A 72,089-nucleotide genomic window follows, 5' to 3' on the forward strand; every position below is an offset into this window, starting at 1 on the left:
ATAATTCTCCAGGACTCTGCAACTACTCAGAGACTTGATCTTAGTTCTTGGGGTGGGATCAGAGATTAAGTGGGGAGCTTTCCTCCAGATCCACAGTTTTGCACGGGACTACTCCTCCTAAGGCAGCCACACTGTTCTTGAAAGCTGAAGCTAGCTAGTAACATTCTCTGGTAATTCACTTGGACAGAGGAGGATGCCCTGCCTCTACTGCTGTTTATTTAGAGCAGCCTACAAAAATAGATACTTTTCCAGGTTTCATACTTGTAGATGTAGCAATTCTAGGCTGTTTTGAAACTATCACATGCTTTCTTAGAGTTCATGCAAACATGCCACAGTTGCAAAAACATGTTTGTGTCAGCGGGGAGGAAGACCTGCCCTGCTTGCTCCACATAAGGATGATTTTTCTCAACCCATTTCATGACTGGGGTTTTCAGAAGAGCCCAGGGCCTTCCTGCGCTTGAGTACCGCTGACTTCCAGCTGTGAGGCTTCTCTGGAAATCCTCCGGCAGCCTCACAGTCTCTTGTGTGGATGAACAGAGGAATAAAAGGCAGATGGGATTCTGTTCTCATCAGTATTATAACCACTTCTTCGGGTACCTGCTGTTCTAGGGCTCAATGCAAAGCCTGCTGGTACAAAAGGAAGCCATTTTAACAGGGCTGCTGTTGGGCCTGCGCCTGTTACCTGCCTAAGGTGAAATGCCCATCCTCCGTCACAGAACTTCTCCCAGTCAATAATGGGGTTCAGAAGTTGCTGCCAATGAAAATTATTACCGGGTGCTGCCTGTACTGTGGAAACAGTCTTATTGACACCAGGCAAGTCTTCCACATCCCGATGTGGTCAGACTTCCTCGTGACCCCTCTTCCTCCCAAACGTGGTAGATAAGATACAGAAAACATGAATGCCTTCCATAGCTTTAAACAAAACCCCAAACACACACACACAGAGAACAATCAAAAAAGACAAATAGTTACAAACTTTTGCTGGTAAGATGAATACCAGAGTTAGACATGATGGACAAAACAGTGATAAAATATTAACAGCTTGCTGTGTTTTTCTGACCTTTATAGCCTCTTCAAAAAGATGTAGGTACATTACACATTGTTAGATTCAAGGTGGAAGCCACAGAGAAAATAACAGAGAAAGCAGTTGAACACAGCCTCAGAATATCTGAGTTAGAAGACACTTGATTATCTTACCTGTAATTTTTGGTTCTCTAAGGAGTTTCTACAAAATACAGTATGCCTTCGTTTTACAGAAAGGAGAGGCTAGCAGCTATTGCTCGTGGGCAGCAAGGACCCCAAGCCGTGACACAGCTGGAGCTAGTGGGAGGTTCACAAGAAAAGTGTAGGCAAATCCCTTCTAGCAGCCAGACCCTCCCCCTGCGTGTGCCTGACAGACACATGGGGAGGAGTCGCTGATGGTGCTGGTACTGAGCGCTGCACACGTGGGGATCCCGGCTCCGCAAGCTGCTGCAGTGCTCCCGAGAACTTCTCGGCGGAGACACAGTGTTTGTCACAGAGTAGTGATCGGCTGTCAGGAAACTCCCAGCGTGAAAACGTTTCCCTTTGTCAAAACCAAAAGGTATTACTTTTTAAAACCAGCAGCAAGCGCTTCGTTTTCCAGTAAAACATCTGCAGCCCTTTCAGGAGAACGGACCGGCTCCGCAAGGGCTGCAGATAGACTTTGGTCAATCACTTTGCTTATGTACTTTGTCTTTTGATCTTTTTTTAATAGAACCAGGTGATATAAAGTGACGTACCAAATGAAAGGTATTTACAAAACAATATAAAATAATCTACTGTGGTATTATGGGTACATGTGACTTTTTCTAAGGACATACTGTATTAGAGGTAGGTGAAAAAGGGGAGATGATTCTGTAACCTTCAAATATCCCAGGATCCTCCATTTGCTAGTTTTTCTTCTTTTGCATTATTTTATTTTATATTTTTTGCAGACACAGAGGGCTTATAACAACTTTAATGCTTAGTGTTCCTCGATATATTTACGATCACCCCACTATTATTTAAAGCAGTGCACATCTTCATTTGGTCCGAATAGGCAGATTCTGCCCATAATTTTGAGACTGCATGTAAGTACGCTGAAGCCTTTGCTTCTCTCTGTCTGGGCAGACCTAATACCAGTATGTCAACAATGGCTTAATCAAACCTCTTTCAAAGAAGATCACAACCACAGGTTAACACTTTTTCAACAAGCACTGTTTAAATGCTGACGGTCTCTGAGTGAGAAGACACCCCTTAGCCAGTTTTCCGTGCCCATCTTTGCACTGGACAGTCCTGGTGTGCCACCCTGTGTCGCACGTTCGAGAACAAGAAAGCCACGGCCCCGTAACCCAGCGGGGTTGTGTGAGCTGTGGAGTTACTTTGCTGCTGCCACTGCTGGTGACAGAGTTAGTCATTTGCCCTTGCTTCTTTGGCACGAAGAAACTATAGCGGACGTCCAGGGGCTGGGTTGGATCCGTCGCAAGTATCTGCACGATAAGAACCTCTTTTGTGGCAGAGTGTCCCATCGCGTGCAAGAAATCATCCCTGTGACTCCAGCCGCTGTAGTTCATCACAGTCCCGTTGATGTCAATGATTGTTTCTGAAGTGGAGATCATGTATTTCCCATTGACCAGGTACTCACCGTTTTTCTTTTTCAGGGCCAGGTAGGCAGTGAACCTGCTCTGGTCCTTGGTCTTGAACTGCCGAACTTTGATGTGGGTGGCCCCTTCCGGGATTTTCACTATATCTGTGTAGCCCTTGCTGAATGGCAGAAGGAAAAAAGGGGGTTCAGTAGCTAGGCCGAAGTAAGCCTCGAGTCTTACTGTAACGCCCGGTGCTGTCACCGGCACGACACACGCTGCTTTGTTTTAGCTCAGACCCTGAACCCATCTGGCTTGAGGCTCGTCTAAGATTAAATTAACCGGGTTCCACTGTTTGTCTATCGTATTGTTCTTTATATGCTTGAAGAGGTTTCTACTGCACTTCTTTCAAATTGCTTAATCTTTAGCGTTAGTAACGATTTTACGTGAGTCAGATACAAGAGGAGTGAGCAAGGACAGATAGCTTATACATTTCAGCAAAGGGTGGGAGATATGAAATACGACGCACGCTTCGCCTGCCAAGGAAAGATAATGAGATATGCATTGGTTACAGCTGTTTCTTGCTGTCTCTGCTGTAATGATGATTGAGGAAAGCATGAGCAGAGTAACAGCTGGGCAGAGGTACCTTGGGAACATGGACAAATAATCTTGATCACTGAGAAAAAATTTGTTTACTTTGAAATTCATACAGCTGAAGATTAATTGTCAAGTGTCTTAATATGAGGTGTGCCCACATGTTTAACTTGTACCATCGCAGGGTTCTCTCTGTTGCTGCTTGCGAAGCATCTTGATTCAGATTTAGAAATAGATACAGAACTCTTCTACCAAAAGTGACAGGCACTCAAAACCTGCAAGTGTGCTGGAACTCATCACTATCTCTATCCCTGCCCCTGGTAGGGGGTTGGAAATAGATGATCTTTGATGTCCCTTCCAACCCAAAACATTCTGTGGTTCTGTATCTCAAGTATGTTATTTATTTTAACTTTACTGATACATAGAAAAAAATTCTAAAGGCTATACATAGCTATAAGCTACCAGCTGGACTTTGGAGACATATTTTGATTCCTAAACCCATGACAAAACCATTCTGCAAGTATCTCACATCTGAAAAGATCAGTGCTGAAACTTCCAGAAGAAGAAAAAAAAAAAAAAAAAAGGAAATACACTATATATAAAAGTGAAGGAGGGTCCTTTGGGATTGTTTAAAGAACAGACTGCTGATTTCAAGAATTTTTGGCTGCACAAGTAGAGACTGCACAGACTACAGATGAAATGCTTGTGCTATTCCCCTGCTATTTCCAGCAGTTACAGGACAACAACTAAAACTCTACTGATGTAGCACCTCCACAAAGCTGAAGGAATACAGTGTGTAAAACAGGCTGGGGGAGACTCGACTCTACAGCACTGCACAAGTATTTTTACGTAACAGTTGCCAAAATAGCTCTGTTAAAACCTCTTATTAAAATTACAAAATCACTTGCTCAAAAAGTAAAAGCAATGCTGGAGAAATCAAGTCGTCTGCACAGAGAACTCTTAACACTCCATGTGCACAAAGAACCACGTGCAGCCTTAATTCCCCTCTTTCCCAACTTCCGACTATTTGGCTTCACAGGCTTTTAGGAAGCAAGTTTTCCAGAAGATTATGTTTTGAATGCTTTAAATGAAAAAAGCACAAACAAATGTTGTTATGGCAATTGTCTGCAATGGGAAATACTACTTTCCCCTTGTAGGTTTAATATTTTCCCCGTAGGTGTAATGTACAGATTGCTACAGTTGTTTTATAACGAACAGCAATGCAGGGGCTGCTCTTTTTCAGTGGAGAGAAGACAATTTTACTACTGCCACTGCCCTTTCCTATCTGAAAACAGTTTACAAACAATTCAGATGTCACTGTTTTAATGGGAGGGTTATTTAAAAGTCAATTACTTGCATAAGGGAATTGTCTCAAAAAATATTTCCAGTAAAAAAAAAGTAATAATCCTTGTTGCTCCACAATTCATGCAAGATCACGTCAGAACACACTTGGCACTTGCAGGCTGGTGATTACTTTTTAAGTGGGGCAACTTTTTGAATGCACTGAAGTTGAATTAATATTTTACTGACCAGCCTCATTTCAGTTAAAGGCATGACTTGAGGAGTAAGAATAGGAATTATTATAACAGAATCTCTCCATTCCCAAGTATATCTAAGCTACCAATCTGGCCTCACTGAAATTCATGGAGTCCCTTTAACATTTATTTATACTAGAGCCTAGACTCCAGCAGAAGGATCATTACCAAATCACATGAAGTATATCTCACACTGCCTTCTTCATTTAGACATCCCAGACCTTTCAATATTTACAAATTTGAAGATTTGGTTTCTATAACAACTGATCTGGATGGAAAGTCATTCTTTTTGGCCAAGGTGTTTTTGCTCCTTGTTTACCAGGAAGATGATTAGTTATGTTTATTTTTAGAACACATTCATTTCCAAAACCATTAATAGACTGCTGTTAATCATTATATTGAAACGCATAGAAACAAAAGGTTACTTCATGAGTCAGACTTCAAATTCTGGTAGCTTTCAACAGGCTATGTAAGAATTTGGAAGATATGAACCAAAAATCAAGTTTACATACATTTTGTAAGATGGTACACTAATGCAATCCCAGATACCAAGTAGGAATTGTCAGATGAATGTTTCTAAGAGTAGATGACTACAGCAATCCTTTGTGGCCTTGGAATCTACGTAAATGGTAATTAAAAATCCTCATTTTTCTATGAATCTTAAGAATTGAAGAGGGAAGGAAACAAGTTCAGAGAGAAAGCTTATGTAAGTTGACATTGATATCTGAGTACAAGCTTACTGCTCTCCTCAATGTGGCCAGGGAAAACCATGGGAGGGGTTCCTTTTATTGTATTTGTATTAAGTAATATTACTGTCAAAAGCCAAACTCTTAACAGAAAAAATGTCTTATATGTAACTGCTTTGACTTAAAAAAATATTCATCTGGAGACTGATATTATCCTAATGGACACGAAGGGATATAGCAAATGCCATGTTTAAGCTTATGCTTACTTCTGACGTCTCATCTAATCATCTAAACTCCATATAGTCAGCAGTGTGAAAAGGTATTTTTAGGGTCTAATCGCTCACAGATACTAAGGAAGACTTTTTCAGCTGTGCTCTGTCCGCTGTGCTCTGCTCCCTGCACAAGGAGTCCGTGTCACTAAATCAGGTGGGATGTTCTCATTGCCATTCGAAGCTGGCGGAGATGAAACGCCTTCTCAGCTTGCACTTGCTAACACAGCATCCTCTGGGAAATGCCATGTTTCGGATACACCCATATTATCCTGACCCCAACAACCTTCTGAATTCACTCCTCTCTTTTCCCTCTCCACCACAAGCCGTCTGACCAGCACGAGCGGCAAGTAGAGCAGGATGCTATGCCTTATTCTAAGAAAGCTTCCTGTTAGTGGGCACTCATCTGTATCACTGGCACTTTGTGTCAGAAATGGGCTGGGTACAGTGTTTTGCCATGTTCAGGGTATTGTTAAGAGGCCAGCTGTAATCATCTGGGAAATGCAATAAAGGACAGGCAATGTACTTTCTTCCCCCCCGCCCCCCCCCCCCCCAATCTCCTTATAAAAGCAAATTGCATTTAGAGACAGGAAGCAAGCAAGCAAGCAAGCAGATAGCCAAGCAAGTATCTGCACAACAAGACACATTTACTAACACTCAGGATCAATACCTCTTTTTGGTAAAGGTTCCCATGATTTTTGTGCAGCTGGAATTGTCTCCTCCACAAACCCCGCACTTGTCGTACTGGAGCTTTGAGCCGATGATCCCATCGCAACCCGTCCGGATGCATTTTCCCCGGACGCAGACGGAATTACTGTACGGCCGACATTCAGTACCATCAGTCACCTAGGCAATCAAACGACCCTTAGTGAAAACTGACATGGGAAAGATTTGCTTTTGTCAACCTGATCAGCAAAACCCAGCTAATTACTCATGTCACCCATCTGGAACTGAGTGCTTACCCTGACAGCCCTGACTGAGCCTCTCCAACATTCCAGGCACAAAAGCAGATGAAATTTAGCAAAGGGCTGAAAGCCATGACGGATAACTCCAGCGTCAGGCACTAAAATGACCCTGGCTTTAATGAGGATTTCACAGCTTATTAACAATAACAATAACAGTACTTGTAGATAGCCTTGCATTTGACCTATCCACCTCTAAATGTTACCTTCAGAACATCCAGAGACAGAAAAAGGCAAGTGTAAGCCTGGAAGACATTTCTGTTCAAAATTGCATCTGATACAATGAACTGACCACAAGGCACTTCTATACTAATTGGCTACTTATTCTATATTAATTGACTATATAAGAGTCACTCTGGACTCCCTTAACATAATTCAGGGTAAAACACATTCTTTTACTTAAAGTACTCTTTCTTCTCCAGAAATCCCCAGAATGACAGATGACTCTCCAGGCAGAAACCCCTTTCCTCCGCTACTGAAACAAAACTACTGCAGAGTGCTCTGAGAGGCCCATATTTTTCATGAATCCACATACTGAGATGTGGAAAAACTTACTTCATTTTAGGGGCCAAACTGGTCCTAATGTATAACCAGTAGCTCAAATCACTAAATTGAATTACACAGTTAAGTCCTTCAATTCTATGATTAATTTCTATTCCCTGGTTGGAAGGAAAGGTTTCTAAGATACAGGACACTTCTGAACTGGAGCATGAAATCATGACTGGAGATGCTGTTACCTTCTGAGAGAATACCACATAATAGCCAGTTCCTTTGGCTCGGCAGGTGAGCTTGCAAACATCTCCAGGAAGCACTCCAGCATACTTGGGGACCCATTCAACAAACGTCTTGACCCCCTTTGTGTCAGACTGATAGCCATTCCGTGCTTCACACTGCTCTTGTCGAAAAGACTTGGCTGTAGAATTATTCACATCGTTAGTGACTATTTCAGACCACGCTGCAAATATCATTGTGCCCATCTATTATTCCAATTTTTTTTAACATAATTTTTAAGATACCTCACTAAACCTCTACTTAGAACTGCCCTTCAAATCCTTCAACTGTTTTAGCTTGGAAATGTTCCCATGACACAATAAGCATTAAAGCACTAGATTGTGTGCTTTACTTGTGTGCAAACTGCTGTTCATTTTGCAGGACTGATATTTCTTTTCATTCAAATTGTCCTTTCTGTATGTAGTCGGGTGGGGGAAGAATTGGGGTATTGTATTAATAGTGATGAATGTCTTGCCTTGGTAAATACATTTGGGAGAAACAACAGTGGTCCTTTGTTGTTTCCTTTCACAGTAGATGTTCAATATTTGCTATCTGTGAACACAGAGGCTGGAGCACGAGGGCACTTACCATTTGCTGGGCAGGGTATGACGTTGCAGGAGCGGTAGATGGCCCTCTTGCCAGTGCAGTACCGGCCGTTGTTTCTAGGAGCTGGGTTATTGCAGTGACGATAAGCGAACTGAACTCCTCCGCCACAGGTACGTGAGCACTGTCCCCAAGGTCCCCAGGACCCCCAGTTACCGTGGCTTGAAGCCTGAAATATATGGAACGGTGGGAGGTAAGGACATCATCCATGTGTGAACAAAGGTGCTGAGTCTCAAAGACACCATTAATGTTTTTTTCTCAGTTGAAGGTGATTCCTTGGTCATCTTAATGAGGGAGCAAAGGCCTTTGCAGCCTTCTTTCTCCCAGGGGAGTTAATTTCTGTATCTGCACATCGATGACATCTCATTTGGCCCTGCGCACGCCAAGGCAATACTAGGCCTGGCTCTGTGCAGTCCACTTCAGCCTGTTTCATGGAAGACACATGCACCAGAAACAGTCTCCTGTGCTGCTCTCTTTCTTTTTTCTTATTCCCACCAATAGGCTCCCTTGCACAGCTTCAGGGGACTTGGCTGTCAGGGTATGTTCATAAGGCTAATCTATGATTAATTAAATGCAATTATTGTGAGTGTAGGTATTACTCTTAATTAATGTCAAGAGATGGAATTACCATATACAGTTTGCCACTCTGCTAATCTGGCTCCCTATGAAGAGTATTGCAACAGCTTACCACCAGTACTGCATGAAAGGAGTATATAATTCTACAAAAAAGGCTGTTACAAAGACTGTGGCTTTATCTGGATGACTCATATAGTCGTCCAAATATCTTCACAAAGCTCTAAAAGTCTGTACCTCTCCTGTATATAGTTACCAGAAGGGGCAGTTCTACAGTAAATTTAGAAGTATCTGAACCGTGCAGTCAACAGATCTCAATAGCCTAGGGACTCTTCAGACCTATAAAGTTGACAGAGGAGACAATGTCACTGCAGGTACGAACTCCACAAATTATGTTCTGGATGAACTTCATTCATCTTTCTTTTCATTACAGTGAGGGCCCTGGGACCTTTTGGATACGGGCTCTAAAATAAACTTACAGATTTATCTCACAGTCCATTGCCAAGAAGTCGGGACGCTGTAAATAGGTCCTTGACAACTGGTCCCTATGCCCTGAGGCCTGACTTACTGAACGGGTAAATCCTCCATATCAGAAGGGATGCTCCCTTCAGGAATGAAGGCTTTCATATTTCAAGAAGAAAAAGTGCTTCTGGGAAGCTCAACAGCATTTTTACTATATCCCTCATCAGTAACGCTCCGATTACATACTAAAAAGTAAAGCAGCTTTCACCCTGACTTCAATAAAGTCCCTTTCTCTCCCACAAAAATCAGCGCCACTGAGGACCACGCCTTCTGGGATCCCCTATGGTCACAGCTGGTAACTTACTGAGTAGTATTTCTTCTTGGTTTTGTCAACACATTTTCCCTGGAGGCAGATCCTCCCTTTTCCACATGGTGTTCCCTCCACAGCAGGAAGCTTCTTAGTCAGACAAACCATCTGACCTTGGCGCACAACTGCACACCAGAGGCGAGAGCACACATCCATACCGGGACACACTGTGTACTCGGGTCCAAAGGCCAGTTTGCACTGACGAATGGCATCGTAGGTTTGTCCCGGAAGCTCCTCGGGGCCCAGGATCTGCTTTCTTGGTTGGTCCAGCAAGCAGTTACCTGAAAGAGCAAGCAATTACTTCCTAGTTTCCTCTGCAAATCTGTCAGTCAAGACAGGCAGATGGATGGCTACAGTCAACCGCATTCAGAAGATGCTGACATAAATGGAGAGGCTCTCCGAGGTGTCACCGGGTTTTGGAGAGGTCACACTATTGCAACTGTGCTCTTCCTGAGCAACATGCCAGGTGTTGAGCTGTCTATTTCCAATCTGAGGGCATAAACAAGTTTTACTCAGTTACCTTTGGCCTTTCATCCTGGTTTCCTTTATTTTAATCGACTCTGAATACACTCTATTTATCAATTTGAGATTTAACGAATGATCAAGACTCATAGGAAAGTGCACAAAGTCATTTGAATTTTGAGACAGAACATCAGAAATGGTAAAGCTTCTAAGGGATGCCAGAGAAACCACAAAAAACAGACTCACAGCAAATGAGACACTTAAAAAAAAAAAGGAAAAAGGAGAAGAAAAGCCCAACAGATCAAAGGAAACATATAAGCTGCATATCAAAACTAATGTTGGCAGTAAATCTGTAATGGGCTTTCCTTGTAAGGAATGATACTTGGCGGCTGCTGCTTCTGGGATTAGTTTGAAGAGAGCTATCCATTTTGTACAAAAATACATAAATAACAGAAAGACGGCAACAAAATAGCATAAACATAAAACATTGAATACATGTTTTGAGATATATTGCATTGGTCAAGATTTGTCTGGCACACTCTAAAAAAGAGTATTTGCACTTAGGTTCTAGAAGATCTACAGTTTTTTTTTCTTCTGCTATCAAAAACTTACTTGTTAACATGCAGAACTATTTATTCAACATATCCTCTTTTACACTTCATGAAAGGGATATGTGGTCTGGGCAAGCTTCACTTATCTTTGGCCAAAATAACTTAGCACAATTTACCTCACTTTGGAACCTACACCAGTGTTCTTCAGTTGGATTATGGGTAAAATAAAGGCTATCTATAAAACCCTCAACTAGTTACAGAAAAATGGCTTAGAATTTCAAGCAACGGTGATGAATTTAATCAAACCAACCACCCCATCTCTCAATGGCTTGAGTTTTCTCCTCTACAACACACACTTACCGCAGTTGCTCTTTTCTTCTTTTAAAGACTAGGGCCAATTAGTGAAATTAGCCAAGAATTCTTTCTGCCACTTACTACCAAAAAATTTGTCTTGTGAAACTTGTTCCATTTGTCCCCTGCTGACCTTGATTTAGCCTTGCATTATCTTTAATCTGGATTACACCTCCATTTTTAATGAAGAGAAGGAGTGCCAATGCTAACTGATAAGCTGAGTGCGATGAGGTAAAGAAAATCAAAAGTACCCTAGCATTCAAAGCCTGCTGTGGTATAAAATACTGAAGTCACAGTGAAGAGTGAAGAAGCATAGATTTTTTTTTTTTACTTTGTTTTTCTGGGGTTTCTGAAAAGGACATAATTGGCAAAAGTTGCTGTCGAAAGCCCTCCCTCTCAAAGCAAAGAAGAGCAGAAGTCCTCCATATACTTTGTGATGAGGGAGGAAGCAAGTACAGTGTTAGGGCAGTGATGAAAAGGCACTCCCTTGTCAGCATGTAGAGCTATATGCTATGTACTACTGTACATACAGTGCAGTGTTTATCCAGCTCCCGAGTGCATTATTCAGTATTTTAAAACATCGTAATAACACATAATCTGCTGCCCATCACTGAGATCTACCACGACTGACATGACTGGAAATATCAAGTCAGAGAAAAAGTCACATCCTTGCGTATACATGATTTGCCAATTGGTTTTGCTAACACCAGTTTGAATAGCTTTCACATGTGAATAACAAACAGGTTTCACAAGCTTACATGGCAAATACAGTGTTTTCCCCCTTCAGAATAGAGGTGGATGGGATCCAAAGTTCTCCTTAACTGATATTGCTCTGAGGAAACACGTATAATGTCTATAAACCCAGGTGTTACAGCTGATCTCACATGATAAATTCAAAACTGAAGATAGGAAAGTCCCCTAAGGCTTCCCCACAGGAAAAAAACAAAATAAAAATCTTTACATTTATAGATGTTTAGATGTGTTGCAATGAAGTGCAGGTGTTTTCACCACCAGCTGGTCCAACCTCCTATTTGTAATGGTCAGAAAAGGCAGAGTTAAGAAGTTGGAGAATGTTTTGCCCCGGGCACCCAGGTTTGAGAGGGCAGAGAGGGCTTCAATTCACCTCACTGCATTGCAACCTATATGGCATGTATACACTGCTATTCCCAGTTTTTGTCTCGAGTACCAAAGGACATTTGTCTGCTCTGGAATAGACTACCATTGTTGTCTGCTGACAGTGTTAATTAAGCCCTCATCTTATCTCTCCTCAATGTTATGTGCAGTATGTCTTGGGGAAAAAAACCCACAGAATAAGATCTCTGCAGGAAGCAGATAACCAGGACATAAATCAATTAAAACAGGAATAGTCCTTGTTTCAGGTTGCAAAGAGCCCAGAGCACTCCGACTAAACACTATAAATGGGAAGTCATCATATCTCAGCCAAGTGGTTGGCATGACGATAGAGGCAATTAGTACCTTAGGAAAGGGTTGTCTAGAAGCAGATGGAAATAAATGGCACTGTCCTCTGGGCACTAACTCAGCCTTTTCTTCCTAAATGTCAAACTGCTGTCTGGGGTCATCTCATGAGTGTAAAAGAAACGGTGAGATCATGACAATGATGTTCATAGTTCTCAGAGCTGGCCTCAGGAGACAGGGAATCAGCACCTTGATCCTCCCCAGACCTCCTGGCTGACCTTGGACAAGACATTTATATTGGGATTTATTTAGCTGACTTTGTTTGTATGTAATGCTGGTGCCTGTGATTCAGTCAGCTGTCAGATGTTTCACTATCCAGGAAAATGAGTTTATGGAGTAATTCAGTGCCACTAATGCAACTCATGAGATCAGTCAAATCACTGATGCCACTGATTAGGCTACTCTGCATTATTATGGAAACTTAAATAGTTTAGGAATAGCTACCTAAACAGTAAATACCCACATTTTATAAGATGAGTTCACTCCCCAACATCGCTTTCCAAATTTAGAAAACAGGAACATCAGTACTTGATGAAGTCATGTTGAGAAATTAAAGACTGTGATGTTTGCTGTTACAGCAGTACAGAGTGAACATCTAAATCTATATGTGAAACTTACTTAAAACTTCAGTAAGAGACTGACTGTTCTTTTGTAGCAGAATACTGTTCACAAACCCAAACTTCTGGACTTCTTTCACATTTCATTATAGTTAACCATAAGGAGCAGCAGATGAAGCACTTCATTTATTTCCCCACACTAATGCTGCCATGCCCTGCTTTTCACAAAGCACAATTCATAAGCTCATGCTGGTTCAGACCAAAAGCTAAGTGCAAACTACTTGTGATGCCTATCAGGGAATAGAAGAGTCTCCTCTTGTTTGGTGTTTCCCACATAAGCTTCCTGTGACTCTGCAAAATCTGGTGACAAGCATTCTAAAAGAAAGCTTGGCATATGAATCTTTGCATTCTTTCATGGCTGTTTTCTGCTTTCCTCATCTGCATTTCCTGCAGCACTGCTCAAATTTACACCCGAATGCTTACGATCCTTTTCCCCTACCTAGTAGCACTTGAGAGAGGATTTTATGCATTCCATGGCAAGACTGTGGAGGAGCACCTACTTGAAAACAAAAAGGGAGAGAAAACACTGCAGCACTACACAACAAAACATCTGCCCCAGCTAAGGAAAAATGAGCAGCCCAAAAAGCATATACATGCTTATTCCGAAGGAAGCACAGAAATATGGCATGTTTGTACTGGTTTACTATCAGCCCAAAGCATCATCATGCTGTACTAGGATCACAGAATCACAGAATAACAAAAGAATATCCTGAGTTGGAAGGGACCCATAAGGATCAAGTCCAACTCCTGGCTCAACACAGGGCCAGCCAGGTCAGAGCACGGGACTGAGTGCATTGTCCAGCTGCTTCTGGAACTAAGTCAATTGGGTGCTGTGACCCCTTCCCTGGGGAGCCTGTTCCAGCGCCTGACCACCCTCTCAGTAAAGAACCTCTTCCTAATATCCAGCCTAAACCTCCCCTGTCACAGCTTCATACTGTGTCCTTGGGTTCCACCACTGGTCACCAAAAAGAGGAGATCAGCACCTGCACTTTCGCTCCCCCTCGTCAGGAAGCCACAGACCGTGATGAGGTCTCCCCTCAGCCTCCTCTTCTCCAGGCTGAACAAACCCAGGGACCTCAGCCTCTCCTTGTAAGTCTTCCCCTCCAGACCCTTCACCATCCTTGTTGCCCTCCTCTGGGCACTCTCCTGTATTTTTATGTCCCTCCTGTACTGTGGCACCCAAATCTGCACACAGTGCTCGAGGTGAGGCCGCACCAGCGCAGAGTGAAGCAGGACAATCCCCTCCCTGGACTGGCTGGCCATGCCGTGCTTGATGCACCCCAGGACATGGCTGACCCTCCTGGCTGCCCAGGCACACTGCTGGCTCATGTTTAACTTGTTGTTCACCAAGACCCCCAAATCCCTCTCAGCATGGCTGGCCTCCAGCATCTGATCCCCCAGTCTGTGTGTGCAGCCAGGGTTCTCCCTTCCCAGGTGCAGAACCTGGCACTTGCCCTGTTAAACTTCATGCTGTTGGTGATTGCCCAGCTCACTGATCTGTCCAGGTCTCTCTGAAAGGCTTCTCCACCCTCAAGGGAGTCAACAGATCCTCCCAATTTGGTGTCATCTGCAAATTTGCTTAAGACACCCTCTGGTCCTGTGTCCAGGTTGTTTATGAAAATGTTAAAAAGAACTGGGCCCAAAACAGAACCCTGGGGAACCCCGATAGTGTCTGGCTGCCAGTCTGATGTTACCCCAATCGCTGTCACCCTCTGAGCCCAACCCTTCAACCAGTTGCCCACCCAGCTCATTATGGCTTTGTCTAGTTGTATGCTGAATGTGTTGTCCAGCAAGATACCATGAGACACAGTATCAAAAGCCCCACTGAACTCCAAAAAACCCCATCAACTGGTTTCCCTTCGTCAACCAGCTGGGTGACCTTGTTGTAAAAGGAAATCAGATTGGATAGACGGGACCTTCACCTCCTGAACCCATGCTGGCTGTGGCCAATGACTGTGTTGTCCTTTAGGTGTTTTTCAATAACTCCCAGTATGATGTTCTCCATAATTTTACCAGGCACTGAGGTGAGACTGACAGGCCTGTAACAACCAGGGTCCCAGAGCCCAAGGACTGTTAAGACAGAGGAACAGGACAGATCCTGTGGGTTTTGGTGCACTCAGCATACAATACAAATAGGAATTATGGAGCTATCAATTCATTCACTGTCTGGAAGAAAAAACTAAAGCCAGAAGTTCCCTTCTTAAAATAATCCATGTTCCTTCTGCACAATAATTTGAAGAAACTGCAATTTCGATACCTGACTTTCATTTTTACTTCATAGTAAGTTAAGACAAATCTTTGATGTAAAATAAATACCTGAAAACTGACAAACTTCAACCAAGTAGGAAGAGTGTTACTTAGAAAAGGTCTCTGAAGGCCTGATCTATCCAGAAAATCAATTCCCTAAACACTGTGTTTTTGAAATCACACCAACAGCATTAGTCATAACATTAGTTCCCAGAGGACTGTGAACCTCTATCACAAGAGGTTCAACTTGGCTGTGAATTTTTTCATCACAGTGATAACTCTTTGAAACTACATGTCAATGTACTCTAACCCGTGTGTTAACAGAGCGACAGATCCCAAGCCCTTTACGTGCAGTGAAGAATACATGACTTTGGCTTTGTGAAAGGTCTGAGCAGTTGAGGACTGCTTAAGTTTGTGTACAGGAAAACAGCACTCATACTGAGCAAGGAGACCATAATGCAGCTCTGAACAATCTGAAGCTCCTACCTGCCTTTACTGAAAATAGACCCCAACCTGGCAGAGTTACATTCTTAGACCTGTAGGACTAATTTTTATAGCTCTTCTTTACTTCCACACTGAGACTGGGTCCAGCTCATGGATAAGGGTCCAAATTTTGAGCATGCCCCAGGTACAAACAAGCCCAAGGTAAGGTGGGTGGGAAAAATGGTCTCTGCTTTCATTATTGTTGGAGAAAGTAGCTAGCTAGATGCACAGTAAAGAGAAGAAGTCGGGTCACAAAAAAGGGAAAAAAATTTCAACAACCTTTCTACTTGTCTGCAGCAGGAGAGGAACAAAAGAGCCAACATAGTTCAGAGTTCCTTGAACTCTTTAAGAGGTCCTTCATGGATGGCAAGGGAGGTTGCTTTATTTTACCCCCGTGAACTGTACTGTACCTCAGTAACTAAACTCAAAAAAGAAAGTTCTCTTCATATGTGGAAACTAACTCGGTAATATTAAGTCAGTGCCAGAGCAATATGGACCTTAAAGAGGACAGTACAGATTAATGGATCTAATAAAATTTAGAGAAAAAATGAAGTCATTCTCCAGTAGAGGAAAACGGGAGAAAATATTTTGGAGAGAACTGAAATTAGCCAACAAAATATTTAAAAGCAAAAAACCTCTTTACATTCAGCAGACATACCATATTTTTTATCCATAAGCATTTCAGTTACCATAACAACTCGATCCATTCACTCAATTATGTCATTTTTATCTCAGCATTTTGGAATTTGAATGGTTTAAGAACTCCAGTTGCTTTGGGAGCACAATGAAGACTTTAAAATTCATTAGAGAGTGAAGACTATGCTGTTTTATTACTACTTTTGGAAAATGAAAATTTTGCACTCAATTTCCAAAGGGAAAATGACATACTTAACAAATATTAGTTACATGACCTGGAAGGTAAGCTCCTGGGGCAGAAATAATCTTTTATCATATATAGCACAGTAGGGTCTTAGTTCTTGCCTACAGCCTCTCTACATAAATATAAGAAATATAATGGCATTATTATCATAATAAATGTCATTAATCCTAACAAAACCACAAACCCTCTGCTCATATCTGTAGTCTAACGTTAAGTAGACCATATCACCTATTATAATTTCTGCGAGGAAAGAGCTGTTTCCTTCTGTCCTCTGCTTAAAGTACTCTCTGAGCTCATATCTGTGGCATTTGGGAAGATAAGACTAATTTCATGCTTTTAAAAATAGTTCTCCATGTTCCAAACCAAATTATTGCCAATAATACATACTCCATCAGCTCTTTCTTTTCCCTCACATTTAGATCATGCAAAGTGAGGGTGAGACTCTGCCACCCTTTAGACCTCTGCCTTGCTTAGCAAGCATTTCCAAGGCTGTCCTGAAGATGAGCAAGGAATGAACAAGCAGGTATAAAATGTTCTTATTAAAAAAACCAAGCCAAACCAAACTGCTAATATATAGCTGACACAAGGGGTGATAATACATACCATGACCATCATCAAAAAATTCTGTTATAGTTGCTGAAGTGCATTTGGACCAGGGTTTTGAAGCATCGATGCTAGTCAGAATGGAGGACATGAGGCGCTTATCTTCCATGGAGCCAAAGTTCTCCTCACAAAATTTGGAGTCATCATGGGAAAGCCCAAGCAAGTGTCCTATAGAAACAAAACAAATAAAATCACATGTCTGTCTATATACAGTGTTTACTAGCTGGAGCTCATAGTGAAGGTAAAATGAATATTATAATTAATTCTCAAACTTTGAAGAGCAGCCCAAAGAAGGACACATGGTATCTCTGCTTGAAGATAAAAATGCTGTGCTGGTTTACACCATTGCTTATAGCAAGGAAGTAATGCTATCACCTGACATGTCATTGAACTATGCTAATTGCAACTCCATGAAGACTAAAGTGAACTGTACTCATTTATATGAGTCAACAATGTAGCTCTTACTTTTTCCAAATCATCCTCTGCAAGGAAGACTAATACTTTACTCTGTAAAGATGTTCTGTAACTGTCTAGAAGGTGTTACAATATCTTTCTAAAGTAACAAAAAATGCCAGTATTTACGGAACAACTAAATAGACTCCTTTCCTGGTTACTATTGTTGCTAATTGCTCCCGCAATGCTGTATCAGAAGTACATTGCTGCAAAAACATAATGAATCAGACTTTCATACTGAAGGCATGGATAATTGCTGGTGCGTTTTACATGCCAGATTTCAGCTTACTTTTTCTGATAGGTAAAACCACTTTCCTACGGCAATACTAATCCTACATGGGCCAAGGCCCCAGGCACTGACAGCGAGTGTCTTCAGGAAATGCAGAGGTGGTGTTGCTCTTGGCTGCCGTTCCACACAGTGCTGTGGCTACCCTTGTACTCGTGCTAATGTGCTGAGTGGCACCGGGTCACACCTCACGTCTGAGAACGACGAGCAGAGCTGGCAGGTTAATGAACCTCAACACGTGCCCATTAGTGAGGCAACTAGTACCGTTTTCTGCCGGCAGTAAAGTCGTCCTTGTAGCTTGTTTCACCCGTGCCCAGCTAAGCTGAAGCAAACATCTACTAGAAAGGGCTCCAGCTCCATCCCTTGGGTTCTGCTGGCGTTCCCCTGAATACGCTGTGTGGCTCCCGATTTAAATCAGGACCACACACGCACCACTTTCCAGAGCTCTTCAGGAGTTTCAGCCCGTTTCCTGTGCTTTACCTGAATCTTTGCACTTGAATATGCATATATTACCAACCAATTATACAGAAATATTTGCAAAAAATCAGCACATCAAGCATGAAAACACCATACTGGTTGACCTAAGTCTCACTACAGCAATGTTTTTTGAGACAACTTGTATGCTTAAAGGTTGCAGGAAGAATGCTTTTGTATTTTAAGTCCTAAGATTGCTCATAGTTGTAACAATGAAAGACATGAACTTCGCAGCAGCGTGCTTGTGAAATAAGGTAATGAGGTTCTGTCAGTGGAAAAGGAGTTTGATTTCTAAGGTACTAAATAGGTCTGGGTGAATAAAAAAAGCTGGAGGACTTTTCAGAAAGTTTGGCACACAATGATGTCATGGCACACAATACATGTTTGCTGCAGGGTATGAATAATAGCTGGGTGCAAACTAGGAAATAGTGAACTTAATTTTTCAGAGTGCTCAACATTTTATCGCACCATTCAGAACCACCACAAATTCTGCAATGTGAAGGATTCAGTCTTGTAGGGCAGAAGTCAAGTTTTTAAACTTCAACAGTCTCTAAACCGCTCTGCAACACTCCACCCATTTGAGATACACCTTTGCTCTCAATATTAACCCTTTCCTTGCATAACCATACTTCACCTTTCATAACTTGGTTCGTCTTACGGGGGCAGACATCGCACATGAGCTCATAATAAATGTGAGTTAATACAGTGCAGATTTGCACAGGCCCTGTTAATGCTGGTGCTTCTGAACATGCAGCTTGGACATCCCTGAGTTTCTCTGCTACCTATGGCATTCTTTCAACAGAGTTTGTGCGTGTGTGAGTTCCTCCTGACACCAATTTCATCAGCCCTGGCTTTGGAAAGACCTCTGTCTTTCTTAGGTGCAGTTTTCAGCCCCAGCTCCTCCTGCGGTGTGGTTTGTGAGCAAACTCATCTTAGACTCCCTACTGTCAGAGCAATGTGGTCACACCCCATTAAACTATGGGAATCCTATGGCCGGGCAACGCAAATGCTCCTGGAGCAGGCGAGACAATATATTGTGCTTTAGCTTGCTCCTGGCTTCCCTGCCTGAAGATGGTGTAGTTTCCTTCCCTCCCTACTCCGAGAGACGCACGGACTCTGCGGAGAATTTAACTGCTGAGCTATGATTGAAGTTGTTCCTTCCTTTTATCCTCCTCCACACAGACAAAAAAGGAGAAAGGGTGCAGCCAAATCTCACGATCTTCATTTTGAGCAGAGAGACTGCAAATTTTTCCATAAAATGACTGCAAGTTAGTCTTTCTCTCAGGAATGGCTGGACAGTCTCTGAGGAGAAGTTCAGAGTAAATAAATAAAATGAAATGCTTCTCAGGTGACTATTCAGCACAGAACATTTCATCCCGAATACTTTGGCAAAAGCACAGGAAAGTGAAACAGGGTCATCTTCTGGAAAGTGTCAAGCTACTGGCTTCACCTTTAATTAGAGTGCAGCATAACTTCTATGCTTTACAGTGATAAATGGGGTGAGCTGAGGACATACCTCATTAACTTTGTCATATTAAATCAGGCCATTGTTCTAATGCATGACAAGAACTAAGTCACTTACTTGGCAGACTTCAGCTTTTCGAGGAGAAGCTTCCAAAGTATTTGTGAATCTCTCCTGTTCTTTTAAGGTGTTTTTTAAAAAATAATTTTAAGAAGTAAAAAGTAGTAAGTAGCAAATAATTTCCAAAACACATAATTTTGGTTTTCAGTATTTCAGTAATTCACCACCAGTGACATTAGTGAGGGCAATTTCTGTTCATGACATTAAATATATGAATTCTATCTGCCCATACTGATTTTTCATTTAATTTTTTATCTGTGCTTAGAAGCACTGTGAATGTAACTTTAAAAAAATTCCCAATTCTTTTCACAACCTGAATCTTTCTCTGTCCTATCTTAGGCTTTCAAAGCATTTTGACCAGGCTTAACCAGATTAAAACATGTGACAAACTTCCAATGAATCTTAAAACTGGTTTTGCCTTTCAGTGAGATTAATCCAAGTTCAAAATATCACAGTGATTTGTAGTCTCTAAATGCTGTCTAGTTAATGTATGCTCTTTTTAGCACAGAAGTGGGAAAAACAAAGTACTTCTACACCTGCACCCTTCATCCTTTTATGTCCAAGAACTAAAGAAAGGACACTTTTCCCTTCCTACTGAAAACGTCTCTCCCCCCCACTGCCTCACCGCTGCTATTACCACATACAGCTCGGGATATTAGGGTGGTTTCTGGCATTTACTGCTGAGGTGCTTCCTCTCATATGAACCAATGTGAAAAAGTGACAGGTGATCCTTCAAGCGATCCTGCATGTAAGTATAATTCCAGCAAAAGTTTTGGGAAAAAGCAATGACTCAATGAACACGAGTTCTGTAATGAAGGCTTTTAAAAACTATGCCGATTCTAGTACTACTACTATGCACTTCAAACCAGGCTATTGAAAAACAGGGCAAAAAAAGGCTCCCAGCAGCTGTGTAAGATGATGACCGAGAATGGGTTAGTAGATCATCTGATGTTTTCTACTTAATGAAGCATCTTACTGGTGTTGACAGTTCCCACTGAGTGAAAATGACATAATATAATTTTACCAGCAGGATGGTGTTTAGTTAAGTTATGCTGCAGGAATGCACAAAATGGTAAAAGAAACAGATGGCAAGGAGGTGGGGTTTACCCTCGTGCAAGTGAAGAGGAGCTGGCCACCTTGTAAATTGTTTCCTTCCCAAACAGCAAAAAGACCAAGCACCTAAAAACACTGTCAGCAGAGAGAAGGTGCGACTACATCAGTATACTTCTGAAAGCAGCATGAAACAACCTGCAGGCTTTGGCCCGTAATGTATTTTGGAATGGCATCTGCAGGAGCCTTTTGACACAGTTCTGTCAGCTTAGACCCTAAAGCAAGAAATGAAGGACCTGGCAGCAGTCATCAGCCCCTAGGATGCCCATTCACGTGCACTCTCTGCGTTCCTGACAGTGGACCTTGCACCAAACTTCTCTACCCCAACAACTACTGAAGACCCACACCTGTTACAACCCAGCAGGAAATCATACCCCTAACGGGATCAAAACTAATTCCCAAACCTTGCAGGAATAGGGTGTATATTCCTACTATGAGGTGGGAATACTCTGAAGCATCTATGACAAGTCAGCTAAAACTTAGATCCTCTCTAAATACCAGGAGACAAAAGCTCAGGACCAGACCTGCGTTGGATGTGTGGTGGAGCGCATTGCGCTGCAGCTGTTTTCTTCTCAGCAGCACTGGGAAGCAAAACAAAAGTTTGCATATTTCTTCTTTGGAATTTTCTTTAAATGTTGCCAGGCTATCTGTAGAGGCTCTCTGAATCAACACCATGCAAAAGTTACTTTGATCCCATTTATTTTCCAGTAGTATCTCAAGCTTAGGAATAAAGAAAACAAGGACTGCCCCTAACATGCTGCATATAAAACCCAGCTTTTGCTAAAACACAGATTGTGGTGGCTCTTCCTTCTAGAAAAAAACAACACAACCCAACCTTGTTTATCAACAGACACATATCTCTACTGCTTGAACTGAACATCATGTCAAAGTACAGCTCTTGCACTGAATCTGACCACAGGACACATGCAAAGTGACTCAGCATGCTAAAAAATGCTACAGGCATCGTAATATGTTTTTTAGAGAATCTCAGCTCTGATGAAGCATCTGTTTTTCAGTGAGGTCATGCCTTTCACCTAATTTTCGCTGGGGATGACTGGGGTACAGAAGAAGGTCAAGTGATTTTCCCCAAGGTTACCCAGTGAGTCACCGTCTCTCCTGGGATCAGGATTCAGGAAGCTCCTGGCTCAACATTCCTCCGTCTAATCACCAGCCCATACCTTCTGCACCAGCCTCTGGCTCTCTCTTTTGCTAAAAATGATTGCATGTGGTAACTCTTTTAAAATAAAAGCATTTCTTTCTGCCTGTACTGTTTTTCTAGATTATTTGGCTCCTCGTTAAGAACTGCATGCTGCTATTACTCAAATCCTCTTGAAGTCATGGGAAATTTGCATAAGAAATGATGGGCTTAAGCAATAACTTTTAATAATGTTGGGGGTTTTTATAAAATAGAAGTGTTTTGAATTACACAAGATTACAAAAAACAAGTATAGAATGTAAAGCTGGTTATTTCTCTTTCTTCATACTTGAACTTTCCTTTTATTTTTTTTCTTTGACTGCTATCCATCACTTATGAAAGAAAAAAGAGAAAAAAAAAAAAAAGAAATCACCCTCTCTTTTTAAATCTCCAGCCCAGAGGCAGTTTTTAATATTTCTGGCTTAAAAGAGTTCTTCAGACTGAATGAAACAATAGTCTGAAGTGCAGCTTTTTTTTCAGGAACAGACATAAAAAAAGCGCCACAATCAGACATTCATACACCAGTCCTGCAGACTTTACACAAAACAAACTTCTACTGAAACAGCTTGTTCTAACAGATTTCTGTGGGAGATCAGATGCATCACTCCTGTCAGACAATCTGCAGGCATGATTCTGTCCAGGCAATGAGGACCATGCAGTGAGAAACCTCTATGTAGAGGTTTCAGTCGACCACGTAGACTCAAAGATTCACTAAAAAAAGATGTGGTCTTGGGTCCAAGCTACATCTGCTATCCTAATTAATGGGGCATTTAAAAGGTAAGTATTATTTTTAATGGAAAAGTGGGACATGGTGACACCCATTTCACATCTGTCCAATTCTGTGGAACTCACAAAAAATATGATTAATTGTAGCTCGTGGCAAATGAATGAACCGTGGGAAAGCAGATAGTGCAAGAATGTGTAAATCACTGCCTGCTGCCTGTTTCTTGGGTAACTCTGCCTTTCCTCTCTATAACTGAAGTACTTTCCACACAAAAGCTACACGACCACGTCAGCAGTATTTACCTGCTGAGCAGTCCCTACTTTCCCCTTCGGTATGGAAAACCAGGGGTTCAGGCACAGATAACCAAAACGAACTTCCTTTGGTGATTATTATTTTGAAGTATTAGGCCAACCCCAGTCTCGTTCCGAATCCCCTTGCAGTTGCAGAGATACGGTGTATATTCACACAGTATGTATCCAGCCTTAAGGTGCTTCAGGATCCACGGCAGCTTTTCAAAGCACAGCACTTACTTAACCTAATTCTTCACGAGGTCACACATACACAGTGCAACTCCAGAAAACCCCTGAAAACTCAGGCAATGTTAGTGTGGTGTCTGAGTCACCTCCTCAAGCCTCTGGTTATGAACTTGGCCCTCCATGTCCTCACTTCTCTATCAGAACTGCTTCACGGCTGCTAAGAAGGTAAAGATCCCTCATCTACTCAGACTTAAAAGATACAGGAGAGCTCAACCTTATTCAAAATGGGAGGATACCATTTTTCTACGTCACTATCAGTTTCCTCTTCAGTCTCTCTACTTTTTCATACAAACGGGCTTGGCTTTACTAAATGAGGTCTGTTTTAAGCACCACGTGTGCTGCAGGTGGAACAGTTATGTACTACATATAAAACTATACATTAATCAAAATACTGTTGGGCAAGCCAAGACTTTTTAGCCAAAATTTTGGCCAGCGACCTTTTGCACAGCTGATGTTACTGTTTTGAAACACCAGTTAAAGTTTCTGCCCACTCTTCACCTCTCAGGAGGGTATAGTCTGACTGCCCATCTTTTCTCTTAACCAGAGCTATGTTCGTGGGGGCTTAATCCAAGGGCTTCTGCAAGCTAAATTTTAGACAGAGCCTTGGAAAAGTTTCAAAGAGAAGGAATCAAGTAATTTTTCTTATGTACGTCTTCAGAGAAGATTTGGATGAGTGCACTCTTTTTCACTCAGGTTTTTTTTGGTGGTGGTGGTTTTAAGAAAGCAAGTCTGCCTAATTATGATTACCTGGACATTTGCCTAAACTTAATCTGTCATGAAGGAAAGATAACACAAAAGTCAGACAACCTTCTCCATTTTTTCATGTGTCTGTGGGTTTCTGTGCCCTTGGCAATGTATCCCCCCTGAAATGAAAGGCTAAGTAAGATTTGTACCCGTCAAGCCTGAAGTTTGCTATTATCTGCTTTATCTTTACAGCCTTGAAATCAAAGGGCTACATATTCAGCAGTGTAAAAAGATAGCCGTGTATTTAATTACTTTGACTGTATACAAAAATGAACATGTGGTAAGACATGGAATTATGGTATTCTTTTACTCTTCTACATACATCAAAAGCAGGAATAGCACCTAAATATCATATATATTGTTCTTGGTTTCAGTTTCTTCTGGAGAAGGGTCAGTGTCATGAGGTTTGCTATAAAGGTCACATAGGTCAGACACAGCAGACATGGCTCTCTTTGTACAGAGGCTTACCACTCAAATTCAGGCTCAGGCTCTGGATAATCTAGTCAAAACTGGGAAAACTGGTGTACTGATGTATTTCAGTGAACTGATTGAGTGTGGACTCCAGGACTAATACTTCACTTCTAAACTGGCTTCTTTATATAAAATAATACTCTTTAATAAATAATGCGCTACACTTTGTCCTCAGTGACAGGAGATGCTGCAGAAAGACCTCAAAAAGATTTTGCATTAAACGTGTTGCTCTAGTTTTAGTTTCTGTGTGGTTCCTTGATTTCAGGTGTTCAGCTAGGCAGTATAGCTGGGGAGGACACTGTGACACCATCACATCACTGTAGAAAATCAGGCTGAGAGCGGACCTTGAAAAGCCACCTTGTGCATCCCTCTGCTCTAGGGAAGGATCAGTGTCTCCTAAGCCACAGCAGCTTCAGACAGCCGGCTCCCCCAAACCTCCAGTAAGGGAGATTTCACGGCCTTCCCAAGTAGTTCATTCCTGCCCTTAACTATCCTTCTGCTTAGATGATTTTGGCTAGTGCTTAAAGTAAATCTCCCTTGCTGCAATTTAAGGCCATTACCCCTTGTGCTGTCCCAGGTGGACATGGAGAATGATTTATTACATAAATTTTCGCAACGATTTTGAAGATTGCTTTTATGCCCCCCTTTGGCCTTCCTTCTCTAAAGTCACATGTAAAAGATAAAAGAAAACTAATGAACAGACGGTTAATTAATTCCATGTAGCAATTTTTAAGCTATATTCTAAAAATAAAATACTTGGAAAGAAGATCAGTAAACCATATTACTCAGGAGGATAGAAGGAGTAATAGCATGCCAGCGTGGTTGCATAACAGACAAATAGGAACTTTGCAAAAGGTTAAATGAACATTACCACTGAGCAAAAGGCAAAGCCTTCTCTGTATTGCATCTTAAAAAAAAAAAAAGGAAAAAAGAAAAGTTCTTCAAGATTGATGGAAAGAACAAAGACACATATAATGAAACCCATTATTGGACCCATGTAACTCTTACTGAACTACTCTGGAACTTTGCCTGCTTAGAGTCTGCAGAAAGGATGCTTTTGCATTTAAACACTGTACCAAAACCCAAGAGACAAGTTTAATCCTTGGCTTTCCTTGAGACTTCCTTTGTGATTTTGCAAAAACACCTATTGATAAAACAAGCAGTAGGTCCACTTACTTTCTGTTGAACTGTTCTTAATTTGGTTTTGTAGATGACAAACCCTTTAGGACAGCGAGCTGTCTGTACTGAGGCATGCAGGGCTCCAGCACAGGAAGAGCCAAAGTCATCAGAAACATCTGACTGTGACTGCATCACAAAATGCAACACCAGGCTAGTAAGCAAGGAATTGTCATGTCCTGGATAAACCCCAGTGCCAAAGATGTTAGACATCACTTCAAATTGATCAACTGTGACTGTTGGTGACATTGGATCACATTTATCTTCAGGAGATGTACAGGTTGGCTTATAATTCAACACTGTAAAAGCAACTAAATCCAGAAGTCCAGAATATTAGAGTGACAATCTAGTTACTTTTGCTTCCTGGTAGTTATTTCAGTAAGGGATACATGGAGAAGCAATGGGCTAGTGCTGACCTATGAAAACATTAAATATATGTTGAGATTATGAGCAATCATGGTTTCTTTAATGCTTTTCTCCACGTGTCTCTGTGAAGCAGGCAAGCACATGAAATGAAGAAATGTCTTTTTTTACAGACAATAGGCTGATGATAACAATCACTTGGAGAATGTCTACCTACTGTGCTTAAGCCAGCTCATATATCCCTTACAAGAGGGAGTGAAGGGGCAGATGCCGATCTCCTCTTTTTGGTGACCAGCAATAGAACCTGAGGGAACAGCATGAAGCTGCGACAGGGGAGGTTTAGGCTGGATGTTAGGAAGAGGCTCTTTACCGAAAGGGTGGTCGGGCACTGGCACAGCCTCCCCAGGGAAGGGGTCACAGCGCCCAGCTTGGCTGAGCACAAGAAGCCTCTGGATGATGCACTCAGTCCCATGCTCTGATCTGTCTGGTCCTGTGTTGAGCCAGGAGTTGGACTTGATGATCCTTATGGGTCCTTCCAACTCAGGATATTCTGTGATTCTATGATACCTGCAAAGCTACGGAAGCATAGCTGAAGTAGTTTCATAAAGTCAAAAAAGACATTTATATGCCACGACATGGAGCTGAATGGATGATTTCAGGCTTGAATCCAGAAGATAATTTTTGTGACAGATAATCTACTGCCATCCCATCTGATAGCAGCATGTCCCCAGCTGGGAAATAACCACATAGGCATTTATCATTAGTGGTTGGTAGCACTGCTTGCTTTTATTCTGAGGAAAAACTGGATTATCAGGTTCAAAATTACAAGGTTTCCTCCTATTTTTTCCTGCAGTTTCCTAATTTTCTGCATTTGCCACTGGAGACAAATTATTCCAACATACAAGTAGGTCAAAGCTCAGGCCCTACCTTGTCAATCTTTCTATACAGGTGTCCATCTCTTACTGTCGGCTAATCAGTTACACTAAAAATTTCATTGCATCTATTTCTTTCTGTGCTCATTTATGGCCCTTTGGAAATATTTTTCATTATTGCTGCCTATTCATACTCACCCCCTCAAAACCCACTGATCAGAATCTGTCTATTCTATCTGAAAGAAACAAAATAAACATCTAACACGTGATAGAAACACATGGTAGAAACCCTGGCAAAGGAAGCGTCAGACTGTTCTGTAGCAGGCTGCTTTTTGGCTTCCTATGCGCGTATCCAACCTGAGCCCCTGGGCCGTGCATCGTCCTGTTTAGTTGAGCTGCAGTTCCATTTACTTTGGTTGCCTTCCAGAGAAAGAATATGATCCTCAAAAATGCTCTTGGTTCTTTCAGAGAGGAAACAAGAGCGTTCAGATCCCCTTAAAGTCAAAGTGAGGACAGGCAGCCATTCTCTGGGTCAAGTCCATGTTTATGATGCTGCATCTGCTACATATGGACACACAACTGGATTATTTAAAAAACTGCAGATTCTGATTGACATAGCTGCTCAGCTCACTCTTCCTACTGACAGAAAGTAGCATCTTAGGCTTAGAGTCCTTAGCATCCCCTCTGTCTTGCCAGGGATCTCCTATACTGCCAGGTGAACTCCACTGAATAACTAGCTGCTGTAAAATTAAAGCTACACCCTACCCACAGGACAGGGGGAACTTTAAGACTTCCGAATTGTAGGAAGAAATCTGGTCTCCAAATAAAATAAAGCAAACTTTTCCCCAAAGTGCTTAACTAAAGGGTATCCATGCCACACTTTTATTTTTCATCCTTTTTTGACCTTTAATTTAATGTAAGTACTCAAGCAATTTTAGCTGTATTTTCTTCTCAACTTCTCCCACTTTAGGCCACACACACAAAGATCATTCTGTGACTTGACACCCCTCCTTGCTTAAAATCTTATGGTAAGGAGAAAAAAAAAGGATGTTATTTTAAACAACCTCAAACTAGAGTTTTTTTGTCCATTAGGGTACTTATTTATTCACTTCAATTCATGTCTTTTTTACATTGAAAATTATAGCTTTTACAGATTCCTGTAAATGTCTAGGTATGAAAATGGCTCTTTTTCAAAAATGTGCTTCTAGATCCCTAAATATAATTCACTTGTGTTTACATTTTCTTTGTGTGGAATTCAAGGTAATAATATGTACGCTTACTGCTTGTCCCTATCTTTATTGATCTACGCTCTTTCTTTTTCAATCTACTTAAATCTGTATTTATTGATGATAAAATGGTAGCTGAGATGCCTTCGCTCACAAGATCTATCAACATTGGTATCATAAGAAGCTCCCTCACCCAACTTGCCAATGGCCACTAAACCTTCAGCAGCAGGTATCACTTCTGGGTGCAAGAACATCTAAGCAGTCCCTCTAGCAGACTGGCCTTTAGGTGATGAGTTAAGTTTGCCAATCTATCTACTTGTCCCAGTTCTAGACCAGCCTGATGATGGGTCATTAGCTTCACACCATCGGGGCTTGACGCCACTAAACTCATTCGATGTGAAGTTGCATTTGTACTTATCTCCAAATGCTCTGAATTGGTGATTTCAGAGGGGGTTTTCTTTTGGAATAATATTCCTGTTCATTAAAATAAAATTTATGGTTTGGGGACTCATTCTGACACAACATTTTGATTTCATGCAACACGTGATCCCTCCTCAGGCACTACTGATTGCATTGCTCCATAAGAGCAGTAGGGTTAGGTTCACTGACCATTGAAGGGTCAGGTCATTGACATGCCAGCTGCTTTTTCATACTTGGTGACCTCTGTTTGCTGAGCCAGGTATATGTAAGGCACACATCTCTTGGGCTCTACCTGCTAGCTACTTGAAAACTGAACCACTGTAATGATACTCCCAAAGCAAACTTTACTTTGGTTTGGCATGAGGTACAAGGCAATTCAGAAATTGGCTCTCCCTGAAAGTTCTCCTTTCCTTGTTATTTCCTTCCAAGAATGTTAAAAAAAAAGAGAATGTTCTCCACTTTTAAACTCCAGCTCATTCACCAGTGAATAGCCCTCATACCAAATGTATTTCCAGTGAACACAACTCACGAAACAGTAGTAAATGAAAAAAAATAATCAAGATGGCAGCAGTCTTGATGAAGGAATTTATGATGACAGAGGTAATATCCTAGAATATGAACTTTCTTTTGTCATCAATTCTATCTTAGATCCTTCTGAAGGGTACATGCAAGACCCCTGCATTAAACTGCTGTCTACTGAGATGGAAACAAAGTTAAACAGAATTTTTTGACCAAACTTTTATCACCTAGACACTATTTCATTTATTTCAGGATTCATATTAGTACCATATTTTGCCATAAAGGTGGAATTTCTATCCGCTTAGAAAAATATTTGAGTTATGTTTTTTTCCACAAAAGCCTTCCTCTGTAGGTAATACATTGTCCCAAGAAAAAGTTTTGTATCAGCAGAGCAAAAATAGTTCAAAAAGGTGAGTTATTTTCCACTGTGGGTGCGCTAAATGCAAGCGAATTACAACAGATGGGCCAAATGGTTTCTCAGGAGGGACATGTATTGACATCTTTGGACAGTAGCAGCAGCCTTTGAATTTTCACCTCAACTACTGCTTAGAAACGACACTGTCAGAAAGGAAAAACCTACTGTGCGCCTTCACTTGCCTTCTGATCCCTTATTAGTTAACCCTGAAGTGCATATGTATACAGCCTTAATCCCCAAGTGAGTATCTGGGCCAGGGGAAATCTGGAATTAATTGCGAAGTATTTTGGTTACTAATGCAGCTGTTACAAGTGTTTGATTTGGCAAGGGAACAGAAAAGGCACTGCATACCAATTTCGTGAGCCACTGTAAAAGCTGCATGGAGGCCGTCATCTTCAATCACCGCACAGCTGCGCTCAGGAGAGCATATGGTCCCAACGTCTGCCATTCCCAGAGTATCACATGAATGATGCCCACATAAATCCTGCCCAGGAAGGAAAGGGGAAGAAAAAAAAAAGAAACAAAAAGAAACAAAAACATTAAAATAAATTTTTACACCCATGGGTAACAACGGGTTAAAGTGACCGGCCCTTTGCAAAGAGCAGAACCTGGATACAGACACCAACACACCTTCCATCCAAGGACGCCGATGCAGTTTAAAAGCACGGGGACCCAATCCCAGGCAAAGCCAGTGGGAATATTTTCCTTGACTTTAACAGGACTCGGATACGTTCTGTAATTAGTTCTTGTTAGTTTGTATTTCTGCAGTGCATACAGAAGCTCAAACTTTCACTTAGTTAGGTACTCAAGATACAAGTCTTAGAAGCATTTCTTCATTGACAATACAAATAGTATAGTCTCTATTTGCAGAAGGTAAACCAAGGCATGGAGAGAAAGGTTCACATTCCTGATTAGCCCAGAGAAGAGAAGACTGAGTGGGAATCTTAACAATGCTTATGGATACTTGATGGGTCAGTGTCAGGAGGATGGGGTCGGTATTTTTTTCAATGGTTCCCAGTGATGGGACAAGAGGCAATGGGCAGAAACTTGAATACAGGAAGTTCCACCCAGACATGAAGAGGAACTCTGAGGGTGGCAGAGCACTGGAACAGGCTGCCCAGAGAGGTTGTAGAGTCTCCATCTCTGGAGATATCCAAAACTTGCCTTGACACAGTTCTAGTCTTACTAGTGCAACAACTCAATCACATGCTTCCTATTTGTAGATATAAGGTGTCTCCAAAAAACCATGCAGGTAGAGTTATGTTTTTTCTTTCCATTCCAGGATGATAATGATCATGACAGCAATAATGACGAAGGCAGCTTTGGTCAGACAGTGTTTTAATCATCAGCAAAAAACCTTCTTGGTGTTTCTAATGAAGGAGAGGAAAGAGTACTAGCCTGAATGTACATATATGTGCTCCTCTGGTTGAGAAGGAAAAGCAGGAACACTCCTAGACATTTCATTGTGGTTGCATGAAAATGTCATTTCCAAGGCATGACAGTACTATCAGATGTTATTATCCAAATGATCAAAGAATACCTTTTTTCCTTTCATTTTTAAGACTCCTTCCCCAGAGACCTCCTTTTATAATGATTTACTTTCATGAAGACTTTCATAATTAATACATCTGAATAACAGACATCCTGTATGAGGTTCCAGGTCAACAATGTTTGTTGATTATGACAGTTTCAAATTTAGACAAACTTGAAAATGCACAGGATTCAAATCCCACTGAAGTCAAAGCAAAACACACTTGAGTTCACGCATACTGTGAAAGAGCATTTCTTCACAGAAAGCAAGGTGATTTTTTTTTTCTCAAGATGAAATAAAGAATTTTTCAAGATAAAATTACATAGAAGTATTACATATATAGAGCAAGAATTTGGGGATAATTTCTTCTGGCTTCCAGGCGTCTGGGAACACTTCAGTAAGTGCACTCCTGGTGCTACTTAATGTTGAGATTTAAATGCTTCAACACAACCTCACGAGGAGAAGGAACAACGTTCAAAAATATTTCAATTCCCAAATTTTCACAGGTGTAATCACATGGTTTAAGAAAAGCTTCCATTCTGTAGCAATGCAGATAACATGCAGAGAATTTTCTCTCTAACCCCACTAGCTCCCACCCTTGAACATGCAGTTAGCTCCCCAGGCTATGCTTCGGGCTTTGCACGGGTTATTGGAAGGTACATAACAAAAGTGCCCATTTTCAAGTACTTCTTTCCAGTTTTCTTTAGGCAAATAAACTCCATATCATTTTCAGCATCTCTAGACCAATGTTGGAAGAGGCCCTAAGTGAGGTCATGTTATTAGAGTGTCAAACATCTGGGGCATATTAAACAAAGAAGATACGATCCTTAAACTCCTATGACTTTTTCTTGGGTTCATATCCATTTAGCCCTTTATGTATCACTTCTGAATCTCACCCTTTCAATCTGAGGGTACATTTTACATCGTGTAAACTCTATGTAAATGTAGCCCTAAGTGGTTTACCTACAGCAGCGTTGAGTAACAAAACTCAGAAAAAATGCACGTGCATACTACCAATAAAAATACCTTTTCATGGTGATATAATTGGTCTAAATAAATGAGTGTAAGCTGTATAGGAAGTAAGATAACTTTATACTAGTGCCATTTGAACTGAATCCATGCAAACAGTTGAACTGGAATTCTTACACAAGTACCAAAAAGCACATAAATTAGACAGAAAGCAGCTTACTGGAGGAGGTCTAAATTACTCCCAGGTTGATAGTGCCAAGGATAGCATAAAATACATTAATTCAGGCCCCGTCTCTGCATGCAGAGTCTGTGTCATCTGGCCTTTTCTTGTACTCCAGTGTCATTATTACATAGATACATACATCAGTACTGCTCTCAGTATGGAGACACTTACATCAGCACACAGATGTCTCATGCCAGTGCATGATTTATTTCTGTTTGCATACAAGAAGCAGCTATGCCACTGATATGGCTGTGAAGCTATACCAGCTGACGAAACCAGACCTCACAATGGTTCTCCCGTTTTGATGACACAGGTATAATTAAAAGAACACAATCTTTCTAAGCAGGAAATCTCACAAACGTCCTAAGAGTTACTTACGATGGGATGTGTAGAGTATGGAAAATTATGGCAAGGATGTGAGCCATAAGCAGCCCTTCTGACTCCTGGCTGGTTAGTAATCCTAACCTCAAAATTTCCAAACCTATGCATGGGATTGCGTTATGCCACCCTCATCAGACATCAAAAAACCAGCTATGTACGTATACCAGCACCAAAGGGTACAGGGGTGTTTGGTTACTTTTCACATGTTGTGTGTCACCACACTGCATGCCTGGGTTTTCCTCAGAACTCATCACTTCATCAAACCGCTGTTCTGCTACTTCCATCATTTCCTCGAGTATGACACATACCCCACACATCTGAGCATCCCACTAGCAACTTTTAAAGCAGTGCTCATCTGCATAACAGTTGTCTAGACAAAGCAAAGCAAGGTTTAATCTTTCTTTATGAAATACCTTAATTTGGGGTCAGATAAAATGCATTTTTGAAGTGTGGTATTAGGTAAAGTGTGGTCCTCAGAAATCCCACAGGAGAAGATCAGTGACTCTACAGGTTGCTTATCTGTAAAATTACCTAGCTCCTCCAACACCCCACAAACAGCTGGAAAACAGCTGCCCTCAGATGGTGTGGGACCAATGATCCCTGGGAAGGAGAAGAGAGGAGAGTGAGTGCACTGTGCTCAGAGAACGGTGGACAGTGCTACAGCGAAGCCCCGTTCCCGTCAGCCAGCCCCGTGACCACATCCGTGCTCCCTCTCCAGCCGTGCGAGCAAGGCGGCGTGGGGAGTCCTGCGGCCGCCTACTGAATCCCAGCTGGGCAGCGGTGGAAGAGGTTTGTAAAGGATATTGGAAACAGGGACAGGAAATATTTTCTGGCGTTAGTTAGCTTCTTTGTACAAAGCTGTTATTGGAGGGGTGCCCACGGGTTGCCCATCTGCTGCTGGAGCGGGGCACGTGGTGGCTACGCTCTGAGCAGAGAGCATGTGCTGAGCCTCTGGGTTCTCACTGCAGGCTTCAGTCCTCAGCCACTGCATGAGGATGCATTTTTCAAGCTAATGCTGACATTGTCAACAATCACTTAGTCAGATTACTGAAGACTCAGCTCCATTCTGTTCCCAACTCATAGTCCCATTTACTCGTTACTTCTCTTGCCTCTGCATGACTTGGCCTTTAATGCTGTTCTATTCACAGTATCACATATAGTATATGCCACATAAATAACTGATGCCAATCAAGCAGCATTTCTGAGACAAATACTCTGAAAATGTTGCCATCAAGTCAACTCACCATTCTCTAGCTACATGGGCTTTCCTAACAGCATCATTTCAAGTGAAGTTACTGAAAATGACACTCATTTACACTTCCACTGATTTAAATATTGGTGGCAAAACTTCTTTTGACTTACAACTCCTGTAGCTGTACTGGCCATATTGAATAGCTATATTTTTCGTTTTCAGCTGTCTTGGAAAGCAGTCTTAGACTTTCATGAAGTAAAGTTTCTGAAGGTACATCAGAAGTTTTTATTTCCCTTGAAAATATTTTTCTTAAAAACTGACCCTGATGTCATAATGCAATCTGAAAAGTCTGTGTGGGTCTCCTCAACATTTCATACTCCAGCAAACACGGTAAGACAGAGTCACATGATACTTCAAATCAGTTTCCAGTGATTATTTTGCTGTGGTGTGTGGCTTCTATTTAAAAAGTTTATTGCTTACTCAGATCTGTATATTCATTCAATTGTCTCTAAACAGTGGCAGAAGCTTCGAAGAATAAGTGTTTCTTGATATTTCTAAGGAAGGAATACAGAGTCTGGTCCTTGATCTTCATTGCAGCAGTTTCAAAATAGAAGAATGACCAGAAAATGTATTTGCTACACAGGAGGCAGGAGATGTTAAGACTTACATTTGGCAAAGGAATGACTTCGGAAAACTGAGCTGTACATCACAAGACAAGAAGTTAATTAGACAGCTTATTAAAGGCCAAGTTTTCTTGGCATTCCTAAGTACATCAAGAGCAGCTGGCTGTTTGCCATGTATACGTGGCATTGTTGTGAATGAAGAGATAACTGTCATGGCTGCCAGCTGGAGCAGTTAATTTATTTTACCTGAAATTCTTTGATTTGTGCAGTAGGCTTAAAAACAGGAATAAACTGTTTAGAAGAAACCTGATATTAGGCCAGAGCTCATGGACCAGATCCAAAACAGGACTTAAGCACCAGTGGGGAAAGTCTGGTGGAATGTTAGGGCAGAACAAAACTGGCTTACATGTCCTCTGGTGTTCAAGTCATCTGCCCTTCACAGGGCTTGCAGTCTGTGACCTTAAGGACCCCAAAGTGCCACAGTTCTGCAGTCCTGAGCAGCTCAGCACTTAGCTTGTGCCAAAGTTTCAATGGGGTTGAGATGCTTACTGATTCTCAATCTTTGCCCTTAGAGAACCAAGCCTACAGATGTTTTCAGATCAGATATACAAGAAACCAACAGGATTAGGTTTTCTATTGGGCACAGCTGCGCATCATCTTCTTTTAAAGCACAGCCAACAGCTTTTACATCTCTGTGTTTGCTCACTAGCTTTTCTGGTTTCTTTACAATGGTTCATCAATTAAAGCCTTTGGCCAAAAAGAAGGTGATCCAATTTCAAATCACTTTGAGACATGAAGACACTTAGAAGCATGTTTCTTAGGACAGCATCCTAAGGGCTATGGTCTACATCAGACTATGGTCTAGAGTGAAGGTTTGCAGGTATCTACGTACGCAGGGAGTTGTGGCTTCTCCTGTTGCCGCCCACGTGGCAAAGGTTTCCCTAGCCCTGACAGCAGTTTGTGCCTAGGAGGTTTGGTGAAGGCATCTCAGTTTTGGTCCCTATTCCTCAGTCTGCCTCTATATTTGATACCTAAAAGTTCTTTGGTAAGTTACAGAAACAGCCTTCTCTCCGTGCTTTGGGAACACAGGCCACCTTGCCCTAAGCGGTACACTCCAGTCATCAGCTTCAAGTCACGATTTCTCTCCTTCTCACATTATGAATCTTGAATTACTTGCTAAACAGTGACATAGCTATGGTCAGAGAGGTGGAAAGTTTCCTTAACACCTGGAACAGCTTACAGTCTACCGGTTAAGGACCTCTCCAGGGAGGGGGGGGTGATACAGACCTACAGTCCCTCAAGCAGAGGAAGGAATTAAATACGATGACTTTCCGACTTCCTGCAGCAGCATTCCCACCGCAGGCCTGTAAAGGGAGGGTGGGGTTAGGCGGTATTTGGAACCCACGTGTCCACCCTCCCACGCACCTCTTTGCAAAGTGGGTGAAAGTTTACTAATGTTGCAGCAAGGCGGAGCGGCACATGTGGAGGAAAGTAAGGTTGACCCAAAGACAGAATATGCCGGGTATCACTCAAGGAGCTCAAGACCAAAGGTGACAGACTGCAAAAGGAATACTGAAAATAAGGGCTAAGTGGCAAACTAACTATGGAATGGTCTATTTTATCCCTCAACTGATACTATGACATATACAGAGATGCTTTACAAGCCAAAATGGTGCATCACCGCTTTCTTCGAGAAAGCCTGCTGTGAAAAGTCCTCTTCCTGAGACACTGGTGGGCCTCACTCATGGGGATGTCCACGTTAGGGCACCAGGGAGAGTGCTTGGCCATCGCTGTGCAGTGAGGAAGGACTCCTGTCTGGCTCACTATGGTTCTGCTTTGTCCTCCCATGGCCATACTTTGAGAGCAAAGGCCAAAGCCCAGTTACCTTTCGAAAACAACATGAGTGGCAATACCTGCCATACCAACCAAAACCAAAGTCACATATTTTCACTTAAAAATTGAGGTTGTCTTTATTTCAGGTAAATAAGACAAATATAGGACTGAGTTTGGGGCATCTGAATCTCAAATGTACAGAGCTGCCCTTCTGAATTCTAAGGTGAAATTCAAGAAAGCCCCCCAATGTACTGGTGATGTCCCACTGGGCTAAGTTTAACACATGCATGCTACATTTGTTGGCTTTGGAAACTACCTCCTCATCACACTGGATATTTAGGCATGTTCTTACACTGCCTTTGTGTGGTATGGAGGCTCTAGGCACACATCATCCATGGACGCTCGGCAACAAAGTCTTACAAACAGACCTTAAACTGGATTAAGCTTTTATGCTTGGAATGTACAGATTAATAAAACATCTTTTCTCCCCAAAGCACATAAAGAAAATGCTCCACCATTATGCAAGCCACAGATTATTTTAAAATATTGACAAAACGCACAGAAGGCATTTGGACTCTGCACAGGAAAAGGATGGGCAAACGAAGTTTCAGTTACGAAACTGGTAACTTGTGAGCCGGGGAAAATGTGCAACTTAACTTGCCTAACCCACAGCTTCTCTGTGGTGAAACCACACACCATCTCTGTAGATTGGTGTGAACCATGCTACTTCTCCTGCACAAATTATGGCCCAATTTATTTTCCCCAGGGACATTATCTAAATGCATCAGAATTGCAACAAAATTGGTGAAATTGCTATGAAACTGGTAGACACATTTCATTATCATTCCTTCAGAGTAATAATAATAATAAATGAGTGAAATATCTTCCACTGACCATTGGTACAGTGACCTGTTTTACTAATAAGGGATAATAATTGTGGGAAGATGATAATATAAAAAAGAGAAAGAATTAGAGCCAAAGAAAGCATGCACTCCACGCAATGAAATTATCATCTGTAGAGCTGAGATTATTCAAAGCTTGCTGTTAAATTTCAACAGCACTGTCAGATTGACAGCTAAACTAAATCACACACACACAACATGTAATTACTGTGTAGAAAACGGCAGGACAGTGGCCTTTGGCTCAAAGCATGAACTTTTTGTTAGAGCCAGGCACGATGGTATTATCACAGATGATGCTAACAAGCACTTAGGAAAGTATTTTTTCTTTCTCTTGTTGCCTTTATCTCCTGTGAGAAACATCTACTTTAATTTTCACATAATTCAGAATTGGGGGGAGTGGAAGAGAACTGGATTTTGTCCAAACGCATTCTGTCGTCCACTTGAAATTTAACTAAGGGTCACTAATAAAATCGATTGGATGAATATTAGATGATAATTGCAGAGCAGGCTAGGTCTTGGAGAAGAACGGTCTGAGTCTGAGTGCAGCTTGCAAGCTGTGTCTAATATGTCTTTTCTAGTGTGACAAATGATCTGGCAAGTATTTTGTTGCAGCCATAAAAACCTGGAGACTGGAGACAACCTGCTTCCTGCTTCTGAGAACCATTCACAATATAAAAGCCTGCACTGGACTAAATTCTAAATTTGCTCTTGACTTTGCCAACACTGAGAAGAAAGTGAGTTAACCTCTGGGGAAGGGGGCTTTACAAGCTCTTCCTCCTGCCCACCACACAGCTCCTTCTCTACCACCACATGGGGTGAAGGACTCACCTGGCCACCAGATGATAACATCCTCCTTCACCATGTTGCTCAGAAGATGCACTGAGGATGCATGTGGCCCAAAAATTTACAGTTGCTGTCAAGGGCTCAACCACAAAGTAGTCAAGCAGGGGGGCACCCATGTGTTTCCTAAGGCTGTTAAGACAAAACTGCCTTAATGAGTGCTCTCATTGGATTTCTAAGAACATTATCACCTTTTGGTGCTGACAAATCAGACCTCTGCCAGGCTTGCTACTGACCACGGGTGGGTCAAAACAGCTGATTGAGACTCCTGGGAAAATATACTTCTCCTTACTAGATTTGGGGAATTTAAATAATCTCCACAGAACCCAACTATGTTTCTGCAGTACTTGGCAATGGACTATTTCAGTCTCCAGAGGTGATAATAAGGACCGGATGCATTACTTTAGTTTTCCCTGCAGGTACAGGGATGCACTGCAGCTAATGGACAGTTACATGGTTCTTGTCACCACCGGTAAACACTACAGAGCCTTAAAATAGTTTTAACATCAGTTGTCTGCAAACTGACCCCATTTTCATATTCATTGACTACTTATCAAGCTCTGCAGCATGATTGCTTTAAAGGCCTTATCAAAGTAAATACAGATTATGGCCAAAAGTGAGCAGATGTTTCAACCCAGAATCAGTAAAACTCTTCCTAAAATAATCTTTTTTTCATGGGAAGTACTTCCTAATATGAATGATGATTATAATAATTTGAAGCGCCAGCGCTAATTTGATAATAAGGAAGAGCTGCCAGCACACTCTTAGTCCATGAATGGTTATTAATTTATCTTTAAACAAGAAATGACAGCAGAAGAGGAGGAAGCGATGGTGCTGAATTCTGATGGGCTGCTTCTTTTATAAGGAACTCAAGTAAAGGTACTACCTGTTCAGAGAGGCTCTTTTGGCGTCAAAAATAACATCCAAGTAAATGTCACTCCAGAACAAAGATAATTATTATATTAGACACTTGTGTGGCGACAGGCATGCATAATTTAAATCCTAGCTACACATAAACAGTTACATACAGCCGAGGACAGGCCTTCAGCTGACAAATGATTTGCAAATATTATTCTGTTGACGCAGAGGCACGAAGTTCAAGGTGGCCTCAGTTAGTAAACAAAGATGGAAAATGTACCTCACACGCTTACCCCATGCCTAAAATCCAAGCCGTTTAGAAGAAGACATCTGGATGTTCAAAAATTAGCGTGATGGTATTCAGAGCCCATCAAAACATCCAGCCATGGCTCGGCGTCTAGTAGCTAAGCAACGCACTTCATACATTCAAAACATAGTTGTAAAAGTTGGATCCTCCTGCCAACTGCTGCCACTCTCATTGAAAAGCTAAACTGGAAAAAATCTCTCTCTAGTTCAAAGTGGGGCTGTTTTCTCCGGGAAACATCTCTGCTTCTTTTTCATCCTTTTAACCCCTTTTGTGTTTACATTCAAAGTGGAGCAAATAGACTCACGTTGACATTCTGAGTGTAAGCATATAGAAATCGTGTGGACTCACACATACTCCCTGCAAAGAACATCATGAACACATGTAGCAAGAGGCTACGTCTTGTTCTCATTGAGTCAAACACTGAAATGTAATGCCAAACAATGTGTGTGTGCGCACAGCAGATCATTAAAGCAGATTAAGTTGTGCTGAACTGCACTGAGGAGCTAATCCCGTAGTTAAACGTGTTAAAATGTAAACCAAGAAAACGGAAGTCTCTGCTTTTTTCTTCCAAAGCATTTACATCCCTAAGTAACATTTCGAGCAGTATTTGCATCTTAAGAGTGGAAGGAGATGGCAGGAGCAGTTTAGGTACTACTCACATCCAAACAAAGTAACTCATGCATTGCTCAAGAGTCTCTGAAAGTGGGTTACTGATTAGCAGCACACTCTTATTCTGGCGGGAGGAGGGCATCCACGCATAGAATTACAGATAAGCATCTGTAAAGCAAGTGTACTTTAAACTCTCATTCTACCTCAGCCCAAATTAACTTAATAATTGATGTTAAGATTTGCAGTCTGCCACCCTAAGAGTTTCTGAATTGCAATAAATTCCAGGGAAATAAATGAGAATACCAGTAGAGAAAAACACTCTTTAGTGAAAAGTGATGGATTCTGGCCCAGGCTTAATTAATAAACCATTAGGAAGGATGTTTATAGAAAAAAACAAGAGCATTCTTACCCAGCCTAGGTAGCCTGCTACCATTCATATTATAATGGTAAAAAAAATGAAAGCTTGCATATGGGACCGATGGGCTTTAAACTGCTAAAAAAGGCTCCTGTTGTACAAGTGATGCCTGACTGACACAGAACCTAATGTTTCAACTATTTACAGCTATAAAAGCAAGCCAGGCGCTTTTTTTCCTCCTTCTGGAGCAACTCCTTCCACAAACCATCCAAAGCATCCTTTTTGGCAGGCTCCTATGATGTAGAAAAGCAGGAGAACTCAAACGAACGGAAAGTCATGCAGTTATTTTTTTCATACTTGGGGAAAGGAAAAAGAGAAAACACCAAGCCCAAACCGCCAAAGGGATATTCTTACAGAAGAACTTCATTGCATAAACTCAGCCACATGTCTACTAGACCAATGTCCCTTAACGACCTCTGGCAATGCAATTAATTAACTGGGCAGGGAGCAAGGCACAGCTCTGTCTGATCTACACTTGATCAGGACACCCATTTTTCAGTTGGGAAACAAGAAAGAGACTGCACCCCCTCACCGCCACCCCACCTCACTCAACTCCTGCAGCTCTGTTTACCCGTGGTTTGCATTTACGTCCTACCCTTGAACCACAAGCGCTGCCGGCTTCCAGTGCGGCGGAGCTGTTCTTGCTGCAAATAGCATCTCAATGCGCTCAACAAGGAAGTCGCGTGTACTTTTAAGGTGCTTTCCACCCTTTCCACTAGCAGGTTAGTTTGGGGACCAATTTAGACTAGGGAGCATTATCAGCCCTTTGCCTGGACCACCTCCCCAGAGAGAGAGGAGCCATGTGAGAAACATCTCACTGGGAAAGATGGAATGTCATCTCTCAAGCGGAGATTAAGTGTAAATGGCCTCAGCCATTTACATGAGTCCCCCAATGAGGCAAATTACCACCTCTCCACCCTGGCAGGACTCCCAGCACCGCACTGGCAAGAATGATTGCATACCCACAGTGGGGAATGACCTCGCAAGGGAAGGGGCACACACACACCAATGCAGAAACACACTTTGTTGAGGTTTCAATCCCTCTTCTGTCCCCAGCAGCTGTGCATGTGGGTGCCAGTCCCCGAGACACAGCGCAACCCGACAGAAAGGCCAAAGGTGTGAGTGGGGAGGCGACCACTGAGGCAAAGCAGGGCACTGCGGCTGGAGGGCTGCCACCCATGACACATCGCTCGAGGGACACCCCATCACTGTCAGTCGGGGTGATGCCTACCTCACGGGTGAAGAGGATGGCGGCATCGTAGTGCTCATCGTGGTCGTCGTCGAGGCGGTTGTGCTGGTGTTGCCACTTGCAGAAGTTCTTGAGGGTGGTGGCGGCATTCCTGTTGACCTCCAGCCCCTTCTCCTTCTCGCCCAGGGCCACCACCTTTACCACGGCCAAGCGGACGTGGTTCTCGAGGCTGGCGTGGGCGTAGAGCCGGGAGGCGATGGAGGACAAGGTGAGCAGGTAGTGCTGCAGCCCCTTCCCGTACTTGCGGACCATGGAGGCGTCGGCCACCAGCAGCAGCTCCACCTGCCGGGCCCGAGAGACGGAGCGACGCCGCCGCCGCCTCCGCCGGCCATCCCCCGCCGCCGCCGCGGCCGCGGCCGGGTCACGGGTCTCGCAGCTGGTGCGCGCCGGCACCGTCTCGAAGCTGAAGCTGTCCCTGCGGAAAAGGTGCGGGGCGCGGGCCGGGCCCTCCCCGTAGATCCGCGGGCCGGCCGCGTCCTCGGCGCGCCGCGCCGGCCTGACGGTGTAGCGGGAGCGGCCCACGGCGAAGAAGCCGTCGAGGCCGCCGCAGAGGTTGAAGACGGCCAGGGAGCGCGGGCTGCCGTCCACCGTGCCGCGGTAGTAGCAGCGCGGCGGCCCGCCGGCCCGCGGCGCCCGCGTCCCCACCGCCTCGTCGCGCTCCAAGTCGAGGAGGAAGCGCTGGCCCCCGGCGTAGAGGACGTAGCCCGCCTTGCCGCCCCCCGCGTAGGTCGGGTCGAGGCGCCGCACGACGCCGCTGGTCCCGCGGGGTGGCGGGGGGCGGTGGGGCGGCCCGGGGGGAGGGCCGGGCCGGGGCCGGGACCGGGGCGGCTGCGGGGCGGCGGCGGGGGGCGGCGGCGCTCCGTCGTCGGCAGGTGCCGGCGGCTGGGCCAGAGCGAGGTGCAGCTCGGCGGCCAGCAGCAGGGAGACCAGCGTCAGGAGCATGCTTGCCTCGCCGTCAGGAGCGGCCAGCAGCCGTGGTGATAATTAATAGCAGGAATAATAAGAGTTGGGGAGGGGGGGGGAGGTGGAAAGAGCCGGCCGGCGGAGTGAAGCAACGTAGGTAAGGGAAGGAGAGAAGGGAGGAAGGGGGGGGAAAATGGGGAAAAAAGAAGAAACTTCTCCCTCTCGAACTGGAGTCAAGTGTGAGTGGGAGAGAAAAAAATGTCAACAAAAGCCGCTCGCGTGTGAACTTTGTGTTTCTCTGCAGGGAAGAGCCGGGCGCACATGGAAGGAGAGAGAGAGGCAAAAAAATCCCAAATCACTGCTGCTGGGGAGGCAAAGGGGGGGTGTAAGAGAAAAAGGAGGAGAGGAGGCTCGGACCCGGCAAGTAGAGAAGTTTGAGCACTTCCCACTCCTCTTCCACTTCTCTGCTGTAGTCACCGGATCATCACCAGCAGCAACAGCAGCAGCAGCAGCAGCAGGGGCAGGTCTGCTGCGACTCGGCACTTTCTCGGGCTCCGGTGGGCTCCCTTTCCTTCTTTTGCCCCCTTTTGTTTTGAAGAGAAGGAGGAGAAGGGGAGAGAAGAAATTCAGGCACCAAAAACCCCCTCGATCGTCTCCGGTGAGATGGTTAAAAAGAAAAAAAAGGAAAAAAAAAGGAAAAAAATAAAAAAGCGCCCAAGAAGCGGAAAACGTCCCGGATTTTTGTAAAAGCCCCCTCCCTGTATCTTTTCTGTTGTTGTTGTTGTTATCCCCAGTCTGTCGATGTGAACAAGAGGAGAAGGGAGAGAAATGTGAAGATGAGAGGAGGTGGAACAATGAATTTATAGCGGAATGCCATCCTGCAATGGCAATTTCAACAATTCGTCACTGCAGGCTGCCTCTTAAAGGGAGAGCTTCAAAACCACCACTCCCACACTTCCTTCTCATTTAATCAGACAGAGGGAGAAACTTGAGGGGAGGGGGAAAGGAGGGGGGGGGTGAGGCTGCGGGGGAGGAGAAAAGGAGGTAGAGGGAGCGGGAGAGAGGGAGGCAGGAGAGGGGAAGAGAGGGAGGAAGCCGGGGAGGAGAGAGAGAGACCGGGGTAAAAAAAAAAAAGAAAAAAAAATGTTAGTGTATGAAAAAAGCAAGATTTCCCTGGAATCGCTTAAAGCCACAGTCACCCGGGGCTGTCACCGCTGGCCGGGGACGGTGAAGCTGCGCTTACCTCACGTCCTGCCCGCTTTCCCCTCTGCTCTGCCTGGCGCTGCCGTTCATTTTGCAGCGTTCAGCGGAGGAGGCAGGTTTACGCCTGGCTCTCGCAAGCGAGGGAAGCGGACGGGGCTTTTACGAGCGCGCCGGTGATGCCGTGCGCCCGTGCGGCGGGGGGCGAGCGGAGCGGCGGCGGGGAGCGGGCTCCCGCCGCTGCCCCCCGTGTCCCGGCTCGTCCCCTGCCCCTGCACCTTTCTCGGGCAGGCGGCAGCGCCAAACTTCCTCCCTTTGTCTGGGCGACCGCGGCTCGTCTGCACCCAGCCTGTCATTAAGTCCCGGCAAGCTGTCATCTAGTTTGGGCGGACTGTGATTTCCCCCGAGCCCCCGAGGAGGAGAGAGGGTGGGGAAGAGTTAATGCTTGCTTTGACCTTTTGAATGACTTCAGATACTTAGATCATCCCCCAGCTGACTGACACACACGTCCACTCACCCTTGTCCCCTCGTCTTCCTTCCCCCTCTTCGTGCTCCGGCAGGGAGACCGCAGCGGACAGATGTCCGCGTTTACTTTTTCGTCCACCCTTTCCACCTTAACATGTCCCGGAGAGCGAGAGGAGATTGGCAAACAGCTCACTCTCTGCCGAGGAGGGAGAGATCAAGGGCTGGAAGGCAGCCTGGGCTGCGGGAAGACGAGAGGAGCGGGACCCTAGAGGAGTCCGGCTCGTCTGACTTCCCTCCTGCCAAGGTTCGCCACCCAGCATCACCGTGTGCCTTGTCCTGCCTTGTCCTGCGCCGAGCGGAACACCGACGCAGGGCCCACGGAAGTGCTCGTCATCGTGTGTTTCCTCTCCATGCCCGGAGACGGGTGCCAGGAGCAGGTGCTCTCTAGCTGCAGGACTCCGAAGAGGATGCAGCTCTCCGGTCCTGTCCTGGGCTGTAAAGAGCATCTCGGCCCGAGCGTTCTGTCTGCACGGGAATGATGCGCGCATCTGTAATGCTTGGCAGCATCAGGAGCGCTTGGCGGGATCAGGAGCGTGGCGGTGGGATGCTCGGAGACTGGCAGACCAGCACCCGCCTCCGTCGCTTCCAGAGGTTGCTTTGAGAGTCTGTAACACTTCTGTAAAGAACAGGTTAACTAATGCCATGAATGTTAAATCAATATTCCCATGTAAATGATGACATTAACATAACTCTGAGGTTATGCTTATGAAATATTTAACGCACCAAAGTTTTGCAGGTGTTCTCTTTTCCCCCCCCTCATTTTTCTGGAAACGGTGATACCTGCAAACAAAAGTTCATTTCTCAACCTCCTGGAATTTCTGTTTCTATGCTTCAGTATTTTATCATCATGAAAAATTCTTGACTGGAGTCAGAAAGTTCCAAAATTAAGAGTTATATATCAGGAAGGTCACATGACATTTTTTGGGCATTGGTCCAGGTCTATTCAACATTTTAAAATTTAAACATTTTCTCAGTTAATTTAGTTGTAAAGTTAAGACAGTTGAAAAAAAAATAAAAGGGAGGGAGAGAGAAGATGAAAGCATATTTTGCTTAAGAAAGAACCTGTAATTTGTCTCCTGCTTTTTCTTGGATGGCTTTTACTTTTCATTTTGACCTTATAGATATCTGTTCAGCACCAATATTTTTATTGACTTCACTGGGACCTGATCAAGCCCAAGATTCGCATATATGTCTGGGTCCAAAGTCTCAGATACCTCTGGGAGAGGTGCTACAGATGAGATCTGGGTTAAGGAATGTAGTTTGGATAACCTCAGAAATTCTCATTAAAAAAGTGTTAGTTTGTCAATGAAAAGTCATATGGTGCACAAGAGGCCAGTGTAATGCTCTCCCATGCTACAGCATAATTCCAACTGTCCCGTCATGTAGCCTAGGAAAAACAGGAATGCCTAGAAAGGTTAACAATAATTAAATGGTGCATCTCACTGCTTGTCTCTTGTGTTGTCTTTGATTTCCCAAATGACAGGAAAAGTTGGCAAAGCTTCTGCAATGCCCTGCTTAGACTGAGCAAGGATCTAGGCTTTCCAAGAAGGTACAAATTAGCCTGTGCAGATTACCCCATAGATTACGAAGTCTCTTATTTACATTTCAAAACTAATAACTCAGCAGTGCAATAATGGAAAGATAGGTCAGTCATGCCTCATGCAACAAGAGGAACTGTCTTCTAGTCTGAAAGCCTTGAAGTATAAGGATAAATCACTTACACAAATCGTCTTCTTTTTCCTCCCAGTTTTGCCCTCTTAGCCTCTTTTTACATTTATAGCATTCCCTTTAAACAAGAACGCCTGTTAGCATGTCCCAAGTTGTGGATGACACTAAATCCTTGCCAAACAGTTCTGACCTGGAAATCTCAAAGCTGACCTTGCCCAACTGAGAGATAGAGAGCCACAAATCCTCAATTAGCTTTAAGGCACAATGCAAGTTTTGTACACTTTGGACCAAATTCAATCCTGATGTAAAAAGACACAGTCCCCTTGAGCTCTAAACTGCTTTCATTAAGGTTGTATTTCACCCCTGGGTTTGTCCATGAAACCTTTCAGGATCCTTTGAGTAACAACTTTGGTAGCTGAGGATTCCTAATTATATAGTATTTTAGCTACTCAAGCAATATTGCTCTAAGCATATGTTCATATGAAGGAACAGCTTGAGAGAAATGGAGGTACCAACAAAGTTGCTGATAATTTTATCCACATGTCCTTCAAACTGGTCTATAGGAGCATCTCATTTTACATCACCTTATTTCAAATTCTCAGTCACATCACTAGGGGTAGAAATCAGTGAATCTAAGGTGTTGACAAATTAGTCCTGTGTCTGCCTACAACTCCCTGAAAGTAGTCAAGGCCTAGCAGAGATGTCGTACTCAATACCACCTGCCTTTCACCATTAACTTAACTCTTCCTCCTTGGAAATGAAATACAAAAAAGTGTTCAGCTTTTATTGTTGTGGTGCTTTGACCCTGGGTGGAGGCCAGATGACTATCAAAGTCACTCTGTCACTCCCCTTTTCAGCTGGACAGGAGAGAAAATATATATTGAGAGGCTTAGGAGTCAAGATAAGGACCCCTCAGCAAACCTGGTCTGGCATGGGTCTCTTTCTCTCTCTCTGTGTTTCCATCTCTCTTCACAGGATGCCTATCTGTTGCCAGAGGCTTGCTGTGGGTCACAGTGTCTTCCTTATGTCTCCTCTTGCTCTGGTGTGGGGGCCTCTCCGTGGGCTGTGGGGGCACAACCCAGTCCACCATGTTCTTCTCCACGAGCTGCAGGGCAATATTTCTCTCTGGCGCCTGGAGTGCCTCCTCCCCCTGCTTCTTCATTGACCTTGGTGTCTGCAGTGTTTCTTACATCTTCTCACTCCCTTCTCTGATGGCAAAAAGCAGCCACTTGAGGTTTTTTTCACTCAAACGTGATTCCCAGAGGTACCATGACCGTTGCCGATGGGCTCGGCCTTTGTCAGCGGCAGATCCAGCCTTGAGCTGGCTCGTGTTTGCTCTGTCAGGCCCAGGGGTAGCTTCTAGGCCTCCACCAGAACCCAACCATGCAAAACTACGACACTCCACCCCTTGTATCTGTGAATTACATATTTAAGAATTACCATTAAAATCCACATCCCAACCGACACTTCCCATGATTATTACACTCCCCAGCTATGTTCAGTCTGTTTTACCCATTTCCTCTTCCAATCACTGTCCTTACCTCAAACTCCTCGAGCCCCACACTGGACACCAAAATGGGCTGTGGTGGTTTGACCCTGTCTGGAGGCCAGATGCCCACCAAAGTTGCTCTATCTGGTGTTAGGAGTGCCTGACAGTAATTGCACATGAGAAACAGCAACTACTATGGGATGTGTCAGGTTTTTCTGTATAAACACAAGAAGATCCCCAAAACTGCCCACTCAACATGTTCTAAAGTAGTATCAACCAAACAACATTTGATAGACTTGTGATCAACACAGGTCTATAGCTGGGAACTGGACCCAGGTTTGGACAAGCTCGTATCCAAGAATCTACCTGTAATGACACACTTCTTAACATGGCACAGCTTTGTCCCTCCTCAGAATTAAATAGCCTCTGTTAACTTTGTGGGACTTCTTAAATATACCTATCGGTAAGGTCAAGCTTGCTTGCAACAGGAGACTGTTCCAATCTTTATCCCTTCTCAAATCCGCCATGGTTTAATGGTCTTGTCAGCAGTTTTAGCAGTACAAACATGATGATTGTAATGTTCCAGTCTATTAGTTTTAAAGCTTTCCTATGGTAATGCATTAAAACCACTAAAGACATTTATTTCTCAAGTGCTCATTATTAAATAAAACACTCGTTATAAGTAATTTTGCAAATATGTCTAAAAGATGAATACTTTTGGTTAGTGTTCTGGAAATACTTGCATTTGGGATAAGGTTATACAGCCTTTGACCTCCACCCTAGGACAGCGACATAGTTAACATTGTCCCTTATTTGGACTATGTGTCTTTACATGGCTTGAACGGTATGAAAATCCATTCAGATGGTGACCTCATGGCAGTTGGTATGAGTGACTCTTAACTTGCTTGTTGATATTGAAATGGGTTTGTGGTTGATAAATTAGCCAACATCACCATTATTGGTGTATTTCTCCTGCCAGTCTGACCAGATGTGTTGGGAACTGAGCGCTGCTGGAGACTGAGCTAACTTCTTCATCCTCCTTATATTGCATGTGGCAAAGGCAGTAGCAGGAAGCTTGCACGTTCTCTCATTTCCACGTCTGGCATTTCCTTCACACACAGCTGGCATTTCTACAGAGTCTGGTCCAAAGCTTTTGTAGGCCCTAAATTATTTATCTAAAGGCCAAGTAACATCCACCTCAGAAGAACAATTGAAAAGTGTTTTTGCAATGAAGACACGGGCGATGAAGACACAGGCTTCTGTTCCTCAGTGTGCAAGTTCCTGGATGGTGTTAGTCAGGTTGTAACTTTGAGCCCCTCACAAGCAACCGCTGCCTGTGACCACCGCCTGTATTTGTTGTAATTGGCCAGGTTTGGAATAAAAATATCTTCAGTTACACTAAACCCATGAACTTAAAGCAGTCACATTTGGTAAGAAATATAAGTCTCTTTGGTGTGAAGTGCTGTAGCTTTAACGCAAAATGTTTTACTTGCTTCTTTATGGTCAATGACATCTTCTTCAACTACAGCCATGTGGGAGTGAAGGAGACGCCTTTGGCTTGGGGTTTATGTTTTTATAAGTGGCATATGTAAGTAATGTATTGAGTATATAACAGTTCCAGCAGGCTGAAAATTTTACATTTGACATCAGCTTAATTCTTCTGTAAGAGCTATGGAGACAGCCGTAAGGGGGTACGGTGTTAAAGCCGAGTTGGGCACCATTTAAATAGCTGTATTGTTTTAGTGTAACAACACAAGAATATTGTGAATTTGTGGGTACTATATCAAATATAAATGGGAAACTGTCTGAGGCCTGGCTGGAAGTCAAATTGTTAGGGTATCCACTTATGGAGGAGAAAAAGAGATTTCTGCAAGATTAATCATACATAAAAATATATCATATAATAAAAGAATATCTCTTGCCTGCATAGCAGGGTCCAGGGGAGGGGTCATTTTACTGATCAAAAGAAGCTATGACATTGTCCAGTCAGGAGGAAAAGGAGAGCGAATGACAAATTATATTCCCTAGGTATTGACCCAGAGAATAGACCGGAATGGAGCCCTCACCTTCCTACAACTGGTGCAAGAAATGAACTCACATAAGCCATAACATAAGTGAAAAATTGTGACCATTGACCCTACTATGAATTTTGTTTAAAAACACATGTTGGGTGGAGGCAGTGCTCTGCAGGAAGTATCAGATGTTAGTGCGGTAAGTATCAGACCCTTATCTTTTTTTTTTTTTCTGAACAGCAGCAAGATAATCAGAGGAAGGGTAAGATGTTAAACTTTCCTTATAAAAAAATGACACTTGTTTCAAAAATACATTTTAAGAGTGCAAGATATGCACATGATGCATTCTACAGCTGTTCTTTCAGAAGACTAGAAGGCCTGAAAAACTCTGGAGTCTAGTTTGTATGAGGAGCAGCAGACATTTAATTAATCTCAGTCCTAGAATTTTACAGCCAATATGTGGTCTCTGAGCATCTCTCATCTAGTTAGCAGAACATCTGTAGTAGAAAAACAGAACCTGAATAAATCCAAGTATTCTTGTACCCCTTCAAACCTTCCCCCTTTTTATCATTATTTCTTTAAATATTTTTCCAAAGATTTGTGTGTTCAGCTTTTCCCTGTCCTTCCAGCTCTACTCAGAAATCTACCCTTTCAGACACCTAGGGCCTTAAAATTTGTAATGAGCCATGTCTAAACAAAAACTAACTCACTACTGATTTAGTAGCCAAATAGCCTTCCCTTCTCTTCCAATCAAATCTTGTTTGTTCTTCTTTGCACATAGGCTGGATATATGCTCCAGCCTATATTCTGAAAGAGCTGGAGCTGAAATACTGGGGTAATTACAATAAAAGAAATGCCTCAAATTTTCTTTTTTTTTTTCAGTCAAGCTCTCAGTTGATGCAAATTGGGATAGTTCCATGTGGGCAAACTGTTAGAGGCATAGCTTTATGAATTTACACATCTATAAATGATATTCCAGTCCTGTAGGTGGAATATCTTTTTCCATGTCATTTGAGGCATAAACCAGAAAATGTACTTCCCTAGACTTCAAAGTTAAAACTGTAAGAGTGATTAAAGAGAAATTTAAAACAAACATTCACTTGCCAGATCTCACCTGGCATTAATACACACGCTGCACCACTTAAGATATCAAGTTCTGGTTGCCGTGTGCACATATTTTTCCATCTGAATCCTGGTTGCCCTGAAACTTGCGGAGAGAGAACTTTGCAGGTCCTCTGAGGCAGGAGCTGGGTGGTGGGGCGAGCGCTGTCAGGTAGCACCACTGCCTGGCACAAAGCTTCATCTGGCTCTTCCTCACTGAAGTAGAAGCCTTGGCCATGAAAGGGATGTGTGGACACCCTGCATCTTTCTCTCCCCACTTCTGTAAGATCAGTCCACTAGTAGGATCATTTTATGAGCACTTCTTTGTCTTGTACATTGTCTAAGAAGGCATGTAGGTGCTTACAGGGTGCATCTAGGCCAGGATCATGAATGTGTTTTTGGAGTGACTCTCTATCATCTCTGATTACTGCACAAAGTAAGGGTCACAGAGCACACAAAATGGATTCCTTTGGGACAAAACTAAACTAGAAGATGTATCCCTATGGGCGTACAAGGCACAGGACTAGACTAGAGCTCGGCCAAATAAATCTACATAAATCCATACTGAGTGGACAGCATGTCCTTTGCACTGACTGCTCGGCTATCCAGATATCCTCCTGCCCAGCTGCACTACTTCCTAGAGCAGGCAGTCCCACTATGACTGTTGAGGAACACCAGAAGAACACAAAAAGTGGAAAGTGCATTTTAATGTTTAGCACGTATCTGGTAATGCATGTGCCTCCCTCAAAAGGGCCAGGAGGTCCATGTAACATTTAAATGCCATGTTAGTCTTATTTGAAGGGCTTAAATGGGTCTCAAATGGTGCATAAGGCTTATGCTGGCCTTGGGCATAAGGGCACAATTCACCCTGAAAGAAGAGACCAAACACAAGTCTCATCACAGCTGCAATATTCATTTCTGGAATGCACCCAGCAGGTCTTATCCAAGCCACTACAGACAGGCAGTTTGAGTTTTTCCAGTTCCTAATGATTACACAGTATCCTGGATTCAGTTGGACAATTTCCACAGAGAGTGAAACTCTTTGTATTTAATATCCCCCTAAAATAAAAGTGGTATAAGAGAAGGGCCTCAGTCTTTTTCTTCTTTTATTGCCGTTGTTGAAAAGGTTTAGCCCACAGGGATTGGAGCACTGGGCAAAACTACAAAATATGCAGTACATCCTGTTACTCCAAAGTAGGCAGATCCTCTCCTGTAACAACCAGACTGGTACAATGGAAGACTTTGTCTAGTTTTCCTGACCATACGGTACTATAGCGTGCATGGTATTTCATTATGGTTTCCATTTCAGGAAGTTAAGTGGTGGAAATCGCTAAGTATCATGAATCCATTTTCACCATTGTTCCGGGAGGGGGTGTGTTTAACAGGAATGGGTAAATTTCCCCAGAGCTCTATTACATGATACTGCAACGTACCACAGGAAATTATTCCACTCTTTGCTGGACACCCAGAATATTGTCAAATACGAGTCTTGAAAATTTTCTGCAGCCATGATGCAAAGAAATTTGCAAAGAAATAAACAAATGAAGTGCCTAGCAGATACAATGTATGGACAGAGCATAGCTTGATCTTACCATCTGAACAACTGTTCCTTTCAAGATCCGTCAGTCATGATCTTCAGCAGTAGAAAAATCAGAGCACGTCCACTAGACAAGAACACTACTTCCAGTGTTCATCATGCTACATAATGACATTCCTACCTCTTGTGACCTGGAGTAGATTTACAAAGCAGTATGCAAAACACATGTACCGATGGAGAGAGCTTACCTTTCAAGGTGTTAGCAGAACAGGGCAAGAAACCTCTCACTCGACCCAAACTTTTGCTTTCCTGTGTAGTCTGAGTGGCAAAGATTTCATCATAGCCTCAAGGCTGTTTCCCAAATTACTCGCCCTCTCTCAGAACCCTTCTCCTTTTCTGCTCCCTTTTCTGTAATATTTTCAGATTTTTTTTTGTCCCGAGAGGACATTTTGAAATGTGCATGTCATGGTCCAGATCATAACCACACCAGGCAACCTTCTTTCCTCCCTGATGTTTACTGGGTTTTATATTCTCCAATATGAACTGAAAAATGTGTGTACTCAAGCCTCCGCCAACGAACAGCAGGACTTTCCATGGTTCATAAAAACTCACCCATCCCCTGTGTAGGAAAACCATTCTCCTTTGCACAGAGCAGGAGTTCACTATTTCAAAACACGGAAACCATATGGTGACATGTTTTAAAAGAAAACATAACAAAACAATGTCCCACCCATGTCTCTTCCCAACAATAACGCACCCTTTTCATCCTGGAAAATTGACCAGTGCAATCACCTGGTCTACTGCAAGGTTCCATCTCCTGTTGTGTGAGGAAGGGTGGATGTTAGCACCATGTTTGTGTTTGGGAGCTGTAAGTCAGCACATTGTTCTCCTTGCCACCCTCTTCTTTGGTCACCGAGTTACGCCTGAGGCGGGGGGAAGGCAGAAGATGTAAAGGGGTAGTTTGTGCTTGAGCCTCTTCCCCTGCTGTGGCTGGGAAGCTCTCAAACCGGATTCTCTGGGCGTATGTGTAGGAATGTGCACATGAAGTTTGGAGTCAGTGTATGTTTGGGCTTGAGAAGGGCCACGTGTTGACACCCAAAATACTTGACGCATTTGACTCATTCAAGACAAGATTTTGGTATTTCCAGGGAAGAAATGACAGCCTTTGGTAAGGTGTGCCAGCACCGCCTAACCTAACTGCTAAAAAGTTACATCTGACCTTTACTTTTAATTCATTCAGCCATGGTGCACATCACACTTTATTAAATCTTTGCTGGCTAGTCTAAAGAATCTGCTATTTCTTATTCAGATTTAGTAAAATCATAGATAACAGCTATATCACTCTAACATTTCCTTTAGGAGGCTAAAACACAGTAAGTGACTATGAAAAGATCTGTTTTTCAAGATTTGTGACATTCTCAGGGTCCTTGCCATAACTTCCTTCAGTTTATCAAAATTCTCTCTAAGCTGTGGATATTATAGCTGGACAACGCCACATTGCTTCATGTCAGTATAAAATACGTGTACAACTTGACTTGCCATAACTCTGTTGGGCAAATCACTGCACCAGGAACTCAAATTAGCTGATCAACAGCCGCAGCTTCTCCCTTTGCTTCTGCAGAGTCCCTGCTTCTCTGAAGAGTCTTATCAGATCATGGCTTACAGTCTTTGTTTCTAGATGTGCTGCTCTGCTTCAGGATTCTAAATTCTTTGTGTCAGTGTCCAGCTTAGACTGCCTCCCAGACTTATTTTATGATTTTATATCTATTACCAGGTCACTGATAAAAATTTCAAATTGTGTTGTACCAAGAATTGTGTTCTTTGGTATACATCAGAAAAGTCTTGCTTGATAATAAGCACTTCTTTACAATCACATGTTGAGGTCTATCAGTTTCCCATACAGTGAATGTTTGCTGCATATTTCCTATGCGTAGGCAAATCCACATGAACCACACTGAGCAACTACACTGTAATAAGTCTGAATAATATTTCTCTGTCATATAGTCACTTCCTTCTTCTTATCCTCTATCTGCTGGAGTGTTTGTCATTCAGGCCCAGGGCTCCCATCTAGAACTTCAGTCGGGGTCCCACAGAGTGAAGTCAAGCTTCCTGAGTGGCACAAAGACAGGACTCTGCTCGTTCTGCTTGTACACTTCTCTTACTTACAGGGCTCAGATAGCACCTCCATCTTCCTGCACTTCATGGAGACATAAAAAAAACCTGTCCTTTCCTGTTTGCATCTTCTGAAGATCTCTTCTTAGTAAAATTTCATTGCAGGATTTTTTGGTCTTCCTTAGATCATGTCGTGTGTGACCTAATCTAGATGATCCTGCTCTGACAAGGGGGCTGGACTACATGATCTTTTGAGGTCCCTTCCAACCCTTACCCTTCTGTGATTCTGTGACACTTTTGCATGATCTTTAACTCACCACTCCATTCATTGGTCCAGTTCAGAGCAATTTTTAGTGAAAAGCAATACTGCAATCTCACTTACTGTTGGATTTTAAGTATTAAGGAGGAAGCTTAGCGTGGGTGGAGAAAATCTGCATATCCTTGACAAAAAACCTTAATTGTGCATAAGCTGTACTTTTCCATGCAAGCAAAGGCTGAGTGAGGCCCTATATTGTCATGTTGGGTTTTGTTTTTTTTTTTGTTTTAATCCATATGCTTGTTTACAGTAATATGGAGTAGTCCCCGTTATAACTAGCCAAGGAATTATGGTGCAGCAGAGTCTTGCTCCCAGTTTGCACACATGGAAATTGATGACTGCACAAAATGCAAGGCAGTAGCATATCAGACTGTCTGTTCTCTGCAGTATACCTCTTGGCCTTTCTCCTCACTCATTTGGCTAAACCTGTTTTAACAAGCACCTGGAATGGTTCAGTTCAGATGTTCCTGCTGTTCCTGCTCTGTAAACCCAGAGTGACTCCTTTACATACTTCTCTTGAAGCAGCGACTTGCATGAGGCAGAGGCAAAATTCCAAAACAAAGCAAGCAGACGCTGTGGGTCCGTGAAAGCCACATGAAGTTGGAGCTCTGATGGCTTTCATTATGTTGTGGTGCAAGTACCCTGCGTTCACAGGGTCTGATGAATTTTAGTAAGCTCTGCCATCATTTGGAGCTTCAGACTCTGCAGATTTGAAGGCTCTCTGCATGCATATGTATTTGCCTACACAAGGTGGGGATTTTATTTAATTTTTTAATGTTGGAAAGCAAAATATTCTCATTCTCTAGCCTCTTTGTTTACACTTTTCTGGGCTACCAGGGAAACACTGGGAGAGCTATTGGTCAATAGCTCTTATAGTAAAAGTTAGTAATATTTCCCAGTAGTAAATGTTGTGGGTAAGACATGAATTCCTTTCAAGTTCTGAATCAGATTCTTTTCTTTCCCCTTCAACCCATTCCTCAGATCTGGGGAATTCCAAAAAGAAGGGTTTTCATACTCAAACCAAACCCATCTATATTGTTAATGGAACTGTCAAACTCCTGTTTTTACAATGTGTGATTCAGAGAACTCAGCCACCCACACGGTAACTGTAACCACAAGAGGCAACACTTCAGAGCATCCTATCTGGGAATTCATCTATACGGACATTTCAGACAGACCTGAGGCTCCTTTGCTTATGCTTCGAACTGCCTGGATGTGAGCCAGCTCTAATTTAGAAGTCCTGCAGACATGTTACCTCAGTTCTGTGTTTGAGCTAATATCAAAGCCCTTGCAATCATCTGGGTTGAGATGATTCCTTGTAGGTAAACCTTAGTCCTCAGGTGATTCAGAGCTGCGTTGCCTCCGTGGATGTCAGAGGAATTTTGCCTCAGAAGAAAAACATGTAAAAGAGTATGTGTTTTTCTGTTTTCTGTTATGCATGTGGCATAACCATCGCTCTTGCCCAACATATTTTTATGCAGAACTGATGCTCAGTTGACAGCCAGTTTCAGGGAGCCTCCTTGCTTCCAGTGGCCTCCCTGTGAACATGAAGTCGCTCGCTAGCAACCCCACCCCCAGCCTGTATTTCTCTCCTTTCCTTTCTACCCACTCAGGTCTGGCCAAAATCCAGTCCTCAGCTGAAGCCTGTAGGACTCCTTTCCTAGCACACATACTTCAGAGATAAAAGGAGTAAGACTTGCATCAGAAGAAAAACAACCAGAAACCCCCTGCCCGCAGTCACGTGTCACACCCAGAAGCAATATCAAGGGCGCTTGGCTCTCCATCTCAGCAGACAACAAGTTTGCACCTGAATCATTTGCAAGCAAAATCTTTTCAGGAAAAAGACATCCGGTCCAAATACACAGTATCAACTCCTTTGTTTAGTTTAGCTGAATCCCATGGTTTTGCATTTTCATCCCTCAATCCTCCCTACCAGAGAAACAAATCTCCAGTAATTTGAACACATGTATGTTCTTCACTAACTCCCAACCCTGGTAACTTGTTCCATATTCTCAGTACCATTTGCATTAAGTAGTTCTGCCATGTTTCCTCCTTGCTTCAAATACAGAGAAACAGATGGGTAAACAAAGCCAAGAACAGCTATGTCTCACTGCACTTGATTTTTTGTTTGAAATCTGTGCAAACTTTGAGACTAATTAGGTCATTTTAAAATAAGGGAAATTCCTGTGAAACCTTTTTTAACTTCTTCAAACAAAATGGAAGCATTTTGGATTACAGCATGTAAACTGATGTGGAGATAAGATAGGCTCTGTTTTGGTTGAGGCTCAGAAAGATACTTTAAGTACCTTGTTGTTGTCAGCCTACTTACCTTACCGAAATGCAATTTAAAATTATCATTTACCAGCTTTTTTTCAGAATGCTTTTACAGAAGTAGGAGGAAAGCAGTAGTGGGAAGTCTTTCTTTGGCAGGTTTGCTGAATGATTATGAAAATTTTGTCACACTTAAAAAAACCAGAGTACAATAACTGGTCTGCTGGTTTTGTCTGAAAAGTCAGACCCATGGTGACTGCATCTCTCACATTATGCTGATACTGCCTGTACCTTTGAAAAACCCACCCAAAAGGAAAACAGAAATGATGAAACCTCTCTTTTGTAAAAGGGTGTGCTCCAAAAGGTTGTTAGGTAGTGTTTTAGTCTGGGGCTCAGACAACTGGTATTTACTGACTCAGGAGACAGTGCTTAATGATTGTTAACAGTATCTAGTGACTGTGAATGTTCAACCTGGTTTGCCTTGCCTTCTGTTTTACCTCTGACTGCCTCCACTAAAGAAAGCAAGAAAACCCTTCTGAAAGGCTGGGAGATATTTTGCAAAACCTTTGAAAGAAGGCTGGAAGACCTTTGTGACCTTTCAGTGTGTTTGTTACACTCTGCTCTTTCCAGGTCTTCTACCTCCATCTGGGAGCTGATTTCTTAAAATGTCAATAACAGGTGCTACCTCTTGATTCCCTTTTCTCTCCATCACAGTCATATAGTGTCCTCTGCTCCCACAGAGGTAGCAGTGTCTCCTGCTGCTCTCGATGTGTGGGTCAGACAGTTCTTTCCACCTCTTTCCAGTGCCCAAGAGGTTGTTTGCTTCCAGGAGCATCCCTCAGGAAAGCATGTATGCTACTTGTTGCTCTACTCCAAGGCTAACACAGTGCTGTGGAGGGGGCAGGGGTGAGATGAAACCTAGTGGTGGTTTCACCCTCGATGGAGGCCAGATGTACACCCGAGTCACTCTATTACTCCCCTTTTCAGCTGGACAGGGGAGAAAATACACATTGAGAGGCTTAAGAGTCGAGATAAGGACAGGGAGAGATCATTCCACAGTTAGTGTCACAGGCAAAACAGCGTCTAATTTATTACACTACACACACACACACACAGAATGAAACCAGTCAGGTAATGAGAAGTAAAACCAGATCTCAAAACACCTTCCCCATCCCTCCCTTCCACATGGATGTAACTTTATTCATGATTTCTCTCCCTTCCTCCCCCCAGGTGTCACAGGGGGAGACAGGGATGGGGGTTTCTGTCAGTTCCTCACAAGTTATTTTCCTTCTTAGCCAGAGCAGGGTGTGTGTGTGTGTGTGTGTGTGTGTGGGCATTCCTCACATTCTTCCCCTGCTCCAGCATGGGGTCCCACTCAGGGAGACAGTCCTCCACAAACTTCTCCAGCGTGCGTCCTTTTCCACTGGGCTTCAGCTCTTCACCAGCTGCCCCAGTGTGGGTCACTGCTATGGGGTGCAATCATGAAATCATAGAATGTCTCTCAGGCCCAGACTGCTCCAGCCTTGTCCTCTACGGGGTCACAACATCCCTCCAGAAAACCTGCTCCAGTGTGGGCCCCTCTCTCCACAGGCTGCAGGTCCTGCCAGGAGCTTGCTCCAACACGGGTCACAGCATCTTCCGTATGTCTCCACCTGCCTCAACATGGGGTCCTCCACAGGCTGCAGGTGGAATTTCTGCTCCCCATCATCTTCCATGGGCTGTGTGGGGACAACCTGCTTCACCATGGTCTTCTCCATGGGCTGCAGGGGGGAATCTCTCTTTCTGGTGCCTGGATCCTCCTCCCCCTCTTCTTCACCGACCTTGGTGTCTGCAGCATTTCTTACATCTTCTCACTCCCTTCTCTAATGTCAAAAAGCAGCTACTTGCAGATTTTTTTCCCTCTTAAATGTGATTCCCAGAGGCGCTGTGAACTTTGCTGATGGGCTCAACCTTGGTCAGCGGTGGGTCCGGCCTTGAGCCAGCTGGTGTTTGCTCTGTTGGGCCTGCAGAGAGCTTCTGGCTGATGCTTGCAGAAGCTACCCCTGCAGCTGCCCCGTGCTACCACCTCCCCAAACCTGGACATGTAAAACCACAACAACCAGGCAAGGACCCTGGATGGCATCTACATCTCCAAGGTCCTCTTTATCAGAGAATTTGAGACTGACAGTCATTTGCTGCATGGCACCACAGCACAGAGAAGTTCATCTTACTCTTCTTCCCAAGCCAAACAGCTGAGAAAAGCTGATGTTGGAACATCAGGGAGTGTGGCTGGAGCCACATGGATAGTCTGGGTAGGAGCAGCAAACCCCTGGAGCACAGGCTGAGCACAGTAACGAAGCTGTTTTCATTTCAAGGGACAGAAAGTCATGTCCCTGAGTAGCCATGGACGGATGTATCAGACTGACCTGGGAACACAGTGACCCTCATTATAATAAATTGTTTCCTCTGAGACCTACTGATGGCCTGTAAAACTGGAGAAGATTGGGCTGTAGTCCTGGACAGTCAGCAGGGAAGGGGCCAATGCAGATGCCTCTAAGGATCTTCTGGCCCCTTCATTAGCCCTCTAATTGAATCCCCCCAGTTACTTCATACTTCCCAGAGCCTTGTCCTCTTTTTTTAACCATGTTTGGAGTCAGGTTTTCAACTATTTGGCTTGCAGATGATCAAACAACACACAAAGAAGTGAGCAGGCAGGCTGGTGTCATGTCAGCTGGACATCCTGGCTGAACTGCAGTATGCTGAGGGGACTTGAAGTGAGAGAAATGAGAAATCTTTCAGAATTCAGATTGTCTTCTCTTTTGTTTTAGTTACTGGGCTCATTCAGGATGTGTTGGATACAGCAGACACTTTTCCAAACTCCATAAGCATCCAAACTTACAGGAGATGGAGTACTTACAAATTACCTATAAGAGAGCTTTTGGGAAACAGCAGAAAAACCTTCTCTGCAGGTTCTCACACTGATACTCCAGACAAGTGCCTGAGGCCTTTCTGGAAATCCTAATGCCATTGAAAGTCACTGAGAAGTCACTATGAAGTTTTATAAAGCCCCAAATAATTTAGGAATACATTTAGTAATCCCTCAGAATTGCATACTTTGAAAATACCAGCAATGTGATTTATCACCCCAAATCAGAGATGATTGTGTAAAAACTGTGAAAAGGCAAGTCTTTTTAGCTGTCCAGGAAGACCTCAGGTAACTTGCTTTATCTTCTTGTCCTGTGTCTATACTTCAGTTTGTTCCCAAATCTTGGAACAAAAGAACTCTTTGGTACGCAACCAATTCAAGAACATTTTTCTTACATATGAAATTACATGTCTGAGAGCATGAATCCATTGATATTATTGTTAATACACCAGAAAGGTCCTGTTGCATGCATTTGATACTAGGACTATGCTGACAGGTCTACAGTTTTGCCTAAAACAGTACCTGAAAAAGTAAGATTTCACTAACCATTAATTTTAAAGGATACAATTTTATTTTTATCATTCTGTTTGCCTAAAAACCTTTGCCTTGCTTAATTTTTCCTTTACTGATGTTAGTTGTACAAATATTTACTGACTCACTGAAGCCAGGGTTTCAACTAGAACAGTTTTTATCCAACTCAATAAGGTCATTTAAATGGTCATTAAAAGAAGCATTTTCACGTACTTCAAAACATAAATTTTAATTTTTGGGAGACTAATTTGCTACATTAAATCTTGAACTATGCTTTACTTTATAATGCAGTAAATAAATTCATTTTGCTACCTATCAACTCAAACCCAGCTGAAATGGTATTGCTATATGTGATCAGCCTGTTCAGAACCTCATTCTGCTGTATTTGTTCAGATTAAAGGGTAAGTAAAATGCCTCTAGCGAGTGTTTTATCTAGGCTGACATTGCAAAATGAGCTTTGTGGGGTTCTCTTTCATTTGTTTGTTTGCTTTGCTGGAGGTGTGGACTTGTATCCAGGTTCCCAATTAATGCAAAAATAAAATCTCATCAGTGAAAAGATGCACAGCATACAGAAGTCTTTGTTTTAACAACAAGCAACCAGGGAAACTGAAGGAGATCCATCCTTCAGGAGGAAGGGGTAAAGGAAGCACCCATTGTTCAGGCTGTCTTGAGACGCCGTGAGCATAATATAAGCTCTGTTTGTAAAGATTTTTTTTCTCCTCCTCCCTCATTTTAGTTCTGAGTTAAAAATAAAATAAAAAAGTATAATGTCATTAGTCACATCTTTGTTAGAGGGAAGCCAGCACTAAATCTTTCTTCCTCCTAGGCCCTGCTTTATATTTTGGTGATGTGAAAAATGGGATCTGAATGCAGATGGGCCCTTTGATTATTCTGAGCACCTTTTCTATTTTTCTCTAATTTTTTAGTTTAAACATAACATTGATTGTCTGAGGCCATAATTAATCAGCGCAGCCTGTGCCCTTAGCCAAACTGAGAACACCTCCTTGATATTTTCTAAGTCTGCACCAGGTACAATATTCCCTGAACTGCAGAGGAGTCATCCAGCTGACCTAAGTGGTTTTGAGCTCAGACCCAAGGTGTGTGGTGGAATGTGCGGAAGAGAGGATCTGGATCAAATTCCTCTTTAGTGTCTACTTTATAGAGGAAGGAATTGGTTAGTGGGCCTTTCCACCTCAGGTCTCAGTTCTCAACCATTTCATCATCCAAGAAAATGGGGAAAGTTATGAGCAGTCTGTAACTGCTGTTTTCAAAAGAAATGCCTTTCTAATGCCTCTGCACTAGAAGCATCTGTTCTTATTTATGAAGTTTTCCATATACAAGTGGATATCACACATTTTCATTCTGGAGGCCATGTTCCCAATTTAAAAAAAAAAAAACAAAACAGAACAAAACCCAAAAAAACCCACCCAACCAAAAAAACCAACACATGGCTCCTTGGTGAGGCAATGTCAACAGTGTCACCCCAGGCTGGCTCTGGTTCGGAAAAGCACTGTAAGGCCCGCTCACTCCAGCAGGCCATGAAGCCTGGACTTGGACTGGACTTTCTGGAACAGCTGCTGAAAAATCTCATAGTACGGCCTCCCTCACAATGAAACAGGGAGAAACACGATTAAAACTGATGTAAGAGACTACTAGAGAAAGCCAAGTGCTCTGTACAACAACAAGTTTTATAGATCTCATAAAACTCAGGAACTCTTCCGTTAGCCAGACACCTATTTTTGACTGCCATTTACAAACAGCTAATCTACTATTCATATATCTAAAGACATAGAACACTCTTGCACTAAATCCCAGCATTTCAAGTACTCCATAAAAGAGACAACAGGACTCTCCCCACTTGTGCAGCTACATAAGCCTTGTCTCTCATTCGGATATGTCTAAGAGTACTTGGTTTGCCAAAGGTTACTCTGACTCCTGATTGCCTGGTACTGTTGCACCATGCAGCAGAGGTAGCAAGGTTGGAGGACCTATGCAAGTGGCTACAGTGCCCACTGCGACCCATCAGGATTGAGCACTCTTACATAGCTCCCTAATAGTTAAGCAGGGAATGAACAACTGCAAGTTTTAATGCTGTGATGCTTTTTGGACACTATTCAGGCATGTGAGATTCCAAGTTGGCAGTGTCCAGTAAAACAAGGCTGTAGTAGAAAGTGACCTAAGATGGTTGAGAGAAAAAGGATGCAGTAGGGTAGTCTGGTTTTGGTACATTGCTCGTTTAATCCACTATTATTATTTGCTTAGTTATATTTATTCATTTACAGAGTAACTCAAAATTGTTTCACTGCTCTTGACCTGGGGGCTAGCTAGTTCCTCGCACTGACAGGTTTCAACTTCAGCTGAAATCAGATACTAGAGGAAATGAATTGGATTTATGTGTGTGTAGAAGGGTTGCTCAGGCAGGATCTATGTTTATTAAAACACTGTCTGGCAATTCTCATAGGGTGTCTTTATAACTTGTAAACCTTTAATACAAAAGGAGATTCAAAATACAATCAAGAATACAACAGGGTCTACAGGTTCATGCAGTTATCCATCTCCAATCCTATAATCCATCCTTATGTGGTGACTTGCACGATCCTGGCCTGATTCTACAAATCTGTTCATACGGAACTACATATGTTCATATGAATAATTGTTGGGAGTCAATGTTATTTTATTACATAGTGTATACATTTCAGAATCAGACCTTCTGAGAAAAAGACAGTATTGTTTTCAGAGAAAATAGTCAAGACAGCAAAGTATTACTAACATTCAAATGATTGCATGAAAGACTATGAATATTTTTCATATGAGGAAAAAAGTGCAAATGTAATATTTCTCAGGTGAGGGGACAATACTTAAAAAATTGTTCACTGAACTTAAAAACAAATCTTGGAGAGGTTTGCAGGGGTCATCTAGTACATGTCTGTCAAGGACTGGCTTGTAATGAGAAAGAATGAAAGGAAAACTTTGGTGTTAAGTTTATCAACATAAAATACACCTTTACTAGTTGGTGATTAGTTCTTACATTATTAGAAGAAAAAGACAGCTCTGTTACTATATGGCTGATAAAGGATGCCCTCAGCATGTGATTTCTGTAAATATTCCTTTTGTTTTTTTCTGTAAATATTCCTTTTTTTCCCCCAATGTATACAATGCTTTACTGTTTTTGAACCAAAGGTAATTTTTGTTGATTGGGTACCCTAATGTGGAAAAATTATACTGGGCAGGTAATTATATTTTCATTTGTGTTCATTTGCTACTACTTATTCTATCAAAAAAGATATTCTTTAAACGTTAGACTTCCTTGCTCAGCGATGTTGCCTGTTACTCAGAGCAAATAGGTAGTTTATTAGATAACATTTGGGATAAATAAAAGGCAAATCTGTAGTATCTAGTACCATGGCTTTGTTGAAGAAAAAGTAATTTGGAATTAGTAATCTTAAATACAAATTTGTCTCTGATACCAATAAAACCTTTTCCCTAGGAAGAGCTTATTTTATGGCAATCAGCATCTCTTATGTGCCTGGAAAGAAAAACAATTTCTCACTCCCACTAACCTGAATTGTGAAACAGAATTTTCACCTTCCCACCATTACTGATCCAGTCTCTGGAATAAATTAAACCCTAGAATCTGGAGCTAGGGAAGGCTTTCAGTGCCTGAGCCTGCTTAGTGAATTGCTTGAAACAACAGATTCTTGGCACCAAAAAATATTTGAGATGCTTTTTCCATTGTAAAGAGGATTAATAATAACCAAATATTGCTAGTTAATTTCTCTAGAGTCCTTAAAGGGTGGAAACAGTGTGTAGATGAGGTAGAACCCTTTGCTACTTCGTGTTCAAGACCCTGCTGGGTACTCATGGTCTTTGAAACGTCTGCTTTTAATTATGTGCTCTGCCTTTCTGCCAGATAGCAGGTGGAATAGCTTTCAATGCAAGTGGGAGCTAATATAAACTCCTCTCAGCAAAGCCTCTTCAAGAGGATTCTCTTTCAAGGCTGCCTCTATTGGGATGAGACTCCAGCTGCGTGCAAGAGCTAGTTGCACTAGAAGTAAGGTCTTCTCCTACTGGTAAAATTCAGTAACACCTGAACTTCCCCTGCTCCACTGTTATCTGTCTACTAGCCAGCTATGTGGCTGAGCTGTACTTAGTGAAATAACACTATCCCGTTGTATCCAGCCTGGCATAACTAATGCAGACCTGCCGTTTGCTCTCCTTTGTCCCCACCTTAAATTAAATCTGTCAGGGAAACTTTTTCCCCTTTTATGCCACATTTTACCAGGTTTTCCCTGCATTGATTATGGACAGAATGAACACAGCTGCGTGGGCAGACATGACTGAAAGTCAGGCATTCAAACTCCCTATTTCATTACAAGTTTGCATGTGCCAAAGGGCTTTTGTGCGCAGGCTACTTGTTGACAGACATAAAGAGGTAGAGGTTTGAAAATTCCTGGAGATATTATTACACTATACCAAGAATATCTGTCAAGAATCAGGAGAAATTCTACAGACTCAGAGTCTGATCCTTCAAACTGGCTTGCAGCACACTGGTAAAGTTTAGTTAAAGGCACAGCTAATTACAAACTAAAAGAAAGTTACATTTTATAAAGCCCTGATTCACGAAAAGGTGGGACCTAAACCTGTGTCTCATTGCTTTGCTGAGTAACTGTAAATTGAAATAAAAACCTAGCCAAATGAAAATAAGCTAATGTCCCTGACCTCCCATAAGACTCTCAGCCCCTTGGATTCATGTACATCTAGTTCCTCTGGTGTGCATGGGAGAGGAGAGGTTGTGCAAAAGCACCTTTAAGAAGTTTTAGTATTTGTCTTGAAAATGAAAAATATAGGATACTGCCACTCAGTATATGGGTTTTAGTATGAAAACTTTGATCACCTATCCTACCTGTGTCATGTTGACTATGTTGTCAAATACAGCACAGGTGTTTTTCCAGTTCCAGACCTTGGTTTTGCAAGCACAGCAGGGACAACTCTCGAGATTAGGTCTGTAAAAGCGGCAGATACTTCACACTACAGACTCATGATTTTTTCAAGAAGCAGCTTTCCTCAGAAAAGATGAGTGTTCTGGTGTTATGAGGTGGTAATTAAGAAGAACACAGGCAGGAACTTACTGGCTCTGGAAGGGGCCTGTGATACCAGCAGGACAGCAACAAATGTAAGTGGAAGGAGGACAAGCAGAAATAAGTTGGAAGGAGACTATCTGTATTGCATTCAACAAGGCTGCTTTGAAAAAAACTGTCATAACAACATCTCTTAACTTCACTGTCCGAGAGGTTATTATATTTCTTTCCCAAACTCTTAAACAAGTTCTTATAAAGGTATTGGCATTTCTCAGATCAAGTGACCATCTCCTCAGCTATTGTACAGAAATGTCACTGTCAGTTTTCACTAGTTGGAGATGTAGGCAAAAAAAAAATCAAAGCAGGGCTTAAGTGTGCTTAAGATGGGCATAAGCTCCTTGCAAAGCCTGAGAAACAGCTGGCATGCAACATAAGCATTGTTCAACCAGCGTATCACAATCCTGTGCCTGCTCCCCTTACATGAACACCCTCCTGAAGAGCCCGGTAATCCCTACTGTGACGCTGAGCACCATAAACAGGGAAACTGCAGCATGCATAGGACTATGAAAGTACTTACATGTGGTAGTGAAACCTGGCAAACTGTAATAAAAACCCCCATTGCAAAGCATGGGAAGTAGAGTAGTCAGAGTGATCCCTCTGCTCTTAAAGGCCTTCTATATCTTCAGCATTGTGATGAAATTTCTTACGACTGCAAGACCCTTCCAAAGGCAAGCTTGAGTCTTTAAAACATTTTGTGCACAAAACGTTTTGTATAGAGACTGTGTTCATTTGGGTAGTTATTAAAAGCAATATATATCTGTGGAGGAAAAGTATCAGTTAAATGTATGAAAAGAAAATGAGAGGACGTGTATGCAGTACACACAGAGATGGCAGCCAGTATTCCTTGAGCACAGTTGTTTACTGCCATTTCAGAAACCATCTATTACTACATTAAGTGAGCACTCAATGTAGGATACTGATATAAACAATTAAGGAAGACTACTGCATGCACAGATTGTTCCAAAGCATGCTCCAGTGCAGAGGTTTTTTCATACGTCTCTCATACTTTTAATAATAAGAGGAAATAGGTTCTTTGATGTGCAAAACTGAGTTGAAAGTAAATCACACATTTAAAGAAATTATTTACACTTGGAAAAAACCTTCAACCGACCCCACAGATTGCTCCCATCTCTCACCCTCTTGTACTGAAATTGTGGTGTGTCGTACCCGTATAGTGATGGAGTATCTGCTGCTTCCCTTAAATACTGTCCTGGTCCTACCAAGGTGAAACAGAGATAAAGTTTTAATGTAGTAAAGATTTTTTTTTCCGCTTGTCTTGGTTGAAGTCAAAACTTTAGGGGTATTTGAAGTTTTTTTCAAAGATATGTAATTGCCCAGATGATAAAGCTGGACACTGTGGCAAAAGGCGTAATGGAAGGAATGTGCTTCACTTCTCACCTGTCTTTCCCAAAATGTGCTGGCAGCCAAGTATGATATTTGAGACAGTTTCAAAAGAATGCTTCTCTTTTCAAATAAAAGGAAGCTTTATTCAGATACTTTTTTTAATTCCAAAGTCCAGAAGAGGCCATGCACTTAACATCCTCAGAAGCTGGGCTGGATTGAAATGGAAATATGGGAGCCAGCACATGTGTTGCTACTTCTTTTGACTCTGTAATTAAAAAAAAAAAAAAAAAGAAATCAGTCTGCTAAAGGATTCAGTTTTGCATGGTCCTCAGTGACTTGAAACTCCATGGAGGCAATAAAGTTGAGTGTGCTCAGCCTCTTCAGGGAATTTCCATATGGTACCTGACAAGCAGGCGGCTTCCTGACATCTGCTGAAGCAGCACTACCTGTGAAGTTGTGACGCTGCTTGAAGTACTGGGAGAGTGCTGGAATCCAACTCTTTAAAGATGAACGTCACAAATATCCTAATATATCAAGTAATTCTTGACATCTGTAGACAGGAGAACCGCTTAGTGTCACAGTGCTGGGTTAGAACAAGCACAAAAATACCAGAAATACATCTTTACATTTAAATGGAAACAGACAAAAGCATATATCTTGCTCAGATTCACCCTCCAAATTTCCAATCATTGCAGTGGGTTGCAAACAAATCTGTTGCTCTTGCAAGGGGCTGTTCAAGACCTGGGGGAAAAAAAGAAAGTAGCAAAAGCATCTAATGTATTCAGAAAACTATAAAATTTACAGAGTTGACAAGAAATTTCTCAAGATTTACCAGCGCATCTTTGAATTTTTTTTCCCGCACTTCTATCACTTCAGAAAGTTGACCGTTTTTACAGAGCACACCCAGACCCTGTGAACATGCGCTTTCCTTTTAGAAAATTATTTATAAAAAAAAAAATCTTCAAAAACCCCAAAGACTTTCATATGAGAATTAATTTTTTTCATGGGTTTGACAGATTTTGACTGTTGATGTTTTCTTTTATGGCTGCCAGCATCTTATTTATATTTCATTTTCCAAGCCTATATTTAATTTTATAATGAAAAAATAACATTTTCAATGGAAAATTTTCATGTGAACATCAGTAGTTTTCATCAGAGAGCGAAAATGTTCTCTCTTGCCCTGCTTGTATCTGTCCCATATTTATTGTTCTCTCTCCCAGTTGAAAGACGAAGGGAGAAGTAAGGATTAATACATGAGAACCAGAATGAATCTGGCAGGAATGTCTTTGCCACATCCCAGCTTCTCACCCAGACCCTCTAATGAAGAGTCTCTCATCTCATGTGTTTCTCCTTTGTTGGTTGACCATCCATCACAAGTTGATTTCCACAGCAGGCTCCATGGTTTGTCTGTACCCATAACCAGTGGAACACTAGAGCTCCCTGTGGTACTGCCCATTTCACAAGTCAACAAGACACAAGCATTATCCTGAGCACCTTATGCTATTAAACTATTCTAAATTGTCATCAACTTGCATTGCTCGTTACCCAGATTTTCTAATCTCAACCGGATCACACTCAGACTCCAAAATAGTTCTTTAAGTGGTGGTGGTCTGTCCAGCAACCCAGCCTAGATCTAGTCCAAGGGCATACAACGTCCATGTAAAGGACTGTGCACCATCTTCCCTTACAGTTTAAATCTAACATAAAGCAGCCAGAAAGCATTAAATTAGCCAAGTAATTTGTTCTCTGCTGGGGAGTTTTGAGCATTCAATTTAAAACATGCTAAACCCTTTAATAACAATGACATGATTACTATTATTAAACCCCCAGTATTTTTATTTTAGGTTTGCTACTGAACAGTTATTACCCTGTAAAGCTCTTTCACAGTCATAACTAAAGTACTTGTCAACAGGTGCATTTTACTATGCATTAACTTTGTTTCCTTTCACTGCATTCAATTCATTAGCACATTTTCTCCCCACATGGTGTGGCACCAGGTGTCTAATGACTGAGAAAAGGCTTTGCTCTGCTTTATGCCTTCCAGAGCAGCCTAAGTAAGAGTAATTCCTCTCTATCTTTTGGAAGCCTTTCCTTTCACCATGCTTTCTAGGTCCAAATGTTCTTTTCTTGTTTTTCCTTGTCTGTTCCTTCTTTTTCTCCTGTGGATTTCTATGCAGTTACTACCTCCGCTAATGAAGTAAAAACTCTATAGTGTCATTGTAGACCTTGTTGTGATGGAGAGTGGCCAACATTAGCCAATGTCCCAGTGAGGTTTACTAGCTCAGTGAAACAAGGTCATACAGAACTCCTTCTTCCAAGCTTTCTTTTCCCACAGAAGTAGCTGGTCCCCTGAAGAACCATGTAAACCTGGAGAATAAAACATCTGGAAGCTATATGCACATTGCTGTTTTAATTCACACATCGATTAATGACACTGAACCTTAAAAAACCCCCAGAATTTTAGTAGTACCTGTCTCAATTCCTGAGTATGCTCAGTTGTTATGCAAGGATTGTGTTTCTGTGATTTCCTGGAGTAGTTAATGAAAAGCTTTCAGAAGTATCAATAAAATGGAACTGTTTTTCTCTTTCAAGACAGATCATCTGTGTTTTTCTGACTTTTATTTAAGGATGGGGAGTCAAGTCTCTTAAACAGCTTCCTTCCTCACCAATAAAACATTTCCTTTTTTTTTCTCATGTGGACCTTCATAAATAAGGATGTATGCACCATATATTACACTTTAAATGTCTTTTGCTGGGTCACACGTTTCTTCATTTTAAAAATCTTCTAATAATTCTTTTTGACATTCAAGGTCACCGAGACCTTTTTACATGTGGCTGAACAGGCAGGTGATCTGCATAAAGAAAACCTCAAGGCTCAAGATGTAGAGAAGGTAAAAGCAACCCCAGTATTACTTGCTAATTATGACAGCCACTCAGAAGGTTTGGTGTTGAGCAGGGGCAGTCCAAACCAGAAGGATTCTGTTGCTGTGTCACCTGAAATGCCTTGGAGTAGCTGTGACAGCTATACAGGGTTGGCAGCACTAACGATGGTCCTATGGGAGACTTGTGTCCTTCTGGGTCAGCAGTGAGAGGCCAGGTGGGATCCCTAGGGCATCCTGAATGTCCCTAAGCACCTGTATTTTGGCAAATGAATCTGTACTGAAATGCAGCACTCCCAGTCCAGGAGGCATGATTCTGATTAAACTTATACTGATGCCACTCCTGATAGAGGTAATGAGGTAAAGACCAGTTTTATGACTCCACAGGCTGAAAAGAATTACTCTGAAGAGTAAGTACACCATGTTGATGTCTCAACAGATTTTTAAAAATATAAATCAACTTCCTTTCTTCTTTGAAATCATTATACTTACAAAAAGTAACTCACAATCTTGTTCTCGTATCTTGTTTTTTTCTGCTTCTAATGTATCAAGACATTCTTCCTGTGTTCTTCAGCTTCCCTCTGCAACTATAGAGGCTTGGAAACTTTTATTTTTTCACTGTGATGTTCTAGTGCATATGTGGTTGTGGGACATAAAAGCGTAAAAAAGAAAAATTGCAAAACTTACTATATGAAACATTAAAAAAACCCCACGTCTTTGCAACACAGGAGGTACTAGTGCTATACTGATTGAACATGGCTTTCTATAGCTCCAGATGGAAGAACTGGATGTGTTAGAATATGATTTTCTGGAAAGCTTGCGTGTTTTATGGAAATTTTAGCAAAAGGATTATGCTCAGTATACATTCCAGGTTTTATTGCTTATTAGTAAAGTGGAAATTAGTGACTGTAATGAAGTGTAAGAAGGTCTAATTGAGCATCACTTCTGATTGTGATTTGATTATTTCAAGAAGGTGCAGAATAATTTGGAGAAGTCTTGGGTAGTCTGGGTTGGTAGCATCCACTTTTGGCTTTGAATTTACTACCTCTGTGGCAGAAGTACAAAGGATATTTTTGAAGCTGGTAAGTCAGAAAAACATAAAATTTCATTCTAAAAACCTGAAAGAATATTTATTTTTCAATGAGGAAAAAATAAAAAAAATTAACAATCACTATTGTTTACTAAAATCTTCATTGTTTGCTCTCCTTCCTTGTCTCCTGGAGTAAGTGAACAGGCATTAAGATGTACTTTGTAACTTTGTAGCAACAGAAGGTATTTTCTAGATGCTGCTAATCTAGCTCTCAGGAGTTGCTTTGTGTTTTAAGCTTGAGAACCCCTGAGGTTTGATTAGATTTTGGATTAGTGCCTTCTGGAGGACAGTGAGAGCAATCAGAGTTAGTAACACTGAAAACCTGGATGATTTACTGGGCCGTGAGGCCCAGTAACTCCTTTGCTTTAATCACTGCTGCCTTGCTACCAGTGCTTGTAGCAAGAAACCATTTTGTCAGGCAGGTGGCCCTGACAAAGAAGGGTCAGTGGATGGTAATCTAATCTCTGAAAGAGTGTTTTTAGTTGCAGGGATTCAAATAACCTCTCAGTGAGAAAATTAAATAGGGACCCAAATAAAAATCTATTTAAAGCTAATTGTAGAACAAACTAAATAATGGGCAACACCTATCTATCTTGTGTTAAAACTCTACGTGAATCTGCGTTGGAAAGAGTGATAACATAGTTTAAAATATAACTTTCATAAAAATTAATTTCTCGAGTCACCAGCCTTCTTTATTAGCTACTGCCTAACACCAAGAAGAGATGAAGTTATCTGAGTTGCCTTACTTTTCAGTAAACTGCTCTCAGCTTTCCTATTGCAGAATATGCTTTTCCTTTTGATCGTGGTTTTCAATGGATGGCTTGGGAACACTGGTAAGGGGAATCCTCTGTATAGAGTGGGGAATTTCACAAGCACAGTGTGTTGGGAAAGCTAGGAGCATTGCCATCTTATTGCTCTTGCCACCACCGAATCACATATCTGACCAGTAAAATAAAGTTAAATCATATCTGCATGGTTTTACTCACTTGTCACACATGGTTCACTTGCCTTCAGCATAGGCAAGGGCTTAGGAGTATAGCTCTAAAATTAACATCTAAGAAAAGGTTAAAGGTAGGGGAGACTCTCCTTAGCATGCTATTTTAAAGTTCCATTACTCACATTTTTGCATTGTATTATGTCACCTTGTCGTTACATCTGAGTTATTTTACACACACTTCATGTATCACACAGTTACAAGAAAAGAAAAATGTTACTGACTATGGCTTTTCTACAGCAGACAAGCCTAACTCGTGCCATAAAATTGTGAAAGCAGTGATGTTCTGTTGGCTAGAAGAGTAGTTCAGTGTTGATGTATACTTTTTACCTGGTTTCATTTAGTTCTGCTTAGAATTGATATTTTGTTTCAGTCAGGTACAAACTTCCTCTGATTCTCAAAGTTGAAGTGTTAGGCTTTCCACCTGTGATTAACAATGAAGTCTTTGACACTCACTATGGCACATATTCAAAGCAGAAATCTGGGAGAATGGTATTTGGTG

The 72,089-nt window shown here is 42.4% G+C and overlaps 1 protein-coding gene across 1 annotated transcript; it reads right to left on the reverse strand.

The window, feature by feature from the left end:
• Window positions 1-2,195: 2,195 nt before the first annotated feature.
• ADAMTS5 (ADAM metallopeptidase with thrombospondin type 1 motif 5) lies at window positions 2,196-42,514 on the reverse strand (the record flags this gene model as incomplete). The annotated part of the gene is made up of 8 exons (XM_084270778.1): window positions 2,196-2,763; window positions 6,337-6,512; window positions 7,366-7,541; window positions 7,988-8,171; window positions 9,402-9,685; window positions 17,075-17,242; window positions 29,992-30,124; window positions 41,555-42,514. The coding sequence occupies 8 exons, from the start codon at window positions 42,512-42,514 to the stop codon at window positions 2,196-2,198; spliced, it is 2,649 nt and encodes an 882-aa protein (XP_084126904.1).
• Between the last annotated feature and the right edge of the window lie 29,575 nt (window positions 42,515-72,089).

Source organism: Gallinula chloropus (genome assembly GCF_964237585.1).
Source record: "Gallinula chloropus genome assembly, chromosome: 1".
Classification (NCBI taxonomy): Eukaryota; Metazoa; Chordata; class Aves; order Gruiformes; family Rallidae; genus Gallinula; species Gallinula chloropus.